This window comes from Sphaerodactylus townsendi, linkage group LG04 (genome assembly GCF_021028975.2).
Source record: "Sphaerodactylus townsendi isolate TG3544 linkage group LG04, MPM_Stown_v2.3, whole genome shotgun sequence".
In the NCBI taxonomy this organism is placed as follows: domain Eukaryota; kingdom Metazoa; phylum Chordata; class Lepidosauria; order Squamata; family Sphaerodactylidae; genus Sphaerodactylus; species Sphaerodactylus townsendi.
The window spans coordinates 152,139,163-152,205,034 of record NC_059428.1 but is presented as its reverse complement, the minus strand read 5'-3'; the positions used below and the strand labels follow the sequence as shown (position 1 = coordinate 152,205,034).

The following is a 65,872-nucleotide window of genomic DNA, read 5'->3' as shown; positions in this document are numbered from 1 at the left end:
CTCATCCGGTCCAGATTTCTCTTCTCCTGTTTTTCTGCCACGGTTTTCTAGAAAAAACACAAACTGCTGAGCGTGTTCACTGAGAGACCACACCTTGAGTCTTAAGCGGCTAACAACGCAGGGGTCGTGAATATTTGAAAGGGAGTGTGTTTTATCAGCCAAACAATATTCTAAATCTCCCCAGATATGTCCATGCACCAAAGACGGGTGGTTGCCACCTTCTAGTTCTCCTCCTTAAAAGTCTGCTTCTTGCCAATTCTGCCCCCTGCCCAAATGGACCAGGCTTCTTGACCAAATTGGGGAGAGGCACATTGTTAAGCCATTTGAGTGGGTTAAGCTGTGTTTTCTTGGGAAGCTGGAAAACTGAGTTTTGCCCTATTGTGTGTGTGTTTTAAATTGTGAAACTGTTAACTGCCTAGAGCTACAAGGGAAATGTGGGGTTAAACGAACATGCAAATAGGAGGACTAGGACCAGAATGACCCATGTTCAAATGCCCACTGAGCCACTGAACTCTGTGGATCCCTGTGGGCTAGTTATTCTCTCAGCCTAAACTCTCTTCCAGGGTCGCTGGAGAGAATAATCTACAAAGCTCTGAGCTCCTTCAGGCTCAATAAATAGGTGTGAAATATCCATATAGAAATATCAAGTGTTCCCTCCATGGCTGGGACAAACACTCCAAACCAACAGCTGCACCCATGAAATGTTACAACCTGGGAATGTACGTTTGTGAGGGGGAAAAGGGAATGCATATTCACCGGAGGAACATCACTGTCATGTACACCAATGCAGAACCATCGAACTTCAATGGAGAACTAGGTACTCCAGTGCAGGACAATCAAACAAGACAGATGTGAGCAAGGGGCAACTATCCACAGGGTGTAAGATAAAACGATCCACAGTGTACAAAACAAGGCATGGGAGAAACTCACAGCTGCTCATTGGCTAAAAAGAGGCCAGGAAGTAAGAAACCTTACCCGCAACTGGTCCAATTTCTCACGGATCTGGATGAAGCCCAAGTGCAGTTTGCCTCCAAAGTGATCGGCAAGACGGCGGTCATTGTCGTGAAGGCCAAGGTATGCCGAACAGACCTCACACACCCGCAGCTTCTGCTGCTGGAAACTGGAGGCAGGCATCGAATTGCGGTATTCCTCCTGTGGGGGAAAAAGCAGAGGAGTTTTCCCAAAGCAGTTTCCCTTTCATCTGCTCTTTCCTCCACTTCCACCATTCCTGCCTATTCTCCTGCAACTGGTTGTACACTGCAAGCACAGCTTTCCCACCGCCATTATCTCGATGTCTTCGTCTACTCATGTCATTAACTGAAATAGAAGAGGTCGTATGGAATCTGGCCACATCCCAATATTCTAGGGGTATGACAAAAACCCACCTAATCCCTCCTGCTCCCAAAGAGCTGGGATCAACAACCGATTTACTTCTCAGGCTATTGGTTAAAAAAATATTGCTAAAAAAAGGTTCCACAAAAAAATACAACAGAAACAAGCTTTGGAAAGCAGCACTGCAAGAGTTCACTGTGAGTAATCTCGAGAGTTTTAATTTAAGATTGGAGGCAAGCTCCAGAGAACCAGCACTACAGTTCCCATCATCCCCTGGGCATGATGCTGGCAGGGGATAATGGGAACTGCAGTCCATAACATCTGGAGGGCCACGAGTTTGACACCTATGCGGGTAATTCCGCATCTTACTCTGTTGTGGACTGAGGCTGAAGCAATTGATTGTTACTTGAACACATAAGCACACGCACAAAAACAAACGTAAGAAGGAAACCAAAGCAAACCTCTGCTTCTTTCTTTTTCGCTCGAACTTTCTCAACTTCCATCAGGATCTTCTGGGATTCGTCCACATTCCCTTCAGCACCCAGCTGCTCAGCTTTAGCCAGGAGTTTGCCGATGTCTTCGTTGAGCTCATGCACCTTTTCTGCCTAAAGCAGAGGGGAGAACAAATTTTTTTTTAGCAACTAAGTGCATCAGCTGCACTTTCAGTCTGTGTTCAGGAGAAGTGAGAAATCGAACTGCCCAAAGAACACAATTTTCCCCCAAGTTCTTGAGAGAAAGATTCAAGGGGACAAAACAGCGATACGTGCTTTGCTCTTTCTTGGCCTTCATCCTTTAACTCCAACAATGCTTTCCAGCAACTAAAAACTATTATAATGATTTTCTTAAGTGGCTTGACCCCAGTTGCACCTCAGAGACCAACATGGTTTTTGTAACACCAGCTTCGAAAAGCTCGTCCCCCAAAAAACTTACTGGTCTGGAAAATGCGACTGGACTTGAACCGAGCTGTTCTTCTGAAGACCAAAACATGACCCAAGTTATAGTGTGCTGGTTAAGAGTGGCAGACTCTAATGTAAAGAACTGGGTTCAATTCCCCTCTCCTCCACAGAAAGCCCGCTGGGTGACCTCGGGCCAGTCCGAGTTCTCTCCGAACTCAGAGGAAGACAATGGCAAACCAGCTCTGGACATCTCTTCTTTTGACACTGTAAGTCAGCTTGGACAACTTTCAGGGAGAGGTTGGGGCAGAGCCTCACATCACACTACCTCTATCCAAACATCATTTCAAACTCTGACTTTCACAGTGTCTGACCCAGACCTATTATGCTTCAAAGCCAGGGTGCTACATCATTAGCACCCTCCAAAAACTCCCTGCAGGCTGGAGGATGAAAGTTGAGAGTTTGCAGTGGCATTAAAAAGAGACTTCCCATCCTCTGTTCATGGTTTCTCATGGGCCAGATACCTTTGCTGCCACTTCGGCACTGATCTCCTCCTGTGTTTCGGCGAGACGTTTTTTGGCCAGCTCAGTCCTTCTGTCGCAGTCGGCAATAAAAGACTCCAAGTGATCCATTGCCTGGGCACGTGACAAACAAAACACAGGTGAAAATCTGGACATTCTTATGATGTTACTTTAAAAGCATTCTTTTTCTGGGGGGAAAAAGCACCAGAAGACTGTAACGAACGTGACCAGCACCACACACACAAAAATTCAGCGTGGACATATATTGACATTACCAAGTTTGCTGTTATTCCTTATTGCCCACTGTGGGACATCATAGATCAGAATGAACAGTGAAAGTGATGAGTGAAGAAAGCAACAAATTGTAATGCCAAAAGAGACAGTATGCCCATTTTCTTGGAGCATGGAGAAATAACTAAATCTTATTCACTGTGACTGTAATTAAAGGGTGAAACTGAACCGGTAAAGGGGAACAACAAGCCAAACGAGGAAACGTTAGAAATTAATTCAAGAATAAAGCTGGCCTGCTTGAGAGACAATTCTGTGAAATGTTGAGACGGAATCTCCAGAATGGAAGATTCAACTTGTGTCCCAGCAGTGCAAACTTAGTATCCAGAATAACCAAAGATGACAAATCCATAGCTATCGCTTGTTAACGTGGTATTCGGTACCTACACTAGTACTGAAGATCAAAACATGACCCAAGTTATAGTGTCACGCAACGCATGATTGGTGTTTGAAATATGCTGCCACAGGAGGTGGTGATGGCCACTAGCCTGGATAGCTTTAAAAGGGGCTTGGACAGATATTTGGAGGAGAAGTCGATGTATGGCGACCAATCTTGATCCTCCTTGATCTGAGTTTGCAATTGCCTTAGCAGGCCAGGTGCTCAGGAGCAGGAGCAGCAGCAGAAGGCCATTGCTTTCACATCCTGCATGTGAGCTCCCAAAGGCATCTGGTGGGTCACTGTGAGTAGCAGAGTGCTGGACTAGATGGACTGTGGTCTGATCCAGCAGGCTCTTTCTTATGTTCTTAAGACTATTGCTTTCACATCCTGCATGTGAGCTCCCAAAGGCACCTGGTGGGCCACTGCGAGTAGCAGAGTGCTGGTCTAGATGGACTCTGGTCTGATCCAGCAGGCTCTTTCTTATGTTCTTATGTACTGACAAGTGTACTATATATGTATAACAGATGTTGAATTCATGTTTAATGTTATTCACTGTTCAAATGAATCAATTTTTTTAAACTTAAAGGGATATAGTTCAGAGGTGGTGTGTAGACAGCCCCTATGCTGGAGTCTATCTTTAACGTGGGCCTCAGGATGGTCTTAATAAAATTTAGGCTAATAGGGAAAGATTCCTAACTGGGCCTTCAAAAGTGAAGAACTCATCCTACAAAAACACACCAGGGAAGGCTCATGCCAACAATATCCCCTGCACAGAAGTGCAGCCGGCTGGCTTGCTCAGTGGACACCAGTGCAGAATTCTGTCCCTATCCAAACACCACCAGTTGCAGTTCCACGTATCCAAGAAACTGCGTAATGTCTTGCAAACGGAAGTGAGCCTCTGCTGATCTTGGCAACAAGGAGCTTTCCTGAAGAAAGAACCACTTATGTGGACGGCTGGGAACATCAAGACTCCTTGCCGCCCAAACTGATATCTGTGTATCGCTGCCAGAAAACACACGTGAACTTACATCCAGCTCGAAGAACAGGTCTTTCTCTTTGCTTGCAATCTCATAATCGGCTCTGAGTGCCAAATCATGGATTTTCGAACATTCTCCCAGGTCCATGCGCTGTTGGCAAAGAGAAGAGGGAAATCAGGGAAACGTTTTCATGTATTGTTACAAGCACAACCATCTATCACTGGGGGTGGTGGAAAATGCTGCCAAATCATAGCTAACCCATGATGGCCCTGAAGGGTTTTTGAGGCAAGTGATGTTCAGGGGTGGTTTGCCTCTGCGCAGCAACCCTGAACTTCACAGGCGGTCTCCCGTCCAAATACTAACCGGGGCTGATCCTGCTTAACTTCTAAGATCGGACGATCATGCTAGTCTGGGCCAGCGGTCAATATCTGCAAGAATTTAATTACTTTGGAAGACAATGGCTGGAACCAAGTACTGGACTTTCAAGGTAACCGACAGCACTACCTTTTTATTTATTTAGTGTTGCTAGATCACACCTGACTCACAGCAACCCTGTAGGGTTTTCAAGGCAAGAGACGTTCAGAGACACTTGGCTATTGCATAGGCTTCCTAGGTGATCTCCCATCTACATATTAACCAGGGCTGACCCTCCTAAGCTTCTGAGATGTGACAAGGTCAGGCTAGCCTGGGTCAGAAAGGTCAGGGCTACTATAAAGCAGTCCATCGCCCCCAACTATGATTGCCCTCAACTATGAAGAAAAAGAATTTGAATTTATATCCCCCCTTTCTCTCCCGTAAGGAGACTCAAAGGGGCTTACAATCTCCTTTCCCTTCCTCTCCCCACAACAGACACTTTGTGAGGTAGGTGGGGCTGAGGGAGTTCAGAGAGAACTGTGACTAGCCGAAGGTCACTCAGCTGGCATATGTTGGAGCATACAGGCTAATCTGAATTCCTCTGATAAGCCTCCATAGCTCAGGCGGCAGAGTGGGGAATCAAACCCGGTTCCTCCAGATTACAGCTCTTAACCACTACGCCACTGCTGCTCCTGCTCTTAACCACTACGCCACTGCTTTCCCTGATGAGGGAAACTGGGCCCTGCCACCAGACCGCGAACAATCTTGCAGAATTGTTCTTGGCATGCTTTTGCTGCCCAGCCCAAAGCACCTACCGTTCCTGCCAGGATATCGTGAGGGCAACAGTCCAGGAGGTGGCTCTTGCATACTCGGTCGTCTGTAAACTTCACCCTTTGCCTTGTTTCGTCTCCTGAAATTCACGTTTGGTTATAAATATGAAAAGCGTTTTTTCAAAGCTGATCAAGCAAGGCAAATCGAGGTACTTTTTAAATGTTTGCTTCGTTACGCAGATTACAATATTTTACAAACCCCCCAGAACTGCTTGGAAAACTACAAAAAGCTGTACGTTTTCTTTTTTCCTCCACAGCCAAGAATCATACTAGGTAGGCGTTAAACATCGCACGCACCACCAGCTAAACAGGGTGCAGATCATAACGTTGTCCATAATAGCTACGTAAGGAGACGGCGGCATCAACAAAAGGCAGTCTGGACGGAGACTGCACGGACTTTCTAGATGGAGAAAACGGGTCTGGAAATCCCAAAACCCATGCTATCTGTAGAGCGTGAATCAAGATACCCACAAATGAGAATTTCGATCGGCTGCTATTTCTGAATCCCGTAACGGGAAGGATAAATTACTGCTACGTTGCACATAGAAGATTAACATGTAACGGACTTCCCAAAGCCGCAAGGACGTTTAAGTGCTGGCCTGGAAAGTGGGAACTTATCCCTTCCCACCCCCCTGAAAACATTTCACATTCGGGAGCCACTTAAAACAAGCCGGAAAAAAAACAAAACAAAAGTTGGTTAATACACACTGCGAGCTCCAACACATACTATACCCATCTGCATTCTTCAAGACCTCAGCTGCAGAATTTTATGCCCGCTGTTGAAAAGTTTTAAAGGAAAAGTTTTCTTGCCCACACCTGCAGTAAGGAAGTCAGGGGGAATGATACATAAGAAGTAAAAGCAAAGTGGTAAAAGGTATGTGACAATTTTCTTTTCTTAAAAGAAAGCTAGTCTGTGTATAGCTCAGGATTCGCAAGCATCCAGGATTAATGTTGTGTCTACTGAAAATGTATTTTTTTAAAAAAATTTCCCCTCTTCTTCGTTCTAAACTACGCTTTAAAGTTATTTGTGAGAGAAAAAAAAGCAAACACTTTTGTTTTGTTACAACAGCTTTAAGAATTGGTTGTGACTCACGGCTCGATGAACATGAGGCTTTTCTGCAACTCCCTTTTGCAGATTGATGTAGGCAGGCAAAGATACACTGAACCTTTATAAATAAAATAGAGGGGCCACAATTGTTCAGTTTGTACGAAATAAAAATATGGGAAGCAATTCAAAAGCAACTCAAATGCACAAAGAAAGAACGAGCACTTATTCACTTACGAAACCAAGTGCACAAAAATGTTTATCTCGCAGAGTTCTGCAAATGCTCTCAGTTTTTAAGTTGCTGATTGGAGGGACGAAGCAGATACAAACCTTGTCAGGAATGCACAGCTTTTTAAAGGGATCTGATGTTTTCCTGGAGCAACACACTAAGATCCTGTCTGTACACAGAACAGGTCTGCCTTTGTGTCTTTTTTAAATCCACGAAGCATTAATGCCACATGTGAGCCTACCGAAGAAAAGCCTCACCATGTAAGGGCACAGCAGTGAGACTTCCAGCTCACGGTACAGAACTCGGGCTGAAAAATCCAGCGCTTGAAAACTCCCTGCTCTGGTAGCTTCAACTGCCCAAATTACAGGAATTAATGTTGTATTTATTCCTTGCTTCCCCAGAACAGCCCCAGAAATGTACTGAGTACACGGCGTTATTCTGAAAAGGCCAGATTGCTCCCCTTCTGCCATCTGTACCAGTGCTTTGCCCTACCGAGCAGATGTTTCCAGGGGATCAACCGTTGTACCAACAACGCTTTCACCTGCTTTGGTGGGTGGCTGGGTTGGCACACTTCAAGGATTCAATGACGCAAGTGACGGGGGACTCGGCCATCCTGCTTGGGCAGCTGCCACCGAGGGCTGGGCCTGGAGATTCACCGGCCAAATGCCAGGCTAGCCATCCTGCCTCACGGCTAAACTGGGCAGACTGGTTTGACTTCTGCTACGCTCTGCCACCCAGCTGTCCTCTCCTCAAAACTCACAAACGTGACACGTAGTACATGCTGGATCGCAACAACCTCCACTGCCTACCAAACACTGACAAAATAGAGAATCTTAGAAGTAGGAAGCAAGGCCCTCAGCTCTTTCACCCCCTTCCCCAGCATGTGGAGGTAAACTGCCTCTAAACATAGAGGCTTCGCTTGAACTATCACGACCAATGCTCTGAAAGCAGCTGCTATAAAGCCATACGTGTGTATTCATGTACCAACGCAGACCACATCAGAGAATCTCCATATTCTTGCCTTCTCATGACTGGCAAGGCTCTTTAGACGTTCCCAATTAGGCTTCCCAGAGCAACTCAGATTCTCTAGTCTGAATCTGAAGGAGGGCAAAGAGAAGAGCTTGGCCTACCCAGGAGCCCGAGAAATCATGGAACCCGGCAGGGCATCTGAGCATGAGCAGAAAGCCTGATCCTTCTCAGGAATCTGAAGAAGCAACAGAGCAGAGAGCAGCGTCTCCGCACAGTGTCTGAGCGAGGGTGTCCCAGCAAGCAGACAAGTTTTAGCGCCTTTGCGCACGTGCCAAGTGGCTATCCTCCACGGGGACCTAGCAAGGCGATAGCGCCCCTGAGCACGCACAGAGTGCTCCTCGAGCTCCGGCCGCCGACCCTTGGCGCGAAGCGATTGGGTGGGCACACGGTTGGAGAACAGCGGTCGACGCGGGCCTCGCAGCCGACTCGCCTCGGCCTATGGCCCGCGTCTGGGCCTCGCTTCCTTCCTTCCTTCCTCCAGTCCTTCCTGCAGGCCGCTACTCACCGTCCCGAGCCGTGCCCATCAGCTGATCGAGCAGCGCCCGCATCTGGGCCTGGGCCGACATGATGGCCGCGGCGGCGGGTGAAAGACGCGGCCGCGAGGGAGGACTCCGCGTCTCCTTGGAAACCGGGGGGATGGGGGGGTTGCGGCGCGAGCCCCGGCGGCGGGTGATCGGCTCTCGTCTCGCGGACTGTCCCAAAGCACGACGGGAGGAAAAAAACGGGGGGGGGGAGGTGGAGGGATGCCACAGCGGCTGCCGCTGTCGTCGTCGTCTTCTCCGCTCTCTGTCACTTCCTTTTTTTTTCTCCCCGCCTCCCGCCGACGGAAGTGGCAGCGCCGACTCTCCAAGAACGGCGGCTTGGGCGAGCGCGGTGCACTCTGGGAGTTGTAGTCGTCGCCTCAGTCGAGTGCCGGCTCTTTGCCCCGAGCCCTGCGAGGCCGCGTCCTCCTTCCCGCCGTGGAAAGTTGTAGTTCCACTCTACGAGCGGAGTCATGCCAGCTTCCCAATGGGCCCTGGAGGCTTGCTAGAATTACAGCTGACCTCCAGATCCGGAGTTGACAACCTTTTGTTGGCAATTGGCCCTCTCCTGACTCTAGAGGCCTTGCTCAGCCCCAGAACTTGTGAGGTGACAAGCATGAGGAGAATGCCAAGTTTGACCCCATATACACTGCCCTAAAGAAGTAATCTTTGTTCCCCCTCTCAGCTGACTGGGGCTGCCCGCTTCCTGGAGAGGGACCTGAGCCAGGTATGATGACCAAGAGGCCACTTTCCAAAAGCAGCCATATTTTCCTTAGGAAAAGCTTCCTGTCATCTCTGGAGATGGGCTGTCATGGCGACTCTACAGCTGACTGGCATAGTACTGCTCATTGGAGCCACTTTCCATAAGCTCAAAGGCAGGCAATCCAGGCAGTTTGTGAACAATGGCACAGACAAAAGTAGAGTTATTGTCAAAGGCTTTCACAGCCGGAATCACTAGAGTGTTGTGGGTTTTCCGGGTTGTATGGCCGTGTTCCAGTAGCATTTTCTCCTGACGTTTCGCCTGCATCTGTGGCTGGCATCTTCAGAGGATCTGATGGCAGTAAAGCAAGTATATATATACCTGTGGAATGTCCAGGATGCAAGAAAGAAATGTATACACGAGCCCCTTTAGTCTTTCTCCCACCCTGGACATTTCACAGGTATATTTACAGGCCATACAGCCCAGAAACCCCACAACACCTAAAAGCAGAGTTCTCAGGCCAACAAGCTTTGTTTGAGTTCTGCGCAGGGTTGCCACCCTCCACTGAGACCTAGAGTTATCCCAGAATTACAAGTGTTTCCCCCACCCCACCCCAAATCTACAGAGATCAGTTCCTTTGGAGGACATGGCAGCTTCGTCAGGCAAACTATATGGGAATATTGAGCATCAAGGTCTCCAGCACAGTGCCCGCTGACACCTTTTCTGGCACATACCAAGTGTTTTTAGAAAGGGTGTGGGGCAAGATCGGCTTTTGCACAGAAACCTCCAGGTGAGGTCTGGGGTTGTCCAGAATACAGAGCTCTTTTCCCCAGAAGGACATGGCAGCTTTGGAGGATGGGTATTCCATAGAGTCTAAGAGAAAAGGATGTCCTATAGTGACACAATGTTCTTGCTGAGTTCCTCCCCCAAACCCCATCATCCAGGCTCCACCTGGAGGTTGGCAACACTGTTGGCCACCAGGGACCCCGCTGTTGATCTGAAAACAAAGCTGTTACCAGATCTTAAGTCACTGTGGGCAAGGGACACTTGGCAGTCAGAGATGCTGTGGTACCGGCTGTGACTATCTTTATGGGGGATGTTGGTGTATTAACAGTCTTCCAAAAGACTGCTTTTTGTTCCACTATCTGCAGAAGTGGGGGGGATGGTGAACCAAAACTGGGCCTTTGTAGTGGTGACACTTCCTCTTTGGAAAGCATTCCCCTTGGCCGCTCTCCTGGCACATTTCAGTGTCCTTTTAAGCATACTGCTTTTGACACAGGCTGAAGCGTTCTGTTCTTTTAGCTGCTTCTTTTACATATATACCTGCTAAATGTTGTTCAGTGCTGTTTTTATGGGCTCAGATTTATGATGGAGTTCTGTGGTTCGCTATAATCTTGTTGGTTCTGATGTTGCTGTGTTTATGATTTTGTTGGGTTTTCTTATACCTTGTTGTGTGTGTTTGTTACCGCGATTTGCCAGGTAACAATAAGTGATTTCAGCTCAGCAACTTAATGAGGCGCAGGGAGCAGGCGTTTCTTCAAAGCATAAAGGATTTTATTGCAAGTGATTTCTTGGCACAGCTCAGCAAAAGGAACCCCACATGGCTGTACCTCAGCCCCTTTTATACATTTCCCAGAAAAGGGGTGTAGGGCAGTCCCACCCCCACAGTGCAAAACCCAGGAAGGGGGCGGTCTCCTTCCATCTAATACAGAGAAAATATAACACCAAAGGGAGAAAACAATCTCTTTGCACATGCTGATGAGATCAAATCCCAGAAGCAAAAGCCTGCACCTTCTTGCCTGAGGTGGTTCCTTGGGAGTGTTAGACAAAGACAAGTTTAAATGAACCAATGAATTCTTGGATCCTGAAAGCAAGGATGTGAACAGTCCAATGAGCTTCTGGATCCTGAGAGTAAAACTTCAAACAGTCCAATAGCAAAACAGGGTGACATCTTCCAAGGCTGGGTGACCCTTGGGTGCTGGCAACAGATTCGATTAGCAAGTCCAAAGAGGGTCGTTGTTCTTATCAAAGGGTTGGCTGGGCGTTGGTCTAAGCAGCATTCCAGAGTCAACTTCCTTGTTACTTAATATCAGACCTTAACTGGCTATTGCTTCTATTCTCAGACACAAATTTCAAAAATAACATTTCTAAACTTAAATGGTAGGAAAACCTTAAAGGATAAACACACATACTTATACTTATGGGCAAGACTTTACAGATACTTATTGGTATGGCTTTCTTAAATCTAACAATAACAAAACCTTAAACTAACTGAAGAACCTAACTAAACTAACATCCTAAACTGCAGGCACATCATAAATTCAACTTAAAAGGGGCTTTTATTACATCCTAGAAAGGCATAAACAAGAGGGAAACCATATAGCATTGGCACAATCATGCATATACATTCTTTGTGAACCTTATGAAGGCTTCTGAACCACACAAGTCTCCGTGTCCAGGCATGGAGCCAGTGTAGCTAGGCAGCCTGACTTCAGGAAAATATTTTGTTTATTTTCCTGTCGGTAACATGTTTGTGTGTTAAGTGCTGTCAGGTTGCTTGTGACTCATGGTGACCATATGAATCAATGACTTCCAAAACATCCTATTGTTAACTGCCTTGCTCAGGTCTTGCAAACTGAGGGCCATGGCTTCCTTTATAAAGTCAATCCTTCTCATGCTGGGCCTTCCTCTTTTCCTGTCGCCTTCAACTTTTTGTAGCGTTATTGTCTTTTCCAGTGAGTCTTGACTTCTCATAACATGACCAAAGTAAAATAGCCTCAGTTTAGATATTTGATCTTCCAGTGACAGTTCAGGCTTCACTGGATCTAGTACCCACTGATTTGTGACTGTTGTGGTTTTCCCAGGCAGCTTGACTGTGGTCTGGCAGTTTTTGCTCCTAACATTTCGCCTACATCTATGGCTGCCGTCTTCAGAGGCATGTCACGGAAAGATACGTTTCTCTCCATGACACAGTGTGGAGTGATTGCGTGGTGGGGTATATATTTTGTCAGCCTCACAGGGTGGTGAGGCACATTCACGACTGGGCGGAGTTAATTTACAGTTGCATTTGCAATCGCGCAGAGGCATAGCTAGGGAAAATGGAGCCCGGTGCAAAATCTGAGTTTTGCTGCCCCCCCATGTTTGTTTGTGTTTTTTGTTTTTTTTAGTGTTTTTTAAGTTTTAAGCCTGCAGGGGGTGCAGTTTTTAGGCCAGCAGCATCAAAATTTCAGGGTATCTTTAGGGGACTTTCCTGATGATACCAGCCAGGTTGGGTGAAGTTTGGTTTAGGGGGTCCAAAGTTATGGACTCTCAAAGGTGTAGCCCCCATCTCCTATTAGCTCCCATTGGAAACAATGGGGGATGGGGGCACCCCCTTTGGGAGTCCATAACTTTTGACCCCCTAAACCAAACCTCATTTAACTTGGGTGGTATCATCAGGAGAGTCCCCTTGGTGTGTTCCTTGGTGATTGAACCACCAATCAGTAAGTTCCTTGGTGATTGAATCAAAACTCAGCTGGCCTTGGTCCAACAGTACAACATGCAATGATTTCTCTAAGCAAGCTCTGTCCTGACCAGAAATGTCTGATCCACCATTAGCTATCCCAGAGACGGATCCCGGTGAATACACACGCACCGAACGTTCCTGTCTAATGCTCTTTCTAATGGGCAGAGGCGAGCCAGGGTGCTCCTGAGGTTAATGACTGGCACGATATTATCGCTGCTTGCTTGGAGTGCTAACATATTGCCGCTATTGATTTTTCTCCCCCTTGCGCAGAGACCAAGGAGAGGGCCCAGAACCCTCTTGCAGAGCTGAAGCCGCAGCCCCTTGCCCGGAGGCACCCTTGCCGCCTCCGAGCTGGTGGGATGGTGATAAGACCGAAGCCGGGTTTGACAGATCGACAAGTGGTGCTTTTTAAAATGAGAAATCCTGGGCCGCCTGACAGAAGCAGATGCCCCAGCAGATGCTCCGACTCCCTGCCTTGTGTGGTCAAGGGGCTGGGAGGTGGTGCACTCTCCAAAATAAATAATCAAATGGCCTGGACAAAGTGAAGGATTCCGGATGGGCAGCCTTCAACTCCTGACTCCCTTTTCTTTGAGAGTGAGGCTGGGGGGCAGTTCTAGGCAGACCTGCCCAGCAGAATAAGTAGCCACCTGTGACCACAGGATTTAAGGGGTTCCTAGCTAATTGTTAAATCCTTTAAGGAGGAGCGTGATACCTGTCTCTCGCCTAGAGGGGGGTATAAAGAGCAGCAGTGGCGCAGTGGTTAAGAGCAGGTGCATTCTAATCTGGAGGAACCGGCTTTGATTCCCCGCTCTACCGCTTGAGCTGTGGAGGCTTATCTGGGGAATTCAGATTAGCCTGTGCACTCCCACACACACCACCTAGGTGACCTTGGGCTAGTCACAGTTCTTCAGAGCTCTCTCAGCTTCACCCACTTCACAGGGTAGTTGTTGTGAGGGGGGAAGGGCAAGGAGATTGTAAGCCCCTTTGAGTCTCCTACAGGAGAGAAAGGGGGAATATAAATCCAAACTCTTCTTCTTCTTCTTCTAGATTCTTCAAATGCTGTAATAGAAACAGCAGTCTTAAAATAAAACACTCATCTTAAACTCGCCCCATTTGCCAAGACAAACCAACAAATACACAGAACAAAACAACAACACTAAACTGGCAATTTGACAAAGAGGAGCTAAATTGAAGAGGGAGCCTGAAGGTGGAGTCCTCTTTTGCAGGGATGTAATCTGTGCCTGTTCACTTGGGTGTGAGTTGGGTAAACCACACGTCTTCCATCATATTCCTGCCTCTCCTCCCCCTGTCCCCCCTATGTCTTGCATCTGTATCCCGTTCCCTCCCCTTTATGTCCCAAGAGGAGGCGGCAAAGTGGTAGTGACGTCAGGCGAGCATATTGGAGGGCTGATGACCAGCCTCGCCTTATCAGTTACCTCTCGGATCTGTCTGTGTATCTAAAACTTGTTTGTCGAGCCGGCAAAGGAGCCAGCTAGGCTCTGCTGAGGCAGGAGGGCTGCCAGTGAGAATGTTTGGAGAAGGCTAAGTGCTCCCATGTGGAGCTGGGTCCCCACGTCACTTGCGCAGAGGGCAGAAGGGTGCCAGGGACAAGACTGCCCCCTCAGCCCCAAAGGCTGGGGAAAAATGAGTGTCTTCCTCCTGTCTCTGGAGCAACCAAACCACGAAAGACTGGCTTTTAAAATGCCACTCCTTCCGGTCTCTGGTCCTGTGGTGCTAGACTCCTGTCTCTTGAAGAAATGGGTGAAAAAGAAACAAGCATTACTCTCCCTGCTTTGAAGACTGATAGCTGGGGAGAAGGCAGTGAGTTCACTGCAGAAGCAAGATACACAAGAAGTGTTTTCTTTTTCACTTGACCACAAAGAAGTTGGGGTCCCTGCCTAAGCCACAACCACTGCCACCCTCCCTAAGACGCTATTGATGGACCATGACTCAGAGACAGAGCCCTGGCTTTGTATGCAGAAGGTCCCAGGTTGTGCCCCCAGCATCTCTACTTGTAAAAGGGTCACGTAGCAGGTGAGATGTACTTGTAAAAGGGTCACGTAGCAGGTCTCTCTAACTGAGACCCTGGAGAGCCCTGCCGTTCTCAGTAGATTATACTGACCTTGATGGACCGATGGGTCTGATTCAGTAGAGATGGCTTCATGGGATCAGTGACAAATGCAAGACCTCCTCCCATTTGGTCTGAAGAGGTGACAGACGGACACCTCAATTTCATGCTACAAATGTACATACCAACAAGTCAAGCGCTGTCTCAGGGAGCTGCTTCCTTAGTCTTGCCTGTCAAACTCACGGCCCTCCAGATGTTATGGACTACAGTTCCGATCATCGGAACTGTAGTCCATAACATCTGGAGGGCCGCGAGTTTGACACCTATGCCTTAGACATTAGGCATGTCTTTTTCATCTGCTTTTCTTTCTTTCTTTTTTTTCAAAAGCTGCACATATGGACCTATGGTTATTTGCATCCATCCATTACCCATATATGGAGATAAATAGGTGGGTAAATAAGATAAGATGGATAGGATAGGACAGAGATTCTGGAGGATAGCCATTTTGGTCAGAAGCAGCAGAAAAAAAATTGAGTCCAGTGGCACCAGCAAGGTGCAGTTGCACTCAAACGTGTGTGCATATAATTAAATACACACAGATATAGAGATAGATTTCTGCTGTAAACTGCTGCAAGGAATGGAATGAGGGGGGAAATGAGTCTGTGTGACGTTACTGATGTTAGCCAATAGGTGTCCAGCACAACTGTCGCCATCATTGCCACCGCCGCCGCCAATTCAAACTAAATGAAGCAGGAAAACTCCAGAACTGTTTCCCCACCTCCACTCCGGAGCTCACCTCGAGGCAGAATGGAGAACTACCACAGGCCTATCCCTGCACCACCATCATTCTTAAACCTTATGTCAGACTTTGCATTGTGTCATGCTCAGAGAAGGCTCTCCCCAACCCTGCAACTTGAATTGCAGGCTCTAGGACACTGGCTTGTCCAAGAGATACACACACACCCCTCGAACACATGTACCCTGCTGCTCCAAAAGTGTCTCTTTTTTGTACATGGGCAGACACCTAGGATGGCTGCAAAGCTTCTCTGCAGCAAACACATCCTAAAGGTTCAATAAATAAAATAATTAGGTTGCTACCTGTGATTTACAATATAAATGAGTTCCAATAAATCAATTAGAAAGGAAGGCGAATCGCACCAGCCGCACCATTATTATCAACCCATTAGGGACCTAGTGCGGAGACAGGAAATGGATTGAGGTAAAAAAGATAGAGAGAGATTTTCAGGTGTTCATTAACCATTGCCCTTTTAGATAAAACCTGGTGTTTTTCTCTCTTTTATCTCTCCCTCCCCCCCCCAACTTAAAAAGAAAAAGGTGTGTGGTTTGCAAAACTTTACTATGCTCCCCAAGATCTGGAGGGGTGGGGCAGGAGTGGAATTCTGAATGTAGTGGGGGGGGGGGGTCCTTGCCAACAGTTTTGCAAAGAATACTTTGTACCTCTACACTACAGGTGTCAAACTTGCGGTCCTCCAGATGTTGTGGACTACAATTCCCATCATCCCCTGCCAGCATGTTATAACATCTGGAGGGCCACGAGTTTGACACCTATGCTCTACACCAAGGGTAGGGAACCTGCGGCTCTCCAGATGTTCAGGAACTACAATTCCCATCAGCCTCTGTCAGCATGGCCAAATGGCCATGCTGGTAGGGGCTGATGGGAATTGTAGTTCCTGAACATCTGGAGAGCCGCAGGTTCCCTACCCCTGCTCTACACCAACTGATGAAAGGGGGAAGATGTTATAAAATGATTCCTGGGATGGACAAAATTGATTTGTGGATCTCACTGTCACAAGATGGCCACTAGATCAGCCAACTTTGAAGAGACATATTGAGTTCCAGATCATGTTCAAAGTGTTGGTTTTTACCTTCAAGGCTATAAGCGGCCTCGGACCTGCATATTTGAGGGACCGCGTCGCCCCATATTGCCCCGCTAGGTCCTTCCACTCCTCGGAGGAGAACCTATTGGAGGTCCCTGATCCAAAAGACATCCAGCTGGCCTCCACAAGGGCCAGGGCTTTTACAGGGAGGGAGGCCAGGACCCTGCAAAATGGACCAGTTACGCCAGGCGTTTGGCCAGCAGGGTTGACCATTTAACCCCATTACATCTAGGCCTCTTGTAGGCATGATAGGGGGGTGGGTTGGGCTGCCATCTGCTGTGATACAGTTCCCATTTTACAGTAATATTCTGCTTTAATTGTTTTTACTGTTTTAATTATGATGGTTTTAATGTGACGACATGCTTAAAGTATTGTATTTTTTTTCCTCTGGGGGAGGGCGGTCTAAACATCCAAATATCAATAAATGAATAAATAAATATTCACACAGGAGAGGTCCATTGATAGCTAGAAGCCATGATGACTAAATGGAACCTGAATGTCCAGAAGCAGTGTACCTGTGGCTACCAGTGTGTGGAGGAGCAAGAAGTTGGAGAGGCTTTGACCTTCATGCCTCACCTGTAGGCCTTTTAGGGAAATCTGGCTGGCTGCTTTTCGAAATGGGATGCAGGACTAGGTAGACCACTGGTCCGGCCCAATATGGCTGCTATGCATTTTTTTGTACTAATTGATAGTTCCAACATAAAAGATAACAAGATAAGGTTGGAATAAGCAGGGGAGATGTTTAAGACCTTGTCTCAGTTTTAATCCGAGTCGCCCTCCCCTTATGCCTGATAACTGCATTTTTTTAAAAAAAGGAGGTACCAGAGTCTTGTCTGGTTGAGCCCTAAATTAGCAGGCATGGCTACATCTAGTGGCAGTGAGTTCCGCAAGCAACTTTGCACATTAGGCGAAGAAGCACATTTGTTCGTCTCTAAAAACCTGCTGAAGGAATTTAACGGAGGGTTTGTAATTGCTAGTTAAGAAAGCAGGGCTAATGACACCCCCCACCCCAAAAAAAGTCTAGTTGTACTGCTAGTAAAATGGAGCATTTTCACACATGGGTTTCTAACTGGAAGACCCTATTCTGCTGCTATTCTCTCTCTCCCTCCCTCTCCTGCCATGGCCCGGCATCTCTTATTTGTATAGAGGTTGTTGGATGAGCATTGCTTTCTTCAGAAGATGATGCCTACTCCTGGAGTCAAAATACCGTGAAATTTAATTTTACGCCTATTTGACGAGGCTTGATTTAGTCTCCAAATCAACACAGGAGATAAGAGCCCTCTGTCAACGCAGGCGGGGCCCCTTGGCAGCTGGGCCTGTGGACCTAATAGGTGAATCGGCAGGAATAACACTCGAAAATCCCCCAGGAAGTGAGCCATTAAGGTGAGCCCTATTTCCCATCCTCGCCTTCTCCTTGTCTGCGGTGTTCTCTTGTTGCCAGGCACTAAAGCAAACCAGAGTTTTGTTTACCGAGTCTACGATTACAATACAGCCACTAAATATTTGCCAGCGGCCAGTTTGGGAGCTCCTCTATAAATACTTCAGTCCCCTGGGCGGTAGGGCTGATACGGCCAAGAAGCTTGGGGCGCTTGAACCACAGTGGTCAGGTAAGCAAAGCAAGCTTGGAAAGTAGGAGAGGGGAAGACTGGTTTCAAACTTTGGGTTCTCCTAAGAGATACATCACTCAGGAGGCAGAATTGTGGGCTCTGGTTATGTGCAAGGGGGTGTTGTATGGTCAAATGACTCCCACGTTAAAAAAACAAAACTCCCTGCATGTAAGAGCAGCAGCACTGCAGGCAGAAAGGTAGTATTTCAGCTGGGGTGCTAACTTTCTTCATGCAGGATTTGTTTGTTTTGTGAAGGAGCCATAGGAAATGGAATGCATGCCCCACTCAGAGTCTGGAATCATGTCCTTTTTGTCTGCTGCCCCAAGGCTAACCAAAGGACCCTTTAAATGATACCATAAATACACAGGAGCTGCTGTTTTGTGACTTAGGGTAGCATTTAACAGTCCTGTGCAGAGTTACAGCTTTGATTAGGTTGGTGTTACTCTGCCTAAGATTGCCCGGTTAAAGACACAGCCATATCGGTGCAAGAGAGTCCTGAAGATCCCAAGAATTGAATCTGCTTCACAGCAGAAACCCCCACTGAATTTTACACATGTGCATGTAAGCGTTAGAAGAGGGAAACAGGAACCACTTTCCTATTCTCCTTTCCTTCCAAGGTGCTCCGAGCCACGTAAGTGGTCCTCCCTGCCTCTGTTTTCATCCTCACAACAGTTCTGTGGGGTAGGCTAGGCTGAGAGAGGGGCACTGACCCCAAATCACCCGATGAGCTTCATGGCTAAGCTGGCCTTTGAACCTGTTCTTTCCGCTCCATATTCAGGACATCATCCTGACATGCTGCTTTGGAAGGGGTCCATTTGGAGTGGTGAAATTGTGTGTGGGAGGGGGGGGGAGGGGGGGAGGCATGGTTAACCCATTCCCTTCTGCCTCCCACCTCTCTGAGATGCTTTCTCATCACCACACAAAGCTGCCTATTCCTGAACCGTGCCATCGAGCCGTCACGGTCCTTATTGTCTGTTAAGACTAGCAGCAGCTTTCTACTTAGGCAGAGGTCTTTCACATAACCTACTCCTGATCTTTTTAACTGGAAATACCTGGGGCTGAACCTGGGACCTTGTGCACGCCAAGCAAATGCCTTACCGTTGAGGAGAATGGTCTACTTCTGGGCAAGGACCAATGGGTCTCTAGATCCATAGCACAGTTTTTGCCTTTTGGCAAACCAATTTAGAAAATCAGGAGGATGGAGGACTTCCTGTGTTATTAAGAGCTACAATATTAACTACTCTTTTTTTCTGGGTGTGCTTAAAAGCCACTGGAACTTTCTATTTAAAATTTTTCTATTGCTGGCTGTGGACTGCAAATCAATATTAATGTATTCATTCACTGAGGCTGCATTTCAAAGAGCATCCAAACAGCTCTCATGTGAAATGACTTTTCTAAATTTTGAATAACACGTCTAAATTTAGTTACCCGCATTTGTCTGGATTGGTTAGCTAGGCCCTCAGTCTGCACAATGTGTACACTGATATTTGATATGAAAGTTACTGATCTCTACTGTATCAGAAAAGCAGAATGAAAATTCTCTAGGTAAGGTGGATGCCAACTAATGATTTAGTCTGATGTTGTTTAGTTTAGATCTTAGCACCAGAGCTGAAAATGGCAGCCAGCGTCATACAGAACCTGAGCAAATTTCGGCTGCCTGCAGCCTTCCAGCATTCATTCCTGCCTGCCATGGCCTTCCAGGAGATGGTTTTCCAAGATTCATCTGAGGAGGAAGAAATGGAGGGGGATGAGGAAGAAGAAGAAGAGGAAAGAGAAGAGATGGCGTTGGAAGACAGTCCTCAAAGCCTCAGTCCAGGTCAAGGGGAATGGGTGGACTCAGATGAGCCCAGCTTGAGCAACGTCAACATGACACTGCAGCTCCTCCAGTTCGCAGAACGCATCAATGGTGACATCCAGAGGTATTTTGGCAGGAAGGGCAAAGATGAAGACGGGGAGCTTCCCAACATCTATGACAACCATGGCTCCCCGCGGCTGTCAGGACGGGTCTTGTACTATGCGGACTTGGTCAGGATTTCTCAGAGCGGGGAGCCGGAGGAAGGGGATGACTTTTCAGGTGCTCCGAAGACCCTGGCGCAACTGGATTCGCCACTGTGGAGGTGCCTCTGCGGCAAAGATGGGGCAGGGAAGCTGGGACCTCTGGCTGAGCTCTTTGAATACGGCTTGTGCAGGTACATGGAGCATTGCGCCTCCTCCGAAGGCAGGAACTCGCGGGTGGAAAGGAAGTATGCCCACGTCACCTCCATGCAAAGCAGGAAGCTTCCCCAATCCTTTTGGAAAGAGCCATCTCACAGCCCCATAGGTATCCTCAATAGCAACCCACCAGATTTCAGCGACCTTCTGGCCAACTGGACATCAGAAACCAGTCAGGAGGAACTCCTAGCCAGCCGAGAGCTTGCGAGCGACATTCACCAACGAGCAGTGGACACAGACCATTTCAGTGGTGTATGAAGGTTTGACAGTGCTTAAAGTGGAGTGTTAAGGAGGGACGGGGCAGACCCAGTTCAAATCCCCTTTCTGCCCCAAAATCCCTGGAGCCCATACGCTAACTCTTGGCATGACCTACCTCACAGGGTTGTTGTGAGGATGAAAAAGAGCAGGGAGAACCATGTACCTGAAACACGGTTCTATGAAATATTTCATGTTGGTTCTGTAAAATGTTTCATTTCAGACATTGCAATTGACAGGTCAAGATGCTCTGCCCCCACTCACTCACTCACTCACTCACTCACTCACTCACTCACTCACTCACTCACTCACTCACTCACTCACTCACCCAGCCTGCCTTGGGTTGCCAACCTCCAGGAGAGTCCTGGAGAGGTCCTGGGACTACAACCGATCAAAAGAGATCAGGTTCCCAGGAGGAAACAGCAGCTTTGGTAGACAGTCTCTGTTGCATTACATTCCTGCTGAGCTCTTTCCTTCACCCTGAAATCTGCTGTCCCCAGACTCTGCCCCCAAATCCCCAGGAATTTCCCAAGCTGGTGCTTGCAATCTGAAGAAGTCCTCAATTCAATAGACGGGGTGGGTCCTGCAGGTTCTGATGCACTGGAGAGCGGGCCTCAAATGGTAAGCGTGGGCCTGGTTCCTTCAAGCAGCCTCTTGGTGGTACAGCTCACACCCTACACACGAAGTGAAAATTAAATCATCCTCTTTTACTCAAAAAGTGTTTTGGCTTCATTACAAGAACTCTGGCCACCAGCACCCACTTGCGACTTTTGCAACTCCCAAATCGCAGCTGTCCCGTCCTGTCCTGTCCACCCCTCCCTTCTCCCTGCTCCCTGCTCCTGATCCAGCCATGCTGCTTTACTTGGAGGGTTTGGCGGGCGTCCCTTAGACCGTATTACTGGCCTGCATTACAAGGCTGTGGTGAGGATTACTGACCCTGGATGAGAGCCCTTCTCCGTTCCCCACAAGATATGGAAAACCAGGCGACGCCAGGGAAAGAGGGTGTTTGTGTGCAGAAGGGGAAGGTATCAATGGCTGGAATGTCTTGGATCTTACAGCAGGAGAAGCCCAATCAGCAAAGTCATTTGTCTTCTGCAAAGTAAACCTCTCCTCTGGCACAGAAACGCTCTTATCGGCAGGAAAAGCAAGCCCTATCTTCTGTCCTGCCCTCGAGGATGCTGAATCGATAAATCTTTTGGCAGGCAAAATCCCTGGCGCTAAGACGAGGCGAGATGATAAATCTTCTGAAAGTCCCATCTCGTCTGCTGTGGCAGCTGTCCCTTAGGATCTGTTCAGATGTTTTAAAAAATTATAGATACACTTTTATCCCCCTCCCCCAAATCAATAAATCTTTGGCAGGCAGAGATCTCTTTCCACTAGGGAACCTTTTTTTGAATTCGGCCAAATCACCTAGGAGTGTGGTGGGGCTCTCAAACAGAAGCTGGACTATTGAAAATGTTCTAGCTTTGGATTTCCTGCATTCATCAGGGGATGGGGCTAGATGGCCTCTAAAGTCCTTTCCAACTAAATGAAATCTCCTGAGCTGGGGGCTGCCACTGCATTCTGTGGCTGGAAGTTCCACAGGTTAGTCATGCGTGCCATGATGGAGCCTCTTTCTTTTCCTGCTCCTGAATCTGCTGCCAATCAGCATCATGAATGATGAGAGGAAGAGACAGGAAATACATTTTAAAATTATGATTTATAATTTAATTTATAGGTCACGTTTCCGCTGATGGGCTCAGGGCAGTTTAACAACGCATTCATACACGGTTCACGACTCATAAAAACATAATTAAAATTCACAGCATTGTATTCACCTATGATGCACCATTAGCACTGTTCACCTTTTCCCTTGGGTGAATTGGTTCTATTGCAGACGGCCAGTGGCTCTTTACAGACAAGCATGTTGCTGCTGCCCTCGTGTGTTCGGTAGTAGAATAGAACTCGGTACCTCATGGTGGGGGAAACTGCCATTAAGTCTCAGCCAATTTGTGCAGAGTCCCATAGGGTTTTCGAGGCAAGGGATAAATAGAGGCGGGATGACCTTGCCTGCCTCTGCATATTCCTCTGTGGTTTCCCATTCGAGTACTATCCAGGGCCAAGCTTCCAAAATCTCACCAGATTAAGAAAGATCCCAGGGCTTCCCAAACCTGTTTGTTGCCAAAAGCTCTGGTTTAATTGAGGGCACATCCCATAGGTCTGGTTTCTGCAAGTGGCTGAGAGCCAAAGATTTTAAAAAATGAACTGGGCCATTTCAATTAAACTTTTGACATGATGCGGCATATTTCATAGCACTATTTTGTTGACAATGTATCATGCCTTGAGACAGTATTCAGCTTGCGCTGTTGCCTAACTATGTCATCCTAGCTCTAGGGCATTTTTTATTGGATGTTAAAAAAACACACAAATATTTTGTAATCTGCTTCGAGTCTCAGTGAGAAAGACGAGGTATAAATTAAGTTCAGTGAATAATAAAACAGTAACCAAGTCCCATGTAAAGAAAATCAGCATGACAAAAAGTTCACTCTCTCTCTCTACCCCTGGCTCAGGTCTGCTAGCAACCAATTCTGCTATCCTTAAAGGCACCCCAAATCTCCTGATTGCTAGACATTTCTAAAGTTATGCTTTGTCCCGACAATGCAGAATTTCCTTATGGAACTCGTTGTCACAGAATCCAGTGCCAAGATCTTGAGAGGCTGTTGCATGGATACCTAGTTAATCAGAAATTGCCTATCATTGCATTGATACAAGTACCATTAATAACATACTTGCCCTTACTTTCAAACAATGCATATCCACCAGTTCTAGTCATTGCTCATTCAGTGGCCTCAATTTAATGTCTCCCTTGGCAACTCTTGATCCTATGGGAAAGAGTTTGCTCTCTTGGGGATGACTACAAAGGGACTGATGGCACTAACCCGCCGAACTGTTTTCTGCTATCTCCTAGGAGTACCCTTTAGGGTTAGTGGGGAGGGGCTGTGGCTCTGGTAGAATATTTGCTTGGCACGCAGAAGGTCCCAGGTTCAATCCCTGCTAATTCCAGTTAGGTGATATGAAAGACCTCTCTCTGCCTGAGCCCCTGGGGAGCAGCTGCCAGTCTGAGTGGACAATACTGGCCTTGATAGTCCAGTGGTGGACCTTGATAGTCCAATGGTGAACCTTGATAGACCTAAGGCAGCTTCATGTGTATATGTATAGGATACCGTGATGGCCACTGGCTTAGATGTTTTCAAAAGAAGAAGAGGAGCTCTGATTTATACCCCCCCCCCTTTCTCTTGATCAAAAGCAGCTGCATGAAAACATCAGAATTTCATGATGAAATGAAGCTCTGGCAGTTTGGGAGTATGTTTTGGTCCAGGAAACCCCATTCCATTTGTGACACATTGCCCTTCAAAATCTTAAACTCAGGGTGGTTGTGTCCCTCCCACTTTCCACTTTTATGAAATATTATGGGTCTCCTTTCATGCCCATCATGGCAAGTGGGAGGAAAAAACCCAGGCCCCTATTCTTTGAAGTACTTCCTGGGGCAAACTGCTGCCTTATTCCACCTTGTCCACAAGGTGGAAGGCACGCCTGTTAGCAACCTGAGTTTATAGCAACCCAGATTGTGCAATGCCTGGAAGAGCAGCCTCTGCCAGATACAGCCCTCTGGATTCTGTGTAGCTTTTCCACCACAGCTGACCAGAAGCCATACAAATCTTCTAGTACCACCCACCTGCTCCTCTTCGGAACCGATGGAGTCTAGAAATACTTCTGGGACCAATGCTGTCAGTGCCTTCCGAGAACAGGTCCAGCTTCTCACCAATGAAAATGTAAGTGCCCTGTGAAAATTTGCTTTCCTGGCAGAAGTACCTGAGTTCTGAGAGCCACAGAAAAGTGGCATTTCTTCCGAAACCGGTATCTGTTCATACAACCACTTTACAAGCTAGTACACAGTCGTGGCCGTGTAAAAGGGGGAATATTAGGTGTTTCGTTTCATTTTATGTATTTCGTTTATAGGCTGCCCTTCCATTTACGGGTATCTCATAGTGGGATGCCCAATATAGAGAGGATGATTGTCCCACAAGGCATTGCTGTTGTTCTGCCATAAATGCAGCAAGGGGAAGGAAACTTTGGGACAATTAATATGTCAACCTGCCATAAATGCGGCAAGGAGAAGGAAATTTTGGGATAGTTAATGTATCAACCTCCCTACCTCCCTGGGCTGCTGTAAGAATAAAAGGCGGCGGCAGCAGCAACCCCCAAACTATTTTAAGGAAATATAAATGATGGGATTTTTTAAACATCGAATGTACAGTGCACATGGAGAGAATGCTAAGAGCAAGTGATAAGGTTTGTTTTCATATGATGTCCAAGTCAAAGCTTCGCTCAAAGCCCATGCTGGCTCTGAGCAGGCCCTATCGGCTCTTTTATGTCCATCTGTTTCCTTTTTATCCCACCCTTCCTCCGAGAAACTCGGGTGGAGAAACATGATTCTCCCTTCCTGAGTTTACCCTCACAACAGTCCTGTGAGGTAGGTGAGGCTGAAAGAGAACACGTGACCCATGGTCACCTACCCAGCTTTCATCCATGAAAGGTTTTTAATGTCTCCCACTTCATCTTGTCCGGTACTCTAACCACTTACATTTGCCCCCTTTAGTGATGCTGCAGCTTCTAGCTGCAGTGAAAGGGTAGTGGTGTTGGATATGCTGAATGCGTTTGTTGATCCCCACTGGCAGGTTCAACTGCAAGACCGTAATGAGAGGCTGTATGCCCAACTCGGAGAGCTGCAGGAGAAGACAGGGCAGCTGGCTGGATCAAAGACTGCCTTGTCATCAAGGCTGATCCACAGCGAAGAGGAGAAACTGAAGGTGAGAGACACAAGCGGCACATGTGGAGATGAGCATATGACCTTCTACAATATTTTATCCCCACGCTCCCCAATAAGATAATCAGCCAAGATACTATTGTGTCTTCCTCCTTTTAAAAAAGGGATGAGAATGACAGCAATGAGCAGGGCCTTTTCCATAGTGGCTTCCCCGCTTCGGAACTGTCTCCCCTTGGAGACCTTCCCAATGCCAGTCTCAGCTGAAAACAGCTGCCACAGAGGCAGAACCAGTCACTAAATGGTGGCCCTCAGTCACAAACTGTTGCTGGGTTCTACAAAATGTTAGGAAAGACTCTTGTCTGTTTACACTTTTATGTCTCCTTTCTTTATGGTTTAAATTGCTGGTTTCATATGTTTATATATGTTTATTCCTGTTGCATGAAGCTTACTCTACTGTTCTTTGTTTCACCATTTTAAATGAGACACTGGCCGTTTCTGCACGGCCCATTAATGACGGCCTGGGGGCGCCAAAAAAGGCGCCCCCAGGCCGCCAAGAGGTGGCCGCTAAGCGTAACGCAGCAGCGCTTTGGCCTGGCAGCAGCAGCGGCGACAAATGCGCTTCCACTCCCAGAGCGTCAATGCGCTTTCCTCCTGCTTCTGCAGGGCTGTCAGCTTCAAACAACAACCCTTTAAAGGGGTTGTTGTTGGGGAGGGAGCGTCTTCCCTCAAGGGCGCCGGTCACCCGAACCGGGCTTCGCCGGGAAGACGCATGTCTCCGATCTCCGCCCCACTCACTGTAGTCCTCCTGCATTAAGCCTGCGGGCAGAGCTTCACAGCCCCGCCCCACACTGTCCTCCGACTCCTCCAGGGGTCGGGAGGGCTAGCATGGGCGGGGACTCGGCGACCACCTCGCAGGCTGACGGCAGGAGGCTACACCGTGATGTGGGGCGGGGGAGGGCGCAGAGGCGGCTCCGTGCGGAGCCGTCTGCCGTCTGCCGGCCTCCCCTTCGCAGGCTCCCGCCCCCAGGCCGGCAGAACTCCTGCCGGCTTGGGGGCGCCTCCTGGCCGTGCAGAAACGGCCTTTGACTTTGCTGGTTTGATTGTTGTAATCTATTCTGGGAACAATCTGTCTGGTTGAGGAGGGGTCCAGAATACTTATATAAGCGATGATTATTTTATTTATAGAAAATGTACCCTACCTTTCTTCCCACTGGGAACTCAGGGGGGCTTTCACAGCTGGAACTGTGCATGTAAATAAACTATCAGAAATCCATCTACAATAATTGGCACAAAATAAACACCCCAATGTGAAAGAAGCATGATAAAATAAAGCATAAGAAATCCTGTAAAGGAGCCAGAAATTTCCTCCAAAGGCCAGCCAGTCAATGTTTTAGTAATTCCTACAACAGCGTTGCAAAGTAGGCCAGACTGTCTTTTTACATCAATATCCCACATAAGGCCATGTTTTAGGAGCAAGGGTTGGGAGGGGAATACAGTATCACAAGCTAGCAGTATTTAATACTTCAGGATTCTGTGTCCAAAATTAGAAGAAAAACCACATTTTGCCTTCCTGTAGATTTCCAAGGACCTGGTTGATTTCCAGATTGAGAGCAATAAGATGAGAGAGCAATACGAAGAAGAATGTTTCGAGCTGAGGAACATGGTAGGTCTCTTTGGGCAGATTCCATAATGCGATACGTGATTCACTTTGTCACCTTCAAAGTACCCACTAGTAGACACTGGGTGGATCCACACAACTCACTTGAAGCAGGTATATCCTTTTCCCAACGAACCTTCGGAAGGCCGGCAGAGCATCCCTCCCTTGCCTCATAAGACTCAGGATTCTTTAGCATAACAATTAAAGAGGCAGAAACCGGCTATAATTTTAACTAGCTAACAGGCTATATCATAGATCGCCAACATGGTACCCATGCACACCCTGGTCCCTGCCAACACCTTTCCTCGCACTCATCAAGTGTTTTTGGAAAATGTGATCAGGAAGGATTTTGCCCAGCAGTGTTCCTGACTGATCACTGGAGACAGGATTGGCTGTGCAGATTTTTAAAAACGTTGCTTTGGCAGCAGCTGTTGCCACAGCGTGAAGATTTTTACTGTGTGTCTGAAGGTCAGCTGCAATTTAGAAGTATTTCGCCCCTCACCCCCTGAATTTGATTTTTTACTTTCCCAGATCCTGGCCTTGGAGAATCGTGTTTTGGAAGTCGAACTCCATGATGAGAAGACCACCGGGGAGCGGGATGCCTTGCGGGAACGGCTGCGTGCCTTAGAGGAGAATCGTAAGGAGCTGGCGGATGAATACCTGGTTCTGAAGAGCAACTATCTGGCACTGAGCAAGGAGCACGAACAGGAGGTATGAACATTCCCCCTGGCTCTTCTCTTACATGACCTACACCCAGTCCCAACATAATTTGAAAATCAGAGTCATGACTTGTCCAGCTCTGGGGCCTTCTGCAGTGACCAAGACATCTGACTTCTATCCTTCTCTTGTTGGCCTTGGCGTTCAGTCAAAATTAAGGCTGCTGGTCGGAATCCATCTGGTCCCTGGCAAGCCTGTTCTATCGTCTGTCGCGTATTGTAGGTCACCAAGAATGAAGAGTTGAGCCTAGAGTTACTCAATCTGGCCAATGCAAGGAGTTTTCATCCCCGTGGGCTGAACAGCCCCGAGACCCAAGGCCAACCCGCCGAGCCTTCTGCCGAACTGGAACGGGTGCGTGCTTTGGTGCACCGTCTCTCTGCCCGCAAAGTGAAGGTATGACTCTTGGGACCAATTGCCAGCTGACACAGATTGGATCTGGGTTTTATTTCCATGGGGCTTTGGGGGGACTATAGTTTAGTGAGAGTGCAGAGCAGGGAGTCAGTATTTTAACCAGGAGAACAACTCACTCACGAGTTTACTCACTTGCCTGCTTCCTCTCAATAATGGCTGTTGCAGAGTTCTACATCTCCCCCTTTTTGCTACCAATCCTTGCCCTCACCCTCTGGCACCGGCCCTGCCATTTGCCAGCCGTTTTGCTTACCGCCCAGAGAATGAGCCTGCCATCTTGACAGACCAATGGCCTGACTTAGTAGAAGGCAATGTCCTTTTCCTATGCTCAGACTTCTGTGCTTTTCTGCTATCAGCCAGAAGATGTGGTTGCTTCGGAACATGAACGCCGGAAACTGGAGAAATCGGTGAGTGTGGGGCCCCTGACATGGTGTCAATGGGTGACAGGAGGGAAATCAACATGGTGCCCTGCAATAGTGGTCCAAGCTGGGAGGACATTTTCCCACCCCAAACCAACAGGACTGTTCATGCATGCTCCTGTATGCTTTGGTATGTTTCTCTTCATGGCATCATGAGACTATAGCTTGCGCAGGTCACGCAGTTAAGTGCTCCTGAGACTCAGGCTATGCTTTGGCACAGCCAAGCACTGAAAGTTAAGAGTATGAAAGCTTCCATAGCCCCAAGCTGGCCTAGGTGCAGGAAGTCTTTTGCTTCCCTGTGATTTTCTCACAGGGGTCATTCCTGACATTTGCAGGATGCAAAAAAATCCTCTGCTTTTTTCCCCTCCTCCACAGCTGTTTGGAAATCAGGATCACATCACCACAGAGATGGAAAAGATGAAGGAAATGTACAGTTCCCAGCAACGGAAACTGGAGGAGAGAATGTGAGAGCCAGCTAGTGACTTAGGGGCTACAAATCTGAGGGTTTTTAAAGTATCACTTTTAATGGTATGGTCCAGGTACCAGAGAATCCTGGAAAGTGTGGCTTGGGTAGTGTGCTGAGATCTCTAGTGTTCTCCTGTGTTCTCCATTAGAGCTGTAATTCCTAGAGTTTACTGGGATGAGAGAATAACTGTGTAACTAGTATAAATGTGTAATGCTGGGCTTATTATATGTTTGGGTTTTGAGGCCTTCAGAAGACACTGCCACTTGGCTTCTAACAATGTGATCCTAAGAACACTTTTCTGGGAGAGGGCATCACTAAACAGACCAGAATAGGTCAGGCAGCATTGCTCTGTAAGCTTTTTTTCTGCAACTATGAGAGATGGGAACAAGAGAACTTAAAGAGAGGAACTGAGATTCCCAGAAGGCTTCATGTTCTGTGCTATGTAAATAGAGTTGTCAGCCTCCAGGTGGGCACGGAGATCTCTCAGAATCCCTAGCCCAGAGTTGGCAACCTATAATTGCATGCAGCTATGAGGGAGGTGGGCAGTGCTGGCATCAAATCACACGGATGCCAGCGTTGAGGTCTTGGTGTATTCTGTGCTTACCAACCAGCATGACGGGTGTAGTTCTAAGCAACAGTGTTTCTTCTGTTGGCAGGGTGGTCATGGGCAAAGAGCTGCAGGAAGCCAAGAAAGCGATTCGGAACACGCAGCACAAGTTGGCGGAACAGTCGGCGGTAAGGAAGGCTTGAGGGGGTGTTTAGTTTGTAAAAAAGGGCGAAGTAGCTAGTGAGGGTGCAGAAAGGCAGCCCTGAGTGACAAGGTTGGCATCATTTGTGGCACTTCAAAGACAAGACTTCTATCTGTCGTTGCTCCGACCAGCTAATGTGGCTGCCCTTCCAGACAGCCACAATAATCTCCCGGGCTAACCCCACCCTTTTTTGTTTGGGCTGCAGGTTGTCCTCACCTCCCAAAGCCAGCTCCAAGAAGTTGAGGCTGAGAATTCCCGGCTCCAAACACAGCTGAAGGAGTTGAATGAAGAGTACCGCTCTCGGCTTGTGCAGTATATCGCAGATCTGGCGGTGAGCATTTTCCTTTTGGGATCCACCTGCTGAAGGTGCCCTCTGCCCCCACCCAAGTCAACCAAGACTTCCTTGGTTGCAGAGGAAACAAATAAGAGCTCCCTTCTGGGTCAGCATCTTAAATTCATGTATTCCTCAGGACACAGAGTGTGCCCCCCTCATCCGTAGTTTGGGCTGACATGACGCTGTCCTGTATATTTCAAGGCATACGTCGATAATAAGTCCGTGGAGAAGGCAGGGGCTGGTAAAGTGCCCTCGGAAGCAGCTCATATGAAGCGTTTTGTGGACAGCATGCTGAAGGACATCCGGGCTTCCCATCGGTCTCGTGAGGAGCAACTGGCTGGAGCCGCGCGGGGCTACAAGAAGCGCCTGCAGAACCTGGTCAGGACGCACGAGAACCTGTTGATCGCATACAGGTAGGGGGCAATCTTGGGAGACTGCAAGGGATGGTCTCTGCAACTGGGGAGGGCTGGGCCTGAAACTTTTGGGGGAGAGCGGCTTTCGCATCTGAATAGCAAACTAATTCTGGCTGTCTGAAGCAATCCTACTGTCCATTTAGCCTTCCTGCCCTCCCTGTTGTGATCTGCCGAGTTTGCAGAATCAGCATTGCTTGTCCTTGCCTGTCTCCTTGTAGCATCCCTCGACTTGCTTGGTCAGCTCCTAGCCAAGTACTAACCAGTGCCAACCCTGCTTGGCTTCTGAGACCTGAGGAGATCTCAGCCAGATTAGGGCAAAGGTTCTTGGGTGGCTAAATTAATCACAAGTACAGCTTATTTTTTTTGAGACCCACAGAAAAGTGAGCCATCCGCCCTTCCAAGCAAAGTGCTGTCAGAGGGAACGCTCCCGACTGGAGGCTAGATTATTTATTCCTTCATTCAAAATAGTTTTGTTAGAAGTCCTGGGTACCACCACCCCCCTCTTGGACTCAAAGGCCAGTGAGTTCATTTATCCGTTTGGTGACAGGATGCAGCGTGAACAGATCCGATTGCTGGGCAGTAATGAAATGGACCCCGGCCCTCCAGAATACCACCTCGCCATTACGGACGCTGAGCTGTTGACCAGCACCTCTCAAGAGCTGAACCGGCTGCGGGAAGATAAAGCCAGACTGGAAGCTGAGCTGCATGAACTACAGATGAAGGTGATGATGAGGGATTTCCCCGCATTCGGTCTGCTAGGATAGCGGATCCCTTTGGAAGGGGTGGGATGTTGCCAAGAGGATTTATCAGTCCTCCAAACAAAACAGTGCCGGCGGGAGGTTTCAGGAACACCAGGATAGTGCTATACACAAATGAACATCTCACCTTGGATCCCTGGCACTGGCATTGTCATGGCAGGTCTAGGGTTAGCAAAGACATCCAGCCCAAATACATCTTTGCCCTTTCCCCAGATTCCTATCTATCTCCCCCCCCCCCCCAATTCCCACGCTTTCTCCTCCTAACATAGATCCTGTTGCCTTCAGAAACTGCTTACAGGCCTAGATTCAACATAAAAGCAGCCTTGTGGGATCAGGTGAAGTGTCTGTCTAGTTTGGTGACCTGTCTCCACTACTGGCTAGCTCAGGCCCCTTCCGCACATGCAGAATAATGCACTTTCAATCCACTTCCAATGCACTTTGCAACTGTGCGGAACAGCAAAATCCATCTGCAAACAATTGTGAAAGTGGATTGAAAGTGCATTACTCTGCATGTGTGGAAGGGGCCTCAGTGCTACAGGGAAAAACCCAGGTGGGGCATAGAGGCCTCCTGTGTTTTCCGTCCCTGACATATCGGCATTTGGAGGCCCCTGAACTGCAAGGTTCTAGTTAAGCATTGTAGCTAATTGCTGTCAACACTTTTCCATGAGTGTTGTGAATTCAGAAATGGACTGTTCCCTCATTGCCATGTCATTGCATTGGGGACGTCGTCACCTGTTGGATTTCTCTGAGTCTCCTTACAGGAGAGAAAGGCAGATTATAAATCCAAACTCCTCCCCCTCCTCCTCCTCCTCCTCCTCCTCCTCCTCCTCCTCTTCTCCTCCTTCTTCCAAATGTCTTTGTTCGAATGCTTCAGGTCTTTTACTTCTGTCCCTGCAGGTCAAGTTCAGTGAAAACAGCGCCAGGACTTCACCTCCCCAGTGAGTACTTGCTGTGACTGGATATGAGGCAGTCTGTGTAATGGTCAGAGCCATACATTGCTACCAAGTGCCCCAGCCTCACCTGGTTGCAGCCCCAGGTTGGAAAATTCCTCAAGATTCGTGATGGAGCCTGGAGAGGCCATGGATTGGGGAGGGAAGGAGGGGCTTCAGTGGAGTATCATATTACACAGTTTACCCTCCAAAGCAGCCATTTTCTTCAGGGGAACTACTCTGTGATGTCTGAGATAAGCTATTACCCTCCAGGAGAGCTCCAGGCCCCACCTGGTGGTTGGCAACCCCAAGCATAGCTTACCGCACAAGGGTGTTGTGGGAATAAAATGGAGGTGGGGGTGTACAGTGTCCATCACCCTGAGCTCCTTGGAGGATCAGTAGGATAAAATATATAGATGTGGATGGGGCCGTTCACATTTCTCCAATTTATGGGAATAAGAAGAGTTTGGATTTATACCCCACCTTTCTCTCCTGTAAGGAGACTCAAGGGGGCTTACAAGCTCCTTTCCTTTCCTCTTCCCACAACAGATCCCTTGTGAGGTAGGTGGGGCTGAGAGAATTCTGAGAGGACTGTGACTAGCCCAAGGTCACCCAGCAGGAATGTAGGGAATGTGGAAACACATCTGGTTCACTAGATAAGCCTCCGCCACTGGGGTGGAGGAGTGGGGAGTCAAACCCGGTTCTCCAGATTAGAATCCACCTGCTCTTAACCACGACACCACGCAGACTCTCAAGTAATCTCACACCCATGCTAGCCTGCTCTGGTCAGATTTTGGATGCGAAGTAAGGTCAGCTCTGGTCAGGATTTGGAAGGGTGACCTCCAAGGAGGTCCAGGGGTGTGACGCAGATGCAGGCAATGGCAAACAACCTGTGAAGGTCTCTTACCTTGAGAATCTCATGGGCTTGCCCTAAAGTCAACTAATAAAAAACATGGCCCTTTCTCCAGGGTTTTGTGGCTGTCTTACCCCCAGAGGGCGCCCTTGCACCCTGAACAGATTCTCTGCATCCCACATAGGTTATGCTATAGCTGTAGCACAATGCATTCCTCAATTCATACCATCCGTTCTATACAGCCAGAATTCCCCCAAACCTCAGACATGACCTATATTTTGTGTAAGAAGTCCCCGGGCGGCCCAGGAAAAACTTTCCCACGGGTGCCCCACATACTTCCTTACAATTAAATCACCTATCCCCACGGTTTGAGAAATCGCACCACAAATGAGTGAATTTGCCCAGAAGCACAGAAAGGGGATGTGTGTATCTTTTTTTGTTTGTTTAAAGTCCAGAGTTGACATTCCAGGGAAGCTTTCCTCCGTCTTCCACTGGCCAACTCATCCCAACGCAAAGAACTCTTTGCTGGGTGGTTTAGATGGGAATAGTCAAGCATTCTCACATCTCTCCACTTACGGTAACCCTCGAGTAATCTGAAACCCACGCTAGCCAAGCATTCTCAGCCTCTCTAGCCCAGGGAACAGGCAAAGTTCTAGGCCATGGGAAACCTACACTCATTATTAAGTTTGCAATGAGAAGTTGGAGGCCAAGGCCTTCTTTCATGGATCAGAGACTTCTCAGAAGTCCGGCCAGAACATCTGCTTGGCATGCAAGAGACTCAGGTTCCATCCCCAGTTAAAAGTATCAGGTAGCAGGTGATGCAAAAGGCTTGTCACTGAGACCCAAATTGACCATAACAACCCAATGCTATTGGTACCCAATGCTATCGGTATGAGACAGCTACATGCTTGCAAAGCCAGGCAGGGACTGGGTGGTGGCCACACAGGCACAGGCAGTGGTGAGATTCAAATAATTTAACAACCGGTTCTGGTGGTGGGATTCAAATAATTTAACAACTGGTTGTTTACAAGCACCATTTTAACAACCGGTTCTGCCGAAGTGGTGCAAACCTGCTGAATCCCACCACTGGGCACAGGTCCCATATCTTCAGCAGAAATCTTAAGGTGGCATAGTAAAGAGGTATCTGAGAACATTCAGATAGGCCTGTGTAACGTCCCAGCTCACTTCAGAGCTCCCTGGAAGGACATCCAGGCTCCCCACCCCACTAAGCCTGGAGTTTCCATCTCCATACTTATTAACCAAGTCTCCATAACAAACCATGGAAAGCAGGATCGATGCTGAAATGTTTGCATTCCTCTGTCATGATCTCACCAGTCTGCCAGCCCCAGGTTAAGATACTCACCTGAGCTGCACAAACTGTGCTGGAGTCTTAAGAGGAAAGCTATAGGCTTTTGTATATGTGCCCAAAAATTGCTTTCACAGTCCTTAATGACCCCTTTGGTAATTCTGCCTGGGTTACCTGTCCCCTAAGTTCAGTGCTGTGGAAAAACAGGGTTTTCCCCCCTGCTTCCCCACAGCATTGTCGTTAATTCATCCACTTCTGGGGGTTTCCCTGCCTTTTCTCCAACCTGTTTCAAACTTGCTTTGCTCCAAAGTTTTAGGAAAGATTGCAGGAAACTTGGAATAGCTTTAACTAGCAGCAGAAGCTTTTGTGGACTGAAAGGCCTCATCATCAGAGGTACCTGTGAGGTTGCTTACTGATGCCAGGTTTCACTTAATCCACACTCTTTTTTTTTACTAGCACACTGAACGAGGAAAGCTGGGCAGAGCTCAGGAAACAACTTCGAGAATTCACACACACCGTACAGGTAAAGTCCTGGGACTGAAAGCAACACCCTGAGACGTTTGTTTTGCATGTACCTGTTTTTATAACCAAGTGTATCTCATGGATGCACATGAAAATTGGGAGCCATCCACGTTTAAGGGTGTGATTCAGGGTAGATGGCAGAGGCACAGATTACTCATGGACCATGTCAGTGAATGCTGGACATGTGTTTCAAGCATCACTTTTAAAAATATACAAACATGTTGATGGCCCTGTTGCAAACTAGAAGACCTGGAGGCTGAGCTAGATTGGCCAAGCAAAAAGCCAACTGCCAGACTCCTAATATTTGTCCTTGGCTTGCCCAGTCCAGAGGTGGCATGCTACCAGCCCACTGCAGAGATCAGTGTTGTAGCCCCTTCCCTTCCCATTGTAAGGTCTGAGCATGCTCAGACCACAGGAGCTTTACTAGGCAAGGCAGTTTCTCTTTCTAGCCCTGGATTATGAAGCGGGAAATGATCAATGCTTGAAAAGGGGGAAAAATGTTTTTGAAGCATGCAAAGGGTTGCCAGCTCCAGAGGGGGGTTTTGGGGGTGGCACCTGGGGAGTGTGGGCTTTTGGAAGAGGAAGGGCCTCAGCAGGATGTAATGCCACCTTCCCTTCGGGGATCGGGCAGTATAAAAGCCGAATTAATAAATAATAAATAAATAAATAAAAATAAAGAAACCATTTTCTTCAGAGGAACTGATCTCGGTTGTCTCGAGACCAGTTGTAATCCCAGGAGATCTCCTGGCCATACCTGGAGGCCGGCAACCCCATCCTTGCATCTTGTCCTATGTGGCCTAGTACATATTTGCCAACTCAGCCCAGCATGGCACAGTGGTTAAGAGCAGGTGCGCCCTAATTTGGAGAACCGGGTTTGATTCCCCGCTCTGCCTCTTGAGCTGTGGAGGCTCATATGGGGAACCGGATTAGCTTGTGCACTCCAACACAGGCCAGCTGGGTGACCTTGGGCTAGCCACAGTTCTTCGGAGCTCTCTCAGCCCCACCCACCTCACAGGGTGTTTGTTGTGTGGGGGCAAGGGAAAGGAGATTTTAAGCCCCTTTGAGTCTCCTTACAGGAGAAAAAAGGCAGCGGGGGGTATAAATCCAAACTCTTCTACTATCCCTGCGCAAATGGAACATGCGTCACAGCCATCCATAATGCTGCTCTTTGCAACGTGGATTGGGCTAGATTCCCACTGAGACAATCTTCTTTCCTTCCTTCCTGCCTCCCTGCTTGCCTTTGCACAGGAAGATCTGGAGAAAGAGAGGAGCCAGCTGCTGGCACGGGCACTGGTAGCAGAAGAGCAGGTGGCTGAACTGCACGAGTACGTGGATAAGCACCTTGTGAGGTGAGGTTCTTCTTTGCTGCCTACTGAAGACTTCTGCTGGTTTGGGATCTGGCTGCCTCCTGCAAAGCCCCCCGCCACCTTGCTGGCTTTAACTCCTATTGTTTTGGGAAGCAGGCTCCGTTAGGGCCCTGAAAGGGGCCAGGCACCAATTCCCTGCCTCTTGTTCCTCCAGGGGTCTGATTTAAATGTGACGCTGACATTGTCAGGCAAGAAACTGTCTGACTCAGCATACAACTAGCATGTTATCCAAAGCGAGTCCTCAGCTGCTACGTGAACAGTGTTTGCACAGCAGCGATCCAGAGCTCTGGCAGGCATTACACTGGCTTGTCAACATTGTACATGTAGTATTGGAGAGCTTTTTAAGCACCACGCTGGTTATGCACATGCCCAGATGCTCAGTTTCCCCGTAGCCTGCATCTGTATCATGTTTAAATTGAACCTAGGTGGGGCACTAGGTAAAGTGCTCCCCGCTGTTGGAAAAACCCCTACCTGTTTTTTTTTGCTCTTCAATATGCTTTGGTCCAGTGTGGCAATCTGCAACTTCATGTGGCTGGAGGGAACCCTTGGCAGTGGCCATGCTGGCAGGGGCTGATGGGAATTGTAGTCCATAACATCTGGAGTGCCAAAGGTTCACCACCACGGGCCTAGACATTTCCTGGGAATCAGGTGCCCCTGGAAAGCCACCACATGCTAATATGCCCCTCCACCTGAGCACTGTGTTTCTGAGGGAATCCCCAAGTCTTACACCAGACTGATTTCTGCTCATGGGCTTCTCATTCTGCTCTAGTTAGATCCCCCCCCCCCTTTACATTTGTCTGGGGGATTGTGAATGTCAGCCTTGGGCATGTGACAATGAGCCCAACTGGATTGACACCCGGTTATTTTGCTACAGATACAAGCAAGAGATTGTGCGGCTGAGGAAGCTCCTGGGAACAGACGGGCCCCGAGCCTTGAGTGCCGGAGCTCCCAACACTCCACCAATCTTGAAACCCAGGAGGAATGTGAGCAACGAAATGTAGCATCAGAAAGCTTTGGAAAGGGGCAGCCAAGAGGATCCATCAAGAGGACAGGGAGCTTTTGCCAGCCAGTTAGAGCTGTTCCTCTAAGGAGTTCAGGACGCTGTTCAGCCACCACCGCCCATTTAATCTTCACAACAGCCCTGTAAGGGAGGTTAGGTTGAGAAATCATGATTGGACCAAGATCACCTGGTGAGCTTCATGGGTGAGTAGGGGTTTGAACCTGGGTCTTCCTAGCATAAGGAGAGTGTCCTGTACCTCACAATCAGCCCTTGAGCTCCACATTCAAGCAGTTTTCTGACCTGCCGTTTGTATCTCCTCCTCCACGCAACTTACTAACAACTCATTTGCTTCTGAAGTGTAGTCCCTTGCAGCGGATTCCAGTGCAGTGTTTTGCTATTTGCCGGGTAATCGTTAAAAGCCATCTTGCCCGTGCCACGTGTGGTTTCAGTGGCTTGCACTGTGTATCAGTATTTTGTGGGACCAATATGGTTTTAAAAAATAAGAGACATGCAGCGCGATCCATCTGTTATCTCATTCTCAACCTGTCAATTGCACATCACAAAGGATATGCAGCAAAATTACCTGGGGAGGGGCTGAACTTGGGTGGCTCCAGATCCAAGAAACGGAAGGTAAGTCAAAGAAGGAAGACTGATAATACCGCCCTGCTGCTATGGCAACATAGGTACCCCACCCATCAGATTGAATGAACAACTGGGAGTGCCTCTACCCACATGCTCCTTGCACCTAGAATACTAGCTTCTCAGGCATAAAGATTCTAGCCATATCCATGCTGATTTTCTGTATGCAAGGATGATCTTTTTGTACAAAGGATTAAGTGACACCTCCCCCCCGCCACAGTCTGAAATGGGAGAGGCCACACAGAGAGGTACCATTTCAGTGACAAACAAAGCTTCCCATGGCACCACCTGTTCTGGGAAAGCTCAATCCAAATAAATTTAAACAAAAGACGTGCATTAAAACTAAGTAAGCCTGCCATATTGTTTGGCAAAGGCTCAAAGGAATCTCAAGAATCGGTTTTGTCCGCTGGTCAGGATTCAGATCGGGAGAAACTCAGATCATGTGATTTTTGCCTGCCAAATCATGATATTTCTCTGCTCCCTTTGCAATTGGCACTTCGTGGTGTTTTGGGCTGACAAAGTCATAGGCAAAGTAGCGTCCATCTGCTTTGGTCTTCAGTTCTCATACCGAGCTTCCTTCTGGACTGTCCTGCTGGGCTTGCCGTACAGCCTTGATGTCATAGGCCCAGGCTCGGTTCAGTCCATGCCCAGTCATGTGTGTGGGCATCCAGTTGGGGAGTGGGAAGCGCCCGGCTACCACTCGGGCCTCATCTGGAAGTTCTGTGAGCAGCTTTCTTTCTAGAAGCTGCAGCTGGGGGCAGGGGGAGGGGGGATGAAAGAAGGTTTGTTATTCAGGTTGTGTCTTTTGCACTCCTTTGTTTCAAAACTTTTGGATCTCCTAACAGTCATCATTTTTAGTACCACATGTAAAAACACTGAGCTCTGTAAACAATGTCAAAAATAAAGCAGGCCCTGCCTGAAGGGCCTTTAAAAACTGCCATGTTGCAGAGATGAGAAGCATAAATCATGAAAAGCCAGTATCAATAACTGTATCTTTAGGAGAACGTAAGAAAACTACCATGGAATCTGATCTACGATCCGCTTGGTTTAAGAAGAAGAAGAGTTTGGATTTATATCCCTCCTTTCTCTCCTGTAAGGAGACTCAAAGGAGCTTGTAATCTCCTTTCCCTTCCCCCCCCCCCCAACAAACACCCTGTGAGGTGGGGCTGAGAGAGCTCCAAAGAACTGTGGCTAGCCCAAGGTCACTTAGCATCCTGTTTCCACACAATAGCCCAAAAGATGCCTCCAGAAAGTCTGCGAAGCCAAGTATTGAGGCCAAACCTCCAGTTATGCTTATAGTCCAGAAATGGGTATTCACAGATATACTGCCCCTAAACAGTCCTGAAAAGCAACATTGTACTTACCACACTAGGTGCCAAGAACACAGTTACATTAGTGCAGTCTGACAGATTCACCTGAAAAGAAGCAACCACAACAAACAGTTAACAGGACCCAGCGCCAAAAGCCCCGGTGTCTCTGCTTAGAGAGGACCTCAGAATATTGAATCAGTTAACAAACAGCCTCTCCCTGCCATGTGGAGATTGTATTTATGCAAGCTACCCCTCCCTTCGCTGCGGTCTGAAATGGTCCGGTCCACCATCACCTGCCCTGCCAACTTTTACCACTCGGTTCTCAGCTGTATCCAGTGGGTCCTAAAAAAAATAAAGTTTCCCCTTCAGTCGTGTTCGACCCTGGGGTACCACTGCAAGCAATGATTTCATAGGCAAGCCGTTTTTGTGGGTTAGTTTGCCATTGCTTTCCCCGGCTATTCTTTACCCCCTAGCTAGGTGCTAGGTACTCATTTACCGACCAAGGAATGAATGGATGGCTGAGTTGACCATGAACCAGCTGCCAGGATATCTGACCCACAGGGGGCTCGAACTCCTGACCATGTGAGTGGCAGTGCAAGCACTTAACCACTATGCCACGCGGCTCCTAGTGGGTCCTAAGATCTTGCTATATCAATGAAATAAACACAACATGTAGATGGACCGGGGGGAAGAAACCGCCTTGAAGTTGGCATGCTTTGTGCCCTGTTGCGATGCTGCTGTCCTTCATGCCACGTCCCGGGAGCGTCTTACCTTCCACAGATCCTCCCGGAGGTAAGAAACCTTGCCGTAGCACCCCGCCTTCCAGGCTCGATAACTGGACAGCCTCAGGAGCCACGGATTGAGTTCGTAGCCGATGGCAGGTTTGAAGCCTCGTCTGTAGGCCTCCAAGACCTGCAAGCACAGCTGGAGCGTCATGCCACGGAGACTAGCATTCCATGGACAAGACATCTAGAGCCCTTCCCCCGGACTTGTCGCAAGCTTCCCACAATATCATGTCCAAGGCTCCCCCTCCACCCCGTGCTTACAATTCTGCCGTCGCCTGACCCTAAATCCACCATCTTTCCAGTGCGGCCTTCCAGCAGCAACATCACATTCTCCACCTGCTTGGCATTTGCTGGGATGTATGGAACCTTGGTTTGGAAGGGAAAGAAAAAAAGACAAGAGCTGGATCGGAATGGGTGCTAGAAGGGTTGCCAACTCCAGCGTGTGAAATTCCTGGAGATTTGGGGTGGAACCTGGAGACGGTGGGATTTGTGGAGTGGCTCAATGGAGATAGATGGTGGAGTCCCCCCTCCAAAGTCGCCATTTTCTCCAGGGAAACGGATGCCTGTGTCATCTGGAAACCAGCTATAATTCTAGAAGATCTCCGGGCCCTATCTGAAGACTGGCTACCCTAGGTCCTGGGTACGGCATATGCATTGTATGTGGGTGGGCCAGTCTACAGAAATTCCTTCCCAATGGTCAACTTCACTTTTCGATCCACCCTCCAAAGGTTCTACCCAAGCACCTGTTGCTTTTTACCTGTAATTTTAAAGGCACTCTGCGGAATCCAGGCATGAGAATCCCCGCCCACACGACATAGGCAGCCAAACCAGTCCCTGCAGCCATCTGGAAAAGGCCCCAGCCGTTGACACTCTCCCCCTGCATCTCTGCGGCCAGCTGCTCTGCATCCTCAGGGTCCATGCCTGCAAAAGCAACAGGGTTTGCAGATCAAATGCTGCCCTTGCATGCTGACAGACAGTGCTGCTCAGCCTCACCGCTTGTCTCAGAGAGCGGCTCAATTAACAGAGAAGGGCTGGCAAAAGCTTGCCCAGCAAAATCGTATTTGGAGAGGTTCACACACTTCTCGTTTTGTTTCGAACCCTGACGATCCTGTCGAGAGGAGGCAGAGTATCAGAGGGCACCGGTGGCACCCCTTTTCCAAAGGGCAGAAAGGTCTAAGATTGTTGCAAGCTCGAAAGGAATTATTTATGATGGTTTTTTAAAATCATTTATTTATCATTTACACTCAGGGCAGCTAACCACACAATATACAGTAACTCTTCAAACAAGCTTTGTTAAAATGTTACGATCCAAACATCATGTCTTTAAAACAAACAGAGTGATGGTGCTTAAAGTCAGAGGTCAAACAAACCACCCTGACTGAAACATAATAGTAACAGAGGCCAGGTAGCACAACTAACATAGCAGCCAGGTTGCAAACAAACAGAGCTGGTGTGGGGCCATGGGTGGATGGTGGGGACGTTTTCAATGTGTTCAGAAAATAGCAGCTTTGGAGGAAAGAAGAAGAGTTTGGATTAATATTCCCCCCTTTCTCTCCTGTAAGGAGACTCAAAGATCTACAATCTCCTTTCCCTTCCCCGCTCACAACAAACACCCTGTGAGGTGGGTGGGGCTGAGAGAGCTCCAAAAAACTGTGACTAGCCCAAGGGCACCCAGCTGGCATGTGTTGGAGGGCACAAGTTAATCTGGTTCACCAGATAAGCTTCCACAGCTCAAGTGGCAGAGCAGGGAATCAAACCCAGTTCTCCAGATTAGAGATTAGCACCTGCTGTACACCACACTGGCTCTCGAAGGCCTTATACCCCACTGAGGTCCCTTCTCCCCCTAAACCCGCCTTCCCCAGATTCCCCCACCAAATCTCCAGGAATCTCCTTACCCAGAGCTGGCAACCTTTGTTTATGCTGGAGTAACTCTGCACGGGATCTAAGACTGGGAGGTACAGGTTACAATCACAACTGAGCAGAAGCCCGCTGAGCAACCCCCTTTTTACTCAATGTTTGCCCCAGCATAATCTAACTTGTTGTGAGAATAAAATGGGAGAGGGGTGAATCACCACAGCAGCAGCAACAAAATCAGGCTTGATCCGACCGGAGGCAGCTCAGATGACTCCTGTTTCCGTTGCAACCATCCGTTTATGAGAAGAACAAGATGTCAGTTTTCTAATTCAATTTAACTAGAGGGCAGCAAGAAAGCCAGTGAAGGGTTAATACTCAGACTGAGGATGTTAGGACTCCAGATCAGCATTCGGAAGAACTGAGCCTCGTCACTTATTTATATCCAGGGACAAAAAGTGAGTTGCTGCTCCTTGCTTGGTGGCACCTAATAAATAAATGCATGAAGAAGGCGCTCCTTTACCGATTCCGGAAGCTTGGTTTCCTTCCCTGCTTCAGCGGTCTGCTTTTTATTCATCTCCGTGTGGAAACCAGCCCTCCCTTCCTGGAGTGCCTTTGCTCAGAAAGGGAAAAACCTCTGTGAAGAAGTGAACGTCTGGGAGAATCAGAAGCTTAGTCATACGCTCTGGAGCAGGAAGATCTCCCTGTTCTTCCCAGGACAGGCTGTGTTGGGGGTTTAAGCAACAATTCGCTCTTCCCCCTCAATATATTTTAAAAACCCCTCCTGCACTCCCAGGAGCAACTCACAATAGTAGACATTTAACACAAGAGTAGAGATGCTGAGCTGTCCAGTACTTCCTTTGGTTTGTAGTCAGCTGTCCTGGCAGGACAGAGACAAGATAAGAAGAAGAGAAGAAGAGTTTGGATTAATATTCCCCCCCCTTTCTCTCCTATAAGGAGACTCAAAAGGGCTTACAATCAACTTTCCCTTCCCCCCCCCCTCACAACAAACACCCTGTGATGTGAGTGGGGCTGAGAGATCTCCAAATAACTGTGACTGGCCCAAGGGCACCCAGCTGGCATGTGTTGGAGTGCACAAGCTAATCTGGTTCACCAGATAAGCCCCCACAGCTCAAGTGGCAGAGCGGGGAACCAAACCCAGTTCTCCAGATTAGAGTGCACCTGCTCTTAACCACTACACCATGCTGGCGCTTCTGATGAAGTGCAAAGTCCCCCTACCTCATCCAATGACTAGCAACGGTCTATGGTTACCAATTCTGCTTTAGGAAATTCCTGGAGATTTGAAGTGGAGCTTGCAGAAAGCATGGTTGTGAGGGGAGTGACCTGAATGGGTATAAGGCCATGGTGTCCCCTCTCGGGATCGGATCTCTGTTTTGTGGAGGTGAGTTGTAGCCTCAGGACGTGTCCACTCCCCACCTGGAGGTAGCACTGGAAAGAGGAGGGCACTCAGGAGGGTATCTTTCCGTAGAGTCTCCACTTTGTCGCCACCGTTTCCTTCGGGGGAACTGATCTAGCTATTCTGGAGACCAGTTACCATTCTTGGTGAACTTGGAGCCCCCCATTTTTATTATTTTATTATTTACCTTGCGTGGTGGGACAGTCTTGCTCTGACCTGCACTTCTTGGCCTTTGAAGAAATTATGTACTGGGAGGGCCAGGAATCCCAGCTTCCCTTCCAAGTCCTCTGCCTACTCCAGGTTGGGAAATACCCAGAGAGGGTGTTGTGGGTTTTCCTCTGAAGATGCCAGCCACAGACGCAGGAGAAAATGCTACTGGAACACGGCCATACAACCCGGAAAACCCACAACACCCTAGTGTTTTTGGCCGTGAAAGCCTTCGACAGATGCAATACCTGGAGATTTTGAGGGTGGACCCAGGAGAGGGCAGGGTTCATACCTCAGTGGGGTATAATGCCATGGAATCCACCTTCCTGGATTACTGCTGATCTCCTGGCGACAAAGATCATTTCTGTCCATTGAATCTTTATGACATGAATGAAGTTGGAATCTTTGCACCTATAAAATTCCTCCTATTTCACACCAGAGAATCCTTTCCGCTTCCCTGATGACACCAGCATGTTTTGCGACATATCTTGCAAAATACCGACATACCTTGCAAAAACTGGCAGGGAGACAGGAGTCTTTGAAGGGGAGTGGGAACAGGAAATGTGTCTAAATACAGGCTGGGACTGGGCTTGTGGCTTTGGTTGAGGAGTGTAAGGCGCAGAGAAACACGATCCTTCTGGACAGGGAAGGGGGGGCGGGGAGGACATCCATCATGCTACATGTCACTAAACAAATTGACTCAGTGTGAAGACTGTCGTTCCCCTCCTTAAACAAACAGCCCTGGAGACCCAAGCGGCAACAAATAAACAGTGGTCCGAAGGGTGGGAGGGGCCGGCAGAGGCCGGCAGAAAGAAGGCCCAGCAAGCACAGTCCTGCTTATGTTGCTCCTAGATGGGAAAAGCCAGCCTTTAAACATTGTGTTAGGCTCTTGGGTAACCAAGAAATAGACTCCACGGTGATGGGGAATCAGGAAAGAAGCAAGACGGATTTGAAACAGCTGGTGTCACGGCGGAGTGGGGTAGGGTCTCTGTGGAAGATTATGCTTCCAGAGATACATAGGGACAAAGTGTGGTAGGACTGGCTTCCATCGCGCTAACTGTCAGGGATCCCACACATTGTATTTGAGTGTGGAAGGGTATGTTTGCACTATAATTTTGCCAAAAGACGTTCTCGGGAATTAATGCAGGATGCAGGCATCCCCCCCCCCCCCCCCAACTCTCCATTGCCTTCATCATGACGGCCGTTTTTCTAGCTGAATAATAACTCTATATAATTTACCCAGCCAATTGCTGGTTCTTGTGCATTTGCACAAAAGCCCTGTGGGGCAGGCCGGTAATGTTATCCCTGCATTGAAGGGAATGGGAAAAATGGAGCTGACTTGACAGCAGTTCACCCCTTAGGCCTTGTAAGGTCCACACAGCACTTAAGATAGCTTTATATTCTCAATTCTGTAGTGACCAAGGCAAAAATCGTTGGCATGTTATCAGTCCCTCTCAGCTTTGTCACCAGAAAATCTGCTCTCTTGTCTATCTCCTTCTGTCCTCTTTCTTTCTTTTTATAAAAAAGGGAAAGTTGCTAGTCCCGATGATGGCCAAGATCCGATTCCAAACGTGCGAGCAACGCTCGGTGAGATCTCAGAATCTACGTTTTCTTCCTGCAGAATTGGACTTGGGATTCTGATTCTTTCAAACCTGCCATTGCAGCACCCACAAAGCTACGGGGCTGAATATGCAGAGCAAGAGAAGCTGGACTCTCATGTGAAGGCTGCTACAAGGAGGCACTTGCTGCCAAGAAGGTAGGGGTGGGAAACAGGGAAGGGGAGGAGAGGAGAGGAGAGCTCTCCCATCAGTGAGAGAGACACGGTGTTGCTGCAAACAGCTGGAGTCTATCACAGAATTGTTATGGATATTGTGAGCAGTTCAGACCATGGCAATCTGTTCCCAATCTGCCTCTTTTTTACAACGACTGGTTTTTTTTCTTCCAAGTTTTTACCACCAGCCCCTCACTATGATCCGTTGTGGCTCCTGCAAAGCAGCTGGCATGGGGACCCCCACCCCTTAAAAAAAAGAGCTGAAATCCTACTGATTTACTATTGGGCAGGAAAAGAGGAGCAGGGAGACTGACCCCTTCTCTACCAAGTAGCCAATACATCCCACTGCATCAGAACATTGGTGTATCCAACCCAGCCATTATCTGTGCCATGGGTTAGGGCCCTTATGGAGCCACGGTCCCACCCCCTCTGCTTTTTGGTGCATGCTTTGGTGCATGTGTGCAGAAAATAGAGGCCCCATTTTCTCTTGGGGGACTGACCTCTGGTCGTTTCCCCACTTACCTGCTGCTGCACTCTACTCTCCCCAAGTAGCGCGGGGTCTCCCAGCACTCCCCACTACAGGGGCGGCGACAATGCAGCCGCCCCGACGCTGACACTGTCGTGCCCCCTCAGCGCACGTCATTCCTGGCGCTCCTCGAAACGGTGCCTTTTGATGACCCCGCGCAGAGCGCGAGGTGGGGAAGCCCAGGAGCGCACCAGAAATGACGCGCCCTGGGAGTAGTGCGCAGCAACCTTTGGTCGAGGTAAGAGGGGAAACGACCTCTGTTGTCTTGAGATGAGCCGTCATTCCAGAGGCTGGTGTTCCTACATCTATCTTGTCCAAAACTATCTTGTCCTACATCTATCTTGGCCAATATTAGATTGCCAACTTCAAGTCGGAAAATACCTGAATGCTTTGGGGGCAAAGCCTAGGAAGGACAGAGACTTCAGCAGCGCAGAGTCCGTGCTCCAAAGCAGCTGTTTTCTCCAGGGGAAATGGATAATTCTGCCTGGAGGTTGGCAACCCATTGCTTTCAGGATTGGGCTGTGGTCATCAGCTTTATTTGACAGAAAGATCACCAGGCAGATCAGCTCTGTAGACTGCCGGCCTTTGGGAGTGGGTGGCTGGGCATTAGAGGTCTGTGGTTATCATCATTGCTGGTTTCCACACAGAGTCATTGATCCCACCACACCGGTGGAGGGCTTCATATCTCTGTGTTTGTCAGGAATGTGTAGCTTACAGGCAAATCCACTGGGAAGCTGCTGCGGGGTGCATTTTTCGACCGGGACTGTGGAAATGAGGGCTGCACAGCATTAACATTCCTCAGCTGCTGCTGCTGCTCCTCTCCTCTTTTAATTATTTTTATGTGAGATTTGCCCCCCCCCCCCCGCCCAAATTTCACCCCTGCCTGTAGCCGAAAGCCTCCGAAGGAAGCACGCTTGACTTTGAAGCACATAAAACCCTTTGCTCTCTTGCAGTTTTCCACTGTTTAAAAAAATCCTTTCAAGGACTGGCAAACTAGCTTGACTCTTTTATTCGAAACAGATTCCGAAAAGGGGCCGAGGGTTTTTTAAAATATCACTTTCTCCTCCTAGAAGAAGAGAGCGTTCTCTCTTGTGGTTATCTTAGCTAATGAGAGCAAGGGCATTTCTCATTAGCGAGGATGTTTGGGGCCAATTCTGATCTTACATTTTCTACAGTCCCTCTGGTACATGTTAAACGGGTGGGATATGGTGTGTTCGAGGGGGTGTTTTTCTGAGGAGGAATGGTTGTGAGAGACCATAAGCTTTCCCCCGATTCTCCTCATGGGCCCTTCCTGCAGATATATGTGTATGTTACACAAGACGCGGGGCTGCTACAGAAAACCGTATCCCTGAATCCACATAACCCACATAGTGACACCTTTGCACTTTCTGGCCCCTTCCGCACACGCAAAATAATGCGTTTTCAAACCACTTTAACAACTGTTTGCAAGTGGATTTTGCCATTCCGCACTGCTTTAAAGAGCACTGAAAACAGTTTGAAAGTGCATTATTCTGCATGTGCGGAATGAGCCTCTGTTTGCCTTGTCCCTTGCTCTTATCATTAGCCGATAGGAAATTGCATAACTTGATGGTATGGTGTCAGGACTGAGCTGCTAATAGGAAGCCACATGGCGTCATAGTCACACAACAGGAAGAAGGGGAAACGGTTTTGACCTCACTAGTGTGGCAGCTCAAACTGTGGGCTGCAGACCTAGAAAGCTAAGGACAGGAAAGGCAATCCAAGCACCAAGGAGCTATGCTGTCCTGTGGAATAAGCCAGAGGTCCCAGCCATGGAGTCACCTCCACCACTAGGAGACTTTGCCTTACTGCCCTGCCGCTTTTTGCCACCTGCTTGCCCAGAGAGGCAGGATGTATGATAACGCTAGATTTTGCTCAGAAGCCCTTTCCAGGCACGGAGTGGTGGTTAAGAGCAGGTGGACTCTAATCTGGAGAACTGGGTTCAATTCCCCACTGCCCCCTATGAGTGGCCGATTCTTATCTGGGGGACTGGATTTGTTTCCCCACTTTTACACGCGAAGCCTGCTTGGGGCAGCCACAGTCCTTTCAGAACTCTCTCCATCTCACCTACCTCACAAGGTGTCTGCGGTGGGGAGAGGAAGGGAAAGGAGTTTGTGAGCCACTTTGAGAGTCCTTACAGGAGAGAAAGGTGGGATAAAAATCCAAATCCTGATCTTCTATTTTTCTTCAAAAGTCAGCTTAAAAAAAGAAAACGGCAGCTCTCTAAGGGCTCATGACCCAGGATTCGCCTGAGGATCCCCAATCAGGGTTGAAAACCACTGCTCCAAACAAATGAGCTTTGGACAAAGAGATCTCCTGTCTGCCTGTTTATTCTGTTTTCCTCCCCCACTTACACATCACCAAAGACTCTAGCCCACATGGCTATATCGGATTACTCCGCAATCATCACTCCTCTGCTGATTTAAAAACCAAGAAGGCGATTCTGGCAAAGATAGCCGGGGAAAACATAGCTGTCCTTGACACGGGCCAGAAAACAGGGACTATCCTTGGAAAACCAGAACATATGTTCAGAGCAGTTTCATAACATGACAGCTACTTCTTTCTACAAGGAACTCTTAGTGAAGGAGGAGGAGGAGGAGGAGGAAGAAAAGTTTGGATTTATATCCCCCTTTCTCTCCTGTAAGAAGACTTAAAGGGGCTTACAATCTCCTTTCCCTTCCCCACCCACAACAAACACCCTGTGAGGTGGGTGGGGTTGAGAGAGCTCTGAAGAACTGTGACTAGCCCAAGGTCACCCAGCTGGCCTGTGTTGCGGTGCACAAGCTAATCTGGTTCCCCAGATAAGCCTCCACAGTTCAAGTGGTAGAGCGGGGAATCAAACCTGATTCTCCAGATTAGAGTGCACCTTCTCTTAACCACTAAACCACGCTGGCTCCAGATAAAGATAAAGCTTTGATCAAGGCCAGCCATTGAATGAGGGCTCTGACCTGGGTCCAACATGCCAACCACTAAATCAGGGGTCCCCAATGTGGTGTCTGTGGGCATCAAGGGGCCTGCTGACACTTTCACGGGTGCCCCCCAAGTGTTTTCAGAAAGGGAGCATTATCAGTTGGGGCTTTTACCCACCAGGGTTTCTGATTGACCATTGGCCATATGATTCTGTGTACAAGCCCTTGACATGTTGGTTCAGTGGCCGCCACAGTACAAGGACCTTCTCTGCATGAATGAGGGCGAGTTGCAGCCGCCACCGTGTGCCTGGCTCTGCCGCCTCCAGCAGCCGTTCTGTGACCGCCATTTTGTGACTGTGCCCACATGCCGTACCAGAACACCAAAGGTGCCCCCAGGCTTAAAAACATTAGGGACCCCTGCACTATGCTGCCAAATTTTATTTTTTGTAAAAAACCCCAAGATTGCCTGTCTCCCATGTGTTTCTCAGAGCTGATGAGCCTTGAAGCCCCTCTCAATTCTGGCCATTCCCCGACTCCCACCCTGGGCAAATGTTCCCATGGGGAAAGCCCCAGGGGGCCCTGATTTTGCAGCCATTGCCGTTGGAATGTAGGGGGCGGGAGAAGAGCAGGGTTGTATCAGCAGAGACAGATATGACGTGTCAGGAACTGTCACAGGAAAGCCATGAAGAAGGCTGTCTTTTATGTATTTTCCCTCCTCTAATTGACTCATTGTTGTCCTCTCCCCACCCCCAATGGTGGGTGGGCATTCTGTCTCCTAAACAAGGGGTGGGGGATGCAGAGCAGCAGGCGGGGGTGGGGAGCCAGCTTCCATCTCCCCACTTCCCCCCGGCTCCCCACTGTCTTCCCACACGCTGCAACTTTCCCACAGATTTACCCTGGTTCCCAAGCCTGTTTTCATTAACAGGGGAAACTAAGCTGGGGTGTATGAGAATGTAACACGGTGCGGAGAGCCGCAACAGGTGGTGGGGTTTTCAGAGTCAGTGGAGAGAAAGAAACAAACGCGCACAGAGATCAACGCAAGGGGGACGAGTGAGGGGTGGTGGGAGATGCGGGAGCAGCAGCAGCAGCAGCAGCAGCAGCAGGGGCTGGTGAATCACTCTTCGTCATGAGCCAAGGGAGGAAGCCAATTATCCGGAGAACTGGGAAAAGTTTTGCACCCATGACAGATGCCAAAACTGACAGTCCTCTGTAAAGTATGAATTATCTGTAGGGTTGGGAGAGACTTCTCGCCAGTGGTGAAACAATCGGTGTGGGGTGAGGTACGATTGGGCCGAGGAGGGATCTGGGTTCTAATTCTGACACAGCAGCATAGCTTCTATGCTGGCATGCAAAAGTACAGGATTTGAAGAATCAGGCACATAGGTGAACTGTCCTAAGTTGAGGAACAGCTGTGCAAAGCAGAGAGGGGGAGAGATGTGTCAAGCCACAGGAAGGAGGATGGGATGCCCACCCATTCACCCACGCTCCCTCTTGGCCTTTAAAGCTGTTCCTGCGCTGTGCCATTTCAGCCTACAGGGGACTCTCACACATGCAAACGGCTTCCCATTTTATACAAAATAATCCACCACAAAGAAAACAAGAAGTTATGGTTCTCGCTTTCCCCTGATGTACTAGGTTTCTAGGTGCTGGGAATTTCCTGGCTGGAGGAGAGAGGCTGAGGACCCCTGACCTAGACACAGTTGTGCCTTGCAGCGAGAAACACACTCTGATGGAGACATTACCCGCCACCTTTCCACAGGGTTTGCTAGGCAGTTTGCAAGACGAGAGATGAACTGAGGTGGTTTGCCATTGCATGTTTCTCTTAGCAACCTTGGATTTTCTTGGTGCTCTCCCATCCAAGTACTAACCAGGGGCTGACCCTGCTTAGCTTCTGGCATCTGTCATGGTGTGGCTAGCCATCAGCCATTCAGGTCAAGACAAAGTTTGTTGGTCCAATAACAAAATGGACCTGTACAGAAGTCCCAAGTGGCTCCTTTCACTTGAAGCAAATGGTCGTCTTTAAAGAAAGAAGGAGCCAGTCACTCATTCTGTGGTCATCTGAAGCTGGCCTGACCCAGTCTCATAGGAAAACAAGTTCACCCAAGTTTCACGTGTGGCTGATTCTCATAGTCTTCCTCCTGTTCTCATATGCTGAATGGCTGATACTGCTGTATCAAAAATGTCTGATTCTATGACCAGCTAGAGATTTTTAATACACAGGTGGCTCTTCCAGAGTCAACACGTCCATTTGGGAGATGAATTCGCTCTGTGGAGCTGGAGGAAATCAGAGCAACAGGATTACCGTGGGCTGCCCTAAGCCCCAGAGGAAGCTGCGCAGAATCTGAAAGGGTCAACCAAAGAGCAGTTGCAGAAATTACCATTTGGGGACAGCAGGGCGGATGTTAGATGCTTTCTCTTTGGTGGGAAAATGACGTGCCGGCAGACCTTGCCAAGAGGCTACTGCTCCTCTTCATTTTTCTCGACACAACCCTGTGTTCCTGGCTCCTTGCAGCTATTTGAAGTCAGGGAGTCTAACTCGAATAACATTTATAATATTATAGCGGCCACCCGATGAGCATCTGTGAGCCAGGCAACGTGAGCCCCCAGATAGAGACTCCCTTCAGGAGTCATCTGGTACCTCCCCAACTCCACCCCAAAATCAAATGGAAAACAAGGCATGACTTGTCAAGGACGACCGTAATTTCGGCCCTCTCCTTCAGAAGCTAAGCAGGGTAGACCCTGGCTGGTGTTGGAATGGGAGACCTCCAAGAAGGGACGTGACGTGAAGGCCGGCAAATGACAAACCACCTCTGAGTGTCTCTTGCCTTGAAAAGTCCCTCAGGAGGCACCATAAGCCAGCTGTGACTTGACAGCACAAACTAAAATAAAAGAAGCCCCCACCTTCCAGCCGCATAAGGGCATCCATCTGCTACCCTGCAAAAGTTTTTCCTCAGACAAAACGGTCGTAGTAGGTATAAATTTGGAAGGCTTCCTAGTTTGCTTCAAAAACAGAAAAAAAGAAGAGCTTTGTGACTTTCTGAAGGTGAACACATTTCCTCTCCCATTAGCTGTTGCAGGCTTGAGTCTATATTAAAAAAAAGATTTGGGTGAATTTGGGCCCCTCTCTTAGCCTAACCTACCTCACAGGGCTGTTGCAGCAATGAGCTGGGGGAAGGAAGAACCATGTAGCACCTTAGAATTAGGGTAGGGTAAAAGTATACCACATGGAAACAGACTAAACTTGATGACTGGAACTTACAAGCAGCTTCGTAATCCTGCTTTCATTTCGTTTCCAGCTTGGCTGGATGATTCTGGGCAGAAAGAAGGTTCAAAAGGTTGCTGTTTTTTTTTCATACGTCGTTAATTGCACAGGGGTGGCCCAAACAGCAGTACCTCGGGTTTCCATTCTGCACGAGACATTTCCTGGAGATCTGGGGACAGCGCCTGTGGGGAGGGGAGTTTGGGGAAGGGGAGGAGCTCAGCAGAGATGAGAGGCCACAAACTATTCACGGTTGCCGACCTCCAAGTGGGATACAGAGATCACTCAAATGACAACTGTCGTACAGAGATCAATTCCCTTGGAGAAAATTGCCACTTCGGAGGGTGGGCTCCATGGCACCGTCGCCTGCTTTTGCCAGGTTTAACATCCAACAAGGAGCTGCCAACCCTACAACCATCCCCAACTGCCATTTGCTCCAGGGGAACTCATATAGGAGTATCTCTGAGGACCACTGTGGGTTAGTTAAGCAGAGCTCTTTGAACAATACCTGTTTCCGCCAATTGTTTTTGCCTCTGCCAGAATTTGAGAAGCGCTACAGGGCATGTATGAGGAGTCGCATGGCGTAGTGGTTAAGTGCTTGCACTGCCACTCACACGGCCAGGAGTTCGAGCCCCCTGTGGGTCAGATATCCTGGCAGCTGGCTCATGGTCAACTCAGCCATCCATCCATTCCTTGGTCGGTAAATGAGTACCTAGCTCATAGCTAGGGGGTAAAGAATAGCCAGGGAAAGCAATGGCAAACTACCCCACAAAGAGGCTTGCCTATAAAATCACTGCTCGCAGTGGTACCCCAGGGTCGAACACGACTGAAAGGGAAACTTTACCTTTACAGGGCATGTATCGCTTGCTGCCCTGTGTTAAAAGGCCCTCTCCTTCAAGATTATTTTTCCCCATCTCCTTGGCAGTGCCATGGTGGTGTGATGCGATAGGGTGGCTGGTGGGAAGGGGTGGCGGGTAAAGCGTGCGTTCCACCATTTTCCTTGAGATTCCTCTTAGGGCTGCAGGTAGTCAAGGCCTTTCATAACTCCAAAACCTAAGAAGAAACTCCCAGATGAAAAGAATCCAGAAGCTTCCCCAAAAAAGCCAGAGCCGAAAATAAGACAACTGCCAAAACGCAGTGTCTGTTTCTTTTCTGCTACTTTGCTTGCTGCGTGGGAACCAAATATTTGGTTCTTCCTTGGCATCAGATGAAGTTTCACACACCAGCGTACACACACACACACACATGCACAAGCATGCACATGAATCAGTAACCACCATAGATTTTCAGGCTCCGGCGGCTACGATGTTACTCTCAAGAGAGAGGGTAGATTGTAGGAAACATCAGTTGGCTACGCGGAAGCATATGGATCATCTCACCACGGTCCCTTTGTGTATCTAAGATCTACAGGAGATGGGTTGTTTGTAAATTCTGTTGTTCTGCTGCGTTGATGACATCTGAAGGCTGTGGAAGGAAGACTTGATAAAGCGGGCAGAAGGAGAGGGAGGTTCTGTGTAAATCCTGGCAAAGATCCTTTGGGGAATTGCAGATTGAATTCCAGGGTCTGTGGCCACCCAGGGAAGTCCCAGCTGGTGTGTGGCTATCAATTCAGAGGTCTTTTTATTGAGGGGAAGGGGGTAGTATAACCTCGAGCCAGTTACTATAACTCATCCTAGCCTGCCTCAAAGGGTTGTTATGAGGATCTCTATGTTTTTTACCATGGAGATGGGGGAAATTGCTCGAGCATCTTGTGAGGTAGTAGCATCACCTCTCCTGGAAGTGACATCACATGTTGCCATTTTCCCCTATCTCTATCCCTCAAATAGCTGTAAATTTTGCTTTATTCCCCTGCACTTTCTCGTCAGCTACACAGAAAAAAATGTTCAAACCAGTCTGATAAAGCAAACTGCGTTCTGAAATGATTCTGTGCATACTTTGGCCAATGACTGTAATTAATAAATTCTGTTGTGTTCTGAATGATAATTTGCTGATCACTTCTTCTTTCTGAACTGGTTTCCTGCACATGCAGGGTCAGTTTTGTAACTGTCTCTTCCAAAGGTCACGGTTTGGAGTGTCTTCTGGGGTTAGGTTCTTTGCCTGCAGGTCTTCATTGATTGTGTCCATCCACCGTGTTTTGGGTCTGCCATGGGGGAGAACTGTTGTTAAAAATAAACCAAAAATTCATGTTATGTCTGAACTGGGCCTTAGAAGGACTCTGAAAAAGCAATTATTGGGCCCAGAGGCCTATATAATCCTACTAAGCCCACTCAGTTTTGACAAAATAAAAGGTCTGGTTGTAAAAATTGTCTCTGAATCGCGACATATCAGGCTGTGAACATGTGAGAACCCGTGACAAAGGGCTACGCTAATCTAAACAATCTGGAGGCTGGGCATATCCGAATCATATCCAGCTCAGCCGGCCATGGCGACTTCTCCAATTTTATGGTTCTCGCCGGCAGGTGCAGCCAATTAGTTTAATAGCAAGCAGAAAATATTAGAAAAAGCAGGAGGAAATTCAGAGTAAATAGGGAAGAGGAGGAAAAGCAAAGGACGGAGGCATAGAAAGAGAGGAAACGGGGCTGGCAGAGCGGATGTATCAATATTCTCACACTGCAATCATTCCTCTGGCTGCCTATCAGTGACTGGGCTCAATCCAAAGCATTGGTCATCACATACAAAAAATAGGGTTGCCAGCTGCAGCTTGGGAAATTCCTGAAGACTAGAGAGAGGTAGTGAAGGAGGGCGAATTTTGGGGAGGAGAAGAAGGTCGCTGGGAGAACGGTGTCAACCCCGGTTCTCCAGAGTATGGTGTCAAACTTGGTCCTCCAGAGTGTCAAACCCAGAGCGTCAACCCCGGTTCTCCAGAGTACGGTGTCAAACCTGGTTCTCCAGAGTGTCAAACCCGGAACGTCAACCCCGGTTCTCCAGAGTACGGCGTCAAACCTGGTTCTCCAGAGTGTCAAACCCGGAGTGTCAACCCCGGTTCTCCAGAGTACGGTGTCAAACCTGGTTCTCCAGAGTGTCAAACCCAGAGTGTCAAACCTGGTTCTCTGATGAGGTTAGGAAGGCTCCCACACTCCCAGCCTATGCAAAACTGAATTATTCGGGAGGGCTTTTGAACACAGGAAATAAGGCTGTACTGGGATGAAAGATGGCTTGGAGTCGGACTATGGCAGGGGTCTGCAACCTGTGGCTCTTCAGAGGTTCATAGACTACAATTCCCATCAGCCCCTGCCAGCACGGGGGCTGATGGGAATTGTAGTCCATGAACATCTGGAGAGCCACAGGTTGCAGACCCCTGGACTAGGGTTACCAACTTCCAAGTGGTAGCGGGAGATCTCCTGGGATTGCACCTGTTCTCCAGGCAAAGAGATCAACTCCCCTGGAGAAAATGGCCATTCAGGAAGGTGGATTCTCTGGCATTACACCCAACTGAAGTCCGTCCTCTCTCCAAACCCTGCACCTTGTCTCCATGGTTACAGAGGTCAGTTTCCCTGATGACAGTGGATACTTTGGAGGGTGGGTCCTCTGGCAATGTACCCCACTGATGACCCCGTCCTCCCCAGGTCCCACCCTCCAGTCTCCAGCACTTTCCCAACCTTGATCGGGCAAGCCTATCCCTCCAGTCGCCTTCCAGTGGCCAGGCGAGGGGAACTTGGCAACCCTAAGTGGGCCCCAGTATTCAAGTGCATCATTTAGCAAAGCAGGTGGGGTTAGCAGAAGCCGGCATGGGCTCTGTGCTAATGAGAGAGTTTTAATAATAAGCTTGAAGAGCGCTTTGCTCCGTTCCCCCCCCCACCCTTCCTCTCCAATCTCAGGTCCTTTTCTCAGAGGCTGCAAAGTAGCCGTGAATGTAAAGAATTTGTCACTATGCATGGCTAAGTTCAGTCTTCTCCAGCTGTCGGGGGCTCAGCCTGCCCCTGGAACACCATGGGGGCCCACACAGATGCATGGGGTAGAGAGGGGTAGGGGAATTGGGGGCAGGGAGAGTCAGGCTGAAGGCAGTGAGAATCTAGTTCCAGAGAAGTACCCAAGTGACAGCATGACCTTGCGTGTGTTTTATTTGGATGTTGGGGGGGGGGATGTGACCCACAGGTTTGAAAAATAACTTTTCCCACATCCCCACTGCTGAAACAGCTTTTTGGGTTCACTTTGGCCGTTTCCCCACTTTTAAAATGACGTCGGTATCGTCTGGTCCAGGACCTTTTTAGTGCGAGGGTCGTGTTCCTGGGCTTCCCCACTGCCTTACGCTCCGTGCGGGGTCATCAAAAGGCGCCGTTTTGAGCAGCGCCAGAATGACCTGCGCTGAAGGGGCGCAAGAGCAGCAGAGTCGGGGCGGCTGCGTTGTTGCCGCCCCTGTAGTGGGGAGTGCAGGTGGACCCTGCGCTACTCGGTGAGATTAGCACGCAGCAAACGGTGAGTGGGGAAAGGGCCTGAGTCTCGCAGTGACAATTTCAGAATAAATTTAGTTTAGTTTCTATGCCTGAAGGTTCAGACTTAACGCTAAACCTGATTTAGTTTCATGCCATGCCGCAGCCTCCACCCTCCAAAGCTGCCATTTTCTTCCCAGGGAACTGATTCCAGCACTCTGGAGATCGGTTGTGATGCTGGGAGATGTCGCGGCGAGGGCTGCGTGAAGGGTTGCAAGGAAAACTGGAGGCTTGGTGGGGTCCTTTGTTGGGGGAGTCCTGGCTGTGTGCCCAGTGACTGCAGGGAACTGTAAGTTTGGGAGACCTGACCTTCTTATGTGAGGGAGCACCTGGCCAGAGGACCACCATCTTTTCCAATACGGGTTACATGATACCTTCATATACTTTCTGGTAACCCTCACCGTGTCCCCCTTCTCCTCTCACCAAAGTCTGAAACAGACCTTCCATCCTTCAAACATCCCTGTGGCAGAGACAGAAGATGTGCCCCACCCCTATTAGTGACCAAGAGGCACCTGGCACCCTTATATGTAAAGCATGGTTTTCAGCTGAGTTCTAGAGCAGTAAAACTGCCTTTGACCTAGTCAAGCAATCAATTGTATAAAAGATAAGGTTATGAATTCTGAAAAGAAACAGCGTTCGTGGTTTTCTGGTTTTTAAAAAAGGTATCGTTTCAGAGGCTAGACATGCTATCCAGTGGTGGCGAACCCTTGGCACTCCAGATGTTATGGACTACAATTCCCATCAGCCCCTGCCAGCATGGCCAATCAGCCATGCTAGCAGGGGCTGATGGGAATTGTAGTCCATAACATCTGGAGTGCCAAAGGTTCGCCACCATGGTGCTATGCTGTGGTGGAAGAGTTAGATTCAAGTGCAGTAGCACCTTACAGGCCCACAAAAATCTATGGTGTGGGAAGCCCAGGTTCGAATCTCCAGTCTGTCAAGGAAGTTTTCTGGTGACCTTGAGTCAGTCTCGCACTCTCAGCCTAACCTGCCCCGCAGGATTATTGTGAGGATAAAATGAAGGGAAAGAGAACCGTTTAGGCAACTTTGTGTATATATTGAGAAGGAAGGAGGGATATTAAAAAAGTAAATTAATACATCCATTTCTTTTTAAAACATCCCAGCGGTGCCAAAAACACCTGTCCCAATGCACTTTTTTTGTTTTATTATTTGACAGTATAGAACAGGGGTAGGGAACCTGCGGCTCTCCAGATGTTCAGGAACTACAATTCCCATCAGCCTCTGTCAGCATGGCCAATTGGCCATGCTGGTAGGGGCTGATGGGAATTGTAGTTCCTGAACATCTGGAGAGCCGCAGGTTCCCTACCCCTGGTATAGAAGAATGTGTTAGAAGAAACCACAGCCATGGAGTTCCTTTGCAAGTGGGTTCTGGAAAGTCCAGTCAGCTTAGAAGGGGGCTCTCACTTCCAAAAGTTCAGGGACCATTCCTGTACTCTGCCCTTTGAGCAACAGCAAGATCAACATCTAGCAGAGAGGTATGTTGGTGAATAATAATCATGAAAGAGGCGCCCCAAATGATTTTGGAGCACTGCACAATGCCGAGAAGCAAAACCTTCCCTGACAGAACATAAAAACCCATGTACCTACTTTTCGGTGACCAATGTCAGAGGGGTATATTAACCTATGCCCCTCAAACACCTGCTATTCTGTCTCCTATTGTGCATGAGGCCTAGCCTTAATTTTCTCGCTGAGGATTACTTCACAACCAAAGTTCATGGAGATCAAGGGCCGGGGCCCTCAGGGAGGCCTAGGGCAATCTTTCGCCATTCGCTCTGCCTGCCAGCCCACCCTGCGAAGCGGCCCTCAGGAATCCTCCAGCTGCTGTTTCATTTCAGATAACCCCCGCCTTGCACGGCAGCAGTGTCCCCACCCTCCTCTGCAGACCTCATACACCACACCACTAAAGGCCCTCTCCCCCACACACCCTCCACCCTATTTCATTGGCGGTGGTAGGAAAAGGAGGCGCATTTTGGATTCGGCTCTCTTCGCCTTTGTGATTCCCTCTTTTGTAACGGAGTGATTCACAAATTCAGCCTTTTATCTCCCTTGGAAGGAGAAAAAGGAGGAGGGGTGAAAAGAAGGGGAAAAAATAGTTGCAAGGGGGGAACTGAAAGGAGGACACAATGAAGGGAGAAAATGGCGGGAAATGTCTCCTCAGAGGCTTCCATTGTGTGACTTCGTCTGTGTTACAAGGATAAGCACACTAATCATGTGTGGGAAGGACCCTTCGGGCCTCGGAGGAGAATTCACTGACAAGACGCACATTCCAAACCACCACCGCCACTCCCCGACTTTGGGAAAATCGCCCATCAGAGGGTTTTGCCGATGTGCCTGAGAGCCGTTCGGCATCATGAGAGCTTCAGCTATTGAGCTGGCTGGGCTTTTCATTATGTGCCTAAACATGTTCAGAGGAAACGGAGAGGGCATTTTCTATGCTGGCTGGACACAAAAAGAGGAACGTGAGCCTCAGGGACAGAACTACAGTCCCTTTCGTGCAGTTTTGCATGGGACTGATTCCAGTGTTATGGCCACAGTATTGGAGCTATTAAAAGTAGGAATGCCAGCTCTAGGTGTGACCATATTAAGCAACAGTATCATTAAATAACATCTAGTATAAATAGGTTGAACAGCCCAAAGGCTTCTAGTGTGGACATTTTGGGTACCTTTCCATCCCTCCCTCCCTCCCTCCCTTTTTTTTTTTGCAGTTGACTTTAGAATGTTTTTAAGCAATTCGTGCATGTCTGGGTTACCTTTTATTGACAATGTAAATGCCACTTTTAGGGTTAGTCTACTCCTGGGTTATCTGGAAATTAAATCTCCAGGTGGGAAAGAATAATGCATCTTGAGAATACCGCTCTTTCTGGAAAATTAATGTGCACGAACCCTGTGGGCCTGTGTGGTGCACAGTTTGCTGTTTCATTTACAACAGGGGGTGAGGTTCATTTCAAATTGTCAAGGGTCATGGTATAGTACCGTGGTGGCGAACCTTTGGCACTCCAGATGTTATGGACTACAATTCCCATCAACCCCTGCCAGCATGGCTGATTGGCCATGCTGGCAGGGGCTGATGGGAATTGTAGTCCATAACATCTGGAGTGCCAAAGGTTCTCCACCACTGCTATAGTACAATGACGACCAGTAGCTTGAACCAAAAATCAAACAGTACATCAAGGGAAGGTCCTGTTTGTTGATCCTCCAACAAACAGGTTAGCTACTATGTGAATCATAGAGTTGGAAGAGACCCCAAGGGCCATCAAGTCCAACCCACTGCAATGCAGGAACACACAATCAAAACACTGCTGACAGATGGCCAACCGGGCTCTGTTTAAAAACCTCCAAAGAAGGAGACTTCACCACACTCTGAGGTAGTGTATTCCACTGTCGAACAGCCCTGACAGTCAGGAGGTTTTTCCTGATGTTTAGGTGGAATCTCTTTTCCTTCACTTTGAACCCATGACTCCTGGTCCTAGTTTCTGGAGCAGCAGAAAACAAGCCTGCTCCCTCATAGGATTCTGGACTAGATACTGGTCTGGTCTGATCCAGATGGGTTTTTCTGGTGTTCTTTCAATCTTACCTTCCGTACCAAGACTTAGGCTTTGGTTGAATCCGTCCTCTTGTGTGTATCTACCTTACACATTGTTATCTCACCCTTTTTTCAGTGAGCTCAGGGAAGATGGGTCTTCACAACATTCCCTGTGAGGAAACTTAGGCAGAAAGAAAGTGACTGGGCCATGGTCATTCACTGGACTTCAGGATCAAACGGGAATTTTAATAACAGCTACCAGGTAAGCAGGAACTAAAAAGGAGTCTGCAAGTGCCTTCAAGATGAACTGATTTGTTGACTCAGCTTTCAGGACTCACAAATGAATGTCGTACAAACCAGTTATTTTTTAAGGCCCTTCAGGATTCCTCTTTCGATCCTTGCTGCAACAGACTGACGTGGCTACCTCTCCAAAATGTTTAAACAGGTGTATGCAGCATGCGCAATCTCCCTACATCAAAGGTTCTATAGTGCTGAAGTTCTGGCCTGTGGGCGCCACGGCTTTCGGAGAATGCGAAGCCCAATTTTGCCATTTTAAAAAGTTTGTTTATGCAAACAGATGGTTTATCCCTCCACATATTTCGGTTATCTCTTTACATCTCTCTCTGTCTGTCTCTATCTGTATGTCTGTCTCTCTCTCTGTGTCACTGTCCCAACAGTTCACTGCAATGGTGTTTGACGCACTGTTTTTCCTTCAACTGAGGAAATAGTAATTTGGATGCGTCTCCGGAGGTGAATGTTTTCCTTTCAGCACAGGTTGCTGGATTGTGTGCTGGAGTGACAAAAGTTCACAGTGTCCCTTTTGTGGCAAATAATTAAGCTGGTGTATGCCGTTCACAGCGGAGCCCAGTGGGGGACCTTGATGATGGAATGTTGTCTGCTCCTGTCTGTAGCATAGTGATGCCAACGGTCGAGGCCTTGATACAGCTGCCATGTTGGATTTAGCTCCTCTGAAACTATAGACTTTGACTCATTCCTTGGTGACAACTAAGGTGGCTTCAGGTTAATGCATTTTGAGAGGAAGTCTGTTCCACCCTTATCTCCCAGGCTCTGTCACCTTGAGAGGGGAACCCACCAGTGATCTCAAACAGTAGTCAGATAGAGGGAATTTAAATGAATGAGATAAAGATCACACACATGTTTCTACCCTGCAGCCTCAATTTGCCTTGTGGGGGGAGTGTTTAACCCTTCAACCACCACCTGGTTGCACTCTTCTGTACCAGGATCCCACCTTTGGTATTCGTGTTTTAAAGGAGAAACGACATGTATTTCCCTGTTTAAAATGCTAACAGCAAAGCAGGAAGCCCAGTTTTACATAGCAAAAGCGGGGAGAAAATTTCGTATTGTGTGTGACTGTTCATGTGGATGTAGTCTGTGTTTCTCTGCCTTGGGTTGACACTAAGTCCGGAGCCTCCAGTTCTTTCACTGTTCTTTCCTCTGGCTGGGTTAGCTCTCTTTCCCCCCCCCCCCCAAAAAAAAGTTTCTATAGTGCAGAAGTTTTGGCCCCAGCCCAAATACCACTCTGGAATGTGGAGGATATGGAGAAGTGGGAGGAGGCGTTTAAATCTGAGACAAGGGCAAAGGGCATCAAAAACAGCATGGAAAAAAAATCCTCATTGGGACCGAGAGAAGAATAAATGTTTCTCTTTGGCAGAAAAAGGCTATCTGATTTGGCCAAAAGAGCCCAAGTTAAATCAAAACAAGATATATTTTTTTTCTCCTGGGCAGAAAGTCCACCGGATGTACACAGCATTTTGAGGCAATCATTTAAATAAGAGGAATGCATTAGGGAGGGAAAGCAGCCAAAACCTCTGTTATTCCATTAGCTGTTTTCTTTTTTCAGGCCTTTTCTTTTCTCCATACTTTATGTTTTCTCTCTTCCCCCCGCACATAGCCAATTGCTGTGCGTGTGACTTGAGGGATAAAGGACCTATTCGATCTCTCTTTCTTTCTCTCAGTTACACACACGCGGATGTATGGAAACCTCTTCTTCATGGTGCCATTCCACAACTGTAATCCCAAACTGGGTTGCCAGCTCTGAGTTGGGAATTACCTGGAGACTTGGGGGTCCAGGCCTGAGGAGCAATGGTGGACCTAGGGGGCCACCCAGGCGCCACTCCCCTCGGTCATGTGGGGGGGGTACATTTGGCCACCCGCCGCAACCACTCACCTGCTGCTATTTGCCCACTCTGCTCACAGCTTCCCTGCCCACCCTGCTTGCCACACCCTCCTCCCCGTATTGCCCTGCTAGATCCCTCCGCTTGTCGGGAGGTCCCTGGCCCAAGGGATATCCAGGTGGCCACCACGAAGGCCTAGTCCCTACCTGGTGAAATAAGTTCCCAAGTGAGATCAGGGCCCCGTGGGGCCTAAATTGTTTCCACAGGGACTGTAAGACAGCTTTTCCGCCAGGAGTCTGGCCAGCCAGCCTGACTTGATTACTACTCTCTTTGGCTTTCCATGGGTACGGCGGGGAGGGAGGGAAATCGTCTTGTTTTTATTGGCTGTATGCATTTAAACTGTTTTATCGTTCTCCGCCCTGGGCCCTGTTGGGGAGGGCGGGATATAAATGGAAAAATAAATAAATAAAATAAAAATATGAATGGGGCATCCTGGAGTCTATTGCTCTGCCGTAGATATTCCACATGACACCTCTCCACCCTCGATTGGGTCCGTGCCAAGTTGCTGTAATGCCTGAAACACACTGGCTACTCTTGCTTGCAGGTCACAAAGTGCGAGGAGGGTTCTACCCCCCACCCCCAAACCTCCTGGAATTTCCCAATCCAGAAATGGCGCCCATAGTTCATATGTGTGCAGGTTTTTCATGGGCCCAACGGAGAAAGAATTTGCGATCGAGGAAGTGATTTGCTGAGAATGTGGGGTGGGGGTGGGGGTTAAGGATAGTCTCTGTTTCCTACTGTTTGAGAATGTGGGGGGAAGCTAAGACCCACTTTGGAGGATTGTCCCTTGCCTTGTGACACTTTGAGGAGATGCATTGTCCGTAGGAAGGAGACATGGGATAAGCCTCATGTGGGGAGGCTGACCCCACCTCCTGTATCATAACCTAGCCATTCACAACTAAATATTGGCCCAATGCGAAAAAAGGGGAGCCGCAAATAAAGAAATGAATTCATTAGCAGAGATGAAGGGGGTGGGGTGAGTGGGAAAACAGGGACAATAGATGGATGGGAATTTGGGAGCATGTAAGCGTTGATGCCGGAGCACTGTGTTTGGCTGGGAAAATTCATGTTCAACAAGCCAGCACAATGAGGCCTTGTGGTTTGAGACGTATGACAGAAATAAGCCCTGACAGCATCTCAGATGGGAGTTTCTCCGCGTCCCTCTCTCTCTCTCTCTCTCTCTCTCTCCGGCCCCTCCTCAACCAAAGCTATTTCAGCAATGCTACAGGCCCCCTCCTGCATCCTTTCCCACCCACGTCTTCCTCAGGTTCACGGCAACAGAGGCGGCAGGCTCTGCGTGTGCCAAAAGGCTTTTTTGGGGGAATTAACCTCCGTCCCCAGCAGACTGCGGATTGGAGGGTGTCCCTCAGCCGCTGCAAAGGGAGTGGAGATGGGCAGCGCCAGTGCCCTTGCCGGCCACTGCAACACTTCTGCAATACAGTTCGCTAGAATAAAGAGCTAATGTAGACTGATGGTCAAACTAGGATCTAGGAAGCCAAGGTTTGAAGCCCTGCTCTATTGTGGATGCTGGCTGAGTGACCTTGGGCCGGTGGCATCCTCTGGTTTGGGCCCTCAGCCACAGTATGAGAGTCAAGTGGCTGCCACCAGTGGAAGATTCTGGAAAAGTGCCCTCAGGTCACAGCTGACATGATGACCCCACGGGGTTTTTTTAAGGGAAGAGATGTTTGGAGGTGGTTTGCCATCACCTGCATCTGTGTGCTGAGCTGAGAGAGTTCTGAGAGAACGGTGACCTCCCAAAGGTCACCGAGCAGGCTTTAGGTGGAGGAGTGGAAAATTGAATCCGGTTCTCCAGATTAAAGCCTTGTACTCTTGATGACCGTGCCACGCTGCCTCTGTCTGGAAGCTATTTAAAAAAGTGGCAAACAGTCAGTTAGGGTAATCATAATATTTTCTACCACAGCGTCTGTGTTGTGTTTGTGGGCGCACACCCCGTGGAGATTTTCCACCTCAGGACCCAAAATTAATGGTCTGGCCCAGTCCTTGGTTACTGCACATTCCAGGGCCTGTGAAATGATTTAAGCTCTTGATCTGCCGCAGTCTCAGCCGCTTCCCTAGACAAAGAGTTCTCTCACTGAACATCCTCGAGATCTTCGTTAGCTTTGTTTGAAGACTACCGGGGGGGGGGGGGGGTCCAGTGAGAAAAGCCACCACAGATAAGATATTATTAGGAACTCTGATGTATTTTTAATATAACCCTTCCCACATTTTAAAAAAAAGGATTAAGGAGAACAGACGACAAAAAAGAAATCCCACTGTTACAAGCTACGCGGATTTGTTCCTTGACCTGCGCACAGAACAGTATGTACAGAAGATGTGTTTCAAATATTACAGGATCATCTTAGCATCATTGTCTAAGAAAAAGTCACTAATGTTGGGCTGAAACATACTTGGCAGCGCCATCCTAGCTGTGGAGATTCTCTTTATATTAACATTTCACATTTTTGTAAAAAAAAACACATACACACACACACACACATATAAACATTACAATAAAATTTAGATCTGAAAAACAAATTCACAAATTTGGTATCGTTATAACTTTAGTGCACATATGATACTATTCTTCGTCCTCATGTGTGTAAAATAAAACCCAAATGCCTGTACTGAGATTTCAATTACATGGTCATCTGCATTAAAGATTTGCAGCGGGTTTGATCTTAAACTGAATGAGTGAGGGTAAAGTTCAGCTGCAATTCTAAGTGTAGTTATCCAGTGGCAAGCCCCGCTGGATTTTGCGGTGCTTAGTCCAAGTAACTGTGCATAGGATTGAGCTGTTTGGGTCACTGGCTTTCCCAAGCAGTGCTCCAAGTGGCTTTTTGCATTTCCTGCATCTGTAGGATTCCCAGCCTCCAGAGCTGGGAACCTCCTGAGATTACAACTGATCTCCAAGGGACAGAGATCAGTTCCCCTGGAGAAAACAGCTGCTTTGGAGGGTGAACTCTATGACATCATACCTCATTAAAATCCCTCCCATCCCTAAACCCCGCCCTTCTCAGTCTCCACTCCCACTCCCACACCTTCCATTGTTTCCCAGATCTGGCAATGTGGCATTACCCCTTTGGAAGACTTGTTAAAATGGTTTCTTAGAATCCCATCCGTCCCTTTGCTTCCTCTCCCTCATGGTGTGACGAGACAATAATCGGTTAATCCAAAATGGTGGCTTAATTTTTTTTCTAACGACATGCTCCTCCATGCTCCTACCACACAGGGGCACTGCCTTAGCATGTGGTTTGGAAACTGTGGGTCTTGTTTCGTCCCTCACGCTGCAGAAGCTGTTTGTCTCATGCTTTTAAGTTTTCCCGTCTCCTTTTTAGGTACTATGCCATAAGCAAGAGGAGGGAGTATTAGGGGTTGTTTTGCTTATTTGCTGGAACGCTTCTGTTCTAAAAAGAAAAAAAATTGCCACATAACCAATCAAATGCCTGTTTGGGAAAAGAAAAAAATCGCTAGGATGGAACAGGTTGGACAGTGCACAGGTATACAGTTTGCACAGTTGGAGCAGACACACACAGGCTTCCATGCATGGAGGCAACTGACCAATTATTACAGTGTGGTTAGACACAGAAGTCGTGGGGGCCAGCTGTCGCTGCTGTGATCCTCTTGCGCCAAAACTACACACCCACACCAAGTTTTAGTTGCACAT

At 48.4% G+C, this 65,872-nt stretch overlaps 4 protein-coding genes across 10 annotated transcripts in view; 2 read left to right on the top strand and 2 right to left on the bottom strand.

The window, feature by feature from the left end:
• Nucleotides 1-8,666, bottom strand: part of LUC7L (LUC7 like) — a 13,432-nt gene extending 4,766 nt beyond the window's left edge. The window contains exons 1-8 of one of the 3 annotated variants that reach the window (XM_048492504.1): nt 7,979-8,372; nt 6,668-6,740; nt 5,560-5,654; nt 4,442-4,540; nt 2,750-2,860; nt 1,794-1,937; nt 976-1,152; nt 1-47 (exon numbers count right to left, since the gene is read on the bottom strand). The exon at nt 1-47 is cut by the window's left edge and continues 42 nt beyond it. In XM_048492504.1, the coding sequence (XP_048348461.1) occupies nt 1-47; nt 976-1,152; nt 1,794-1,937; nt 2,750-2,860; nt 4,442-4,540; nt 5,560-5,654; nt 6,668-6,740; nt 7,979-8,023 (791 nt within the window). In that variant the 5' untranslated portion in view covers nt 8,024-8,372. The other 2 variants (XM_048492505.1, XM_048492506.1) reach the window with 2 other exon arrangements.
• A 9,463-nt stretch (nt 8,667-18,129) lies between these two features.
• On the top strand, nt 18,130-20,836 carry PERCC1 (proline and glutamate rich with coiled coil 1). Its single transcript, XM_048495325.1, has 2 exons — nt 18,130-18,176; nt 19,770-20,836. Exon 2 carries the CDS (start codon nt 19,791-19,793, stop codon nt 20,643-20,645), a length of 855 nt encoding a protein of 284 aa, XP_048351282.1. The 5' UTR covers nt 18,130-18,176; nt 19,770-19,790; the 3' UTR covers nt 20,646-20,836.
• A 3,431-nt stretch (nt 20,837-24,267) lies between these two features.
• CCDC78 (coiled-coil domain containing 78) lies at nt 24,268-38,911 on the top strand. 2 transcript variants are annotated; one of them, XM_048495323.1, is made up of 15 exons: nt 24,268-24,454; nt 25,361-25,492; nt 27,026-27,112; nt 27,638-27,817; nt 28,046-28,216; nt 28,588-28,638; nt 29,026-29,114; nt 29,773-29,851; nt 30,071-30,196; nt 30,401-30,612; nt 31,160-31,334; nt 32,268-32,308; nt 34,915-34,981; nt 36,229-36,329; nt 37,222-38,911. In XM_048495323.1, the coding sequence occupies exons 1-15, from the start codon at nt 24,377-24,379 to the stop codon at nt 37,346-37,348; spliced, it is 1,716 nt and encodes a 571-aa protein (XP_048351280.1). In that variant the 5' UTR covers nt 24,268-24,376; the 3' UTR covers nt 37,349-38,911. The 2 variants fall into 2 exon arrangements, with proteins under 2 accessions (XP_048351280.1, XP_048351281.1); XM_048495324.1 differs by lacking the exon at nt 28,588-28,638.
• Nucleotides 38,122-42,450, bottom strand: LOC125432021 (adenine nucleotide translocase lysine N-methyltransferase-like). 4 transcript variants are annotated; one of them, XM_048495330.1, is made up of 7 exons: nt 42,154-42,444; nt 41,977-42,029; nt 40,839-41,002; nt 40,343-40,447; nt 40,068-40,208; nt 39,351-39,401; nt 38,122-38,737 (listed from the first exon to the last, which is right to left on the bottom strand). In XM_048495330.1, exons 3-7 carry the CDS (start codon nt 40,998-41,000, stop codon nt 38,549-38,551), a joined length of 648 nt encoding a protein of 215 aa, XP_048351287.1. In that variant the 5' UTR covers nt 41,001-41,002; nt 41,977-42,029; nt 42,154-42,444; the 3' UTR covers nt 38,122-38,548. The 4 variants fall into 4 exon arrangements, with proteins under 4 accessions (XP_048351287.1, XP_048351283.1, XP_048351286.1 ...); XM_048495326.1 differs by lacking the exon at nt 41,977-42,029 and having other exon boundaries at nt 42,311-42,450; XM_048495329.1 differs by having other exon boundaries at nt 41,977-42,444.
• Nucleotides 42,451-65,872: the final 23,422 nt, after the last annotated feature.

What these genes read in the sequence shown, in the direction of transcription:
- PERCC1 (XM_048495325.1), top strand. Translation starts at nt 19,791, where the DNA reads ATGGCAGCCAGCGTCATACAGAACCTGAGCAAATTTCGGCTGCCTGCA.
- CCDC78 (XM_048495323.1), top strand. Translation starts at nt 24,377, where the DNA reads ATGGAGTCTAGAAATACTTCTGGGACCAATGCTGTCAGTGCCTTCCGA. An exon ending in GCAAGGAGCACGAACAGGAG is followed by an intron (nt 27,818 to 28,045) that starts GTATGAACATTC and finishes CGCGTATTGTAG; the next exon opens with GTCACCAAGAATGAAGAGTT. An exon ending in AGTATATCGCAGATCTGGCG is followed by an intron (nt 30,197 to 30,400) that starts GTGAGCATTTTC and finishes GTATATTTCAAG; the next exon opens with GCATACGTCGATAATAAGTC.
- LOC125432021 (XM_048495326.1), bottom strand. Translation starts at nt 42,344, where the DNA reads ATGCTGATCTGGAGTCCTAACATCCTCAGTCTGA. An exon ending in TCCTAACATCCTCAGTCTGA is followed by an intron (nt 41,003 to 42,310) that starts GTATTAACCCTT and finishes TTGCTTTTGCAG; the next exon opens with GCATGGACCCTGAGGATGCA. An exon ending in GAGTGCCTTTAAAATTACAG is followed by an intron (nt 40,448 to 40,838) that starts GTAAAAAGCAAC and finishes TTCCAAACCAAG; the next exon opens with GTTCCATACATCCCAGCAAA.